Source organism: Sphaerodactylus townsendi, linkage group LG01 (genome assembly GCF_021028975.2).
Source record: "Sphaerodactylus townsendi isolate TG3544 linkage group LG01, MPM_Stown_v2.3, whole genome shotgun sequence".
NCBI classification, from domain to species: Eukaryota; Metazoa; Chordata; class Lepidosauria; order Squamata; family Sphaerodactylidae; genus Sphaerodactylus; species Sphaerodactylus townsendi.
The window spans coordinates 12,769,573-12,824,115 of NC_059425.1; the positions used below are offsets into that span (position 1 = coordinate 12,769,573).

A 54,543-nucleotide genomic window follows, 5' to 3' on the forward strand; every position below is an offset into this window, starting at 1 on the left:
CCTCCAGATGTTCATGGACTACAATTCCCATCAGCCCCTGCCAGCATGGCTAAGTGGCAGGGCTGATGGGAATTGTAGTTCATGAACCTCTGGAGGGCCATAGTTTGAAGACCCCTGGTGTAGAGGTTAAGAGCAGATTGATTCTAATCTGGAGAACCAGGTTTGATTCCCCACTCCTCCACCTGAGTGGCAGAGGCTTATCTGGTGAACCGGATGTGTTTCTGCACTCCTACATTCCTGCTGGGTGACCTTGGGCTAGTCACAGTTCTCTCAGCCCCTCCTACCTCACAAGGTGTCTGTTGTGGGGAGAGGAAGGGAAAGGAGCTTGTAAGCCCCCTTGAGTCTCTTTACAGGAGAGAAAGGTGGGGTATAAATCCAAACTCTCCTTCTTCTTCCTCGCTTAGATCCTGGTGAACTGTGATTTTCTGGTGAGGAATGGCAAAGGTTGCCCCACAAAAAGAAGCCATAATACGGTCAATGAACGCTGGAAGACATAAGGTCTCCCCTGGTGACTTTCCTTAGTTCTAAGACAGAAAATGGTCTCCATGGAATATTACAGACAAGTATGAAGTGGACCCCAAATGGAGAATGCCTTTGGTCAACCAACGAGGGTTGCCACATTTCCCGTGCCTCTGGCAGGGGATGGAGGTAGGGTTGCCAAATCCAGGTTGAGAAGCTCTTGGCGATTTGGAGCATGGGAAGGTCAGGGACCTCAGTGAGGTAATACTGCCATAGTGTCTAAAGAGTGAAGAGAGTTTTGGATTTATATCCCCCCTTTCTCTCCTGCAGGAGACTCAAAGGGGCTGACAATCTCCTTGCCCTTCCCCCCTCACAACAAACACCCTATGAGGTAGGTGGGGCTGAGAGAGCTTCTAAAAGCTGTGACTAGCCCAAGGTCACCCAGCTGGCGTGTGTTGGGAGTACACAGGCTAATCTGAATTCCCCAGATAAGCTTCCACAGCTCAAGTGGCAGAGCGGGGAATCAAACCCGGTTCCTCCAGATTAGATACACGAGCTCTTAACCTCCTACGCCACTGCTGCTCCTACGCCACTGCTGTCTACCCCCAAAGGATCTGTTTTCTCTGGGGATCTCTGTAACCTGAAGACGAGTTGTAATTCTGGGGGATCCCTAGGTTCCACCTGGAGGCTGGCAACTCTAAAACATCCTGTTGTTCTCTAAGAAACTGTGTGTGTAAAGTAGTAGTGGTAGAAGAAAAGTTTGGGTTTATACCCTGCTTTTCTCCATCATAAGGTGTCATAAGCGGCTTAAAAATTCCTTCCCTTCCTCTCCCTATAGTAGGCTGACCAGCCGTCCCGCTTTTGGCGGAACAGTCCCGCCTTTGCACAATTTGTCCCGCGTCCCGCAGGTTCTTTCCATTTTCCCGATTTTTGGGAGGCTGCCGCACTGCCTTCTGGGGCGCAAGGCAGTGCGGCAGCCTCCTGTGCGTGCGGCCGCAGGAGAACAGCCTTCTGGGGCGCTGCCGTTTCCCACCCTGTCACAGGGCGGGAAACAGCAGCGCCCCAGAAGGCAGTGCACTCCTGCGGCTGCACGCGCCTACCCCCATCCTGGGTTCACAAGGTGACCATCTGGTCACCTTACCCTATAGGCACACATACAGAAAATATATTTTTCCTTTTTCCCTTTTCCAAGCCAGGGCCTGGATTTCAGCAGCCATAATCTACTAAGTGAGAGGCCACGTAGGCTCTCTGACCTGGTCTATTAGCATTCGGCCTAATGGCATTCATAGTGTCATCAAAAGACCCCTCTTGCTCTAAATCATGCCCCGGAATTTAGGCATCTCAGTGATAAAAAGGAAACTCCTGTCTTCTGCCTAGAGACAAACCCTCCCTGGTACCAAGATTCTGAAATACTCCAGAGAAGTGCCAATAGTTAGCTCCTTTTGTTTAGTTTAAGCCAGGGCCATCAAAGGCACATTTAGATAAGAGAATAGAAACATCCGAAGAACAGGATGTCAATGGTGTGAAATATGCTAAATCAGGTCAAACAACAAGATCTAAGTCTCTGCATGTTTTGGGAACATTAAGAACATCTCCCGGCATATTGGCATATTGATGACTTAATTGCGACAGTATTGCTGTAATTCTATCTGAACCAATTGGTCTTTTTCTTTTTCAGAGGGAGCAGCAGTGGCGTAGGAGGTTAAGAGCTCATGTATCTAATCTGGAGGAACCGGGTTTGATTCCCAGCTCTGCCGGCTGAGCTGTGGAGGCTTATCTGGGGAATTCAGATGAGCCTGTACACTCCCACACATGCCAGCTGGGTGACCTTGGGCTAGTCACAGCTTCTCGGAGCTCTCTCAGCCCCACCTACCTCACAGGGTGTTTGTTGTGAGGGGGGAAGGGCAAGGAGATTGTAAGCCCCTTTGAGTCTCCTGCAGGAGAGAAAGGGGGGATATAAATCCAAACTCTTCTTCACCTTCACCTTCACCTTCACCTTCACCTTCACCTTCACCTTCACCTTCACCTTCACCTTCTTCTTCTTCTTCTTCTTCTTCTCTTCTTCTTCTTCTTCTTCTTCTTCTTCTTCTTCTTCTTCTTCTTCTTCTTCTTCTTCTTCTTCTTCTTCTTCTTCTTCTTCTTCTTCTTCTTCTTCTTCTTCTTCTTCCTTTTGATGTACTCTGGCTTGTACCCTTTATAAACCCCTGGTTTTGCTCAGTTGAGCACGGCTCTCCTGATACTAGCGGAAGCCCTTGTTGGTCTGAATAAAATTATTTCTTTAATTTTGTTCCTTTGTCGGTTTGGATCATTTGCCTCTGGGTCTGTACCCCAAGCCTGTAGTGACATCCCCACAACAGACCCCTTGTGAGGAAGGTGGGGCTGAGGGAGTTCTGAACAAACTGTGATTGGCCCAAGGTCACCTAGCAGGCCTCAGATGTTGAAGTGGAGAAACAAATCCAGTTCGCTAGATAAGAGTCTGCTGCTCATGTGGAAGAATGGGGGATCAAACCCGGTTCCCCAGATCGGAGCCCACCGCTTTTAACCACTCCACCACGCCGGCTGCAGGTGCTGTCAAAGTCACCGCTGACTTGTGGTTACCCCCGTATGGTTTTCAAGGCAAGTGAATGAAGCAGACTGTTCTTGACGGCGGCCATGTTAGTACCGGTATGTAGTAAAACAGTTTGATTTGTGTCCAGTAGTGCCTTTGAAAACAGCAAGGCTTTAGGCAGAGGTTAAAAGTGGTGGATCGGAAAGCTGACTTAGGCCGATTCCCCACTTACCATCTGCTGCGCGCTACTCTCGCCAAGTAACGTGGGGTCCCGCGGCAATCCCCCTACAGGGGCGGCGACAATGCAGCCGCCCCGATGCTGCTGCTCTCGCGCCCCCTCAGCGCGCATCATTCCTGGCGCTCCTCAAAACAGCACCTTTTGATGACCCCACGCAGAGTGCGGGGTCGTGGGGAAGCCCAGGAGCGCACCAGAAATGACGCGCGCTGAGAGTAGCGCGCAGCAAGGGTGGTCGGTGGTAAGTGGGGAAACGACCTTTGATTCCTCATCCCTCCACATAGAGTCCTCAAGTAGAGCACTCTAATCTGGAGAGCCAGGTTTCATTCCCCACTCCTCCCCATGAGCAGCAGACTCTTCTTCTGGTGAGCTGGACTCGTTTCCCCCTCCCTTCCACATGAAGCCGGCTGGGTGACCTTGGACCACTCTGAGTTCTCTCAGAACTCTCTCAGCCCCACCTGCCTCACAAGGTGTCTGTCATGGGGAGAGGAAGGGAAAGGAGTTTGCAAACTGCCTCGAGTCTCCTTACTTTTCTTCTTCTCCTTCTTCTGCAAGCTTTGTCAGCATTTTAACCTTGATTCTTAAAAGAGTACACCCCAAAAATCTTGTTGTTTATAAGGAGTTATTGGACTTAAATCTAGCTGATTGCAGAGGGAGTTTGCCATCACCTTCCTCATTTCAGTCTTCCTTGGTTGTCTCCCATCCAATAACAGACCCTGCTTAGCTACTAAGTTCTGCAGGGATCTGGCTATTTTATTTTATTTTTTAAATTTATTTTTGAGTTTTTTATACCGCCCTACCCCCAAAGGGCTCTGGGCAGTGAACAACATAATTATACAACATACAATTAAAACCCATTTAAATAAACACAGCGCTCAGCATATAAAAACAGTACCATTTCCACTTTACCTCTAAGGTACTAACTGTACCTCGCTATAGTTTCCCTAACCAAAACGGAGGCTCATTTGCTGGTCCTTGTTAGACCTCTAGACTAAAAGATTGGCACCTTTCTTTCGCTGACCTAAACTGGTGGAAACTACATGGCAACTACAGCTTTTGGCAGGGAAGGTTGGCCAGGTTTCTGACCCCAAATTTCACCGATGTGTTCCTGGCAAGTAGCCGAAGTGCCAGGAATCCTGGCAGCGTGGCGCTTCTTCATAAACCAGCAGAGAAGACTCAGCATTTTGACGCCAGGATACTTTGATGTTTGTCTTGAACCCCAGGCAGGTAGTGAATTAAATGTCTTCTTGGCTTGACTATCGCCCTTGAGATGACTATTATCTCCTTGAGGCAAGAAGATAGAAAGTTCCCAGAGGAGCTGGTGCCAGATAAAAGGTTTTCCAGTACCTGCTCCAGAACAGCTACATTGTGGGATTGAGGGCACTTTCTAGCACAGGGGACCCTGACATGGGGCCCGTACGTGCAGTGGTGGGATCCAAAAATTTTAGTAACAGGTTCCCATGGTGGTGGGATTCAAACTGTGGCATAGCGCCAATGGGGCTGGGCGGGGCACGACGGGGGCGTGGCCGGGCATTCCGGGGGCGGGGCATTCCTGGGTGGGGCTGTGGCAAGGACGCAGCCGCTGCACCGGTCCTTGGGCGGGAAACAAAGGCACGCAGGCGCAGGCTGCCACGCACGCCAGTGCACCTCCTGCTAGACTGCTTCAAGTTCTGCGCGCTACCTGCTGAGAGGAGGGGCGTAACTAAGGCGAAAATCACGTGGCAAAATCACCACTTAGTAACCCCCTCTCGGCACACACAAATAATTAGTAACCTACTCTTGGGAACCTGTGAGAACCTGCTGGATCCCACCTCTGCGTACGTGCCCAAAAGGGATTTTTTGCTTTGGAGGGAAGAGTCAAAAGGACTTACCTCTCATGGCATCCAGAGGCGTTGCATACCCGGGCCCATGCCCGCACCCACAGTCACCTGTGCCATCTAAAGGAGAGAAAAGGAGAGAGAGTCATTTTATTTCCAAGAGCGTAAGAACTGCCATGCTGAGTCAGACTATCCAATATTACTGTCGGTCTCTGAATGGGGTGCAAAAGAATCACAGAATCATGAAATCATAGAATCATAGGGTAGGAACTGTGCAGTGGTGGGATCCAAAAATTTTAGTAACAGGTTCCCATGATGGTGGGATTCAAACAGTGGCATAGCGCCAATGGGGCTGAACGAGGCATGACGGGGGCGTGGCCGGGCATTCCGGGAGGCGGGGCATTAATAATTTCTCTGTTACTGTAAAAAACTCTTACTGTAAAAAAAAAGTTCATAATTTCCAGCTGGTATCTTTCTGTCCATAATTTAAACTCATTATAGCAAGTCCTATCGTTTACTGCCAACAGAAACCACTACTTCTCCTCTAATTGACTGCCTGTCAAATAATACTTTCAAATATTTAATTTTGTTTCTAGAAATCTAAAGAAGGATACTTTCCTTAAACAAGGAACTTTACCATATTTCTAAAACATGTTTTTAAAACAGCCCAACAGGGAGAATTATCCCGTTTTCTACCTTCACTAATCAGCCACATAGGAAACAACAGGACTTTATGATTTTTGGACCTAATGGAATTTCTAACGGAAAAGCAGACCCAATTAGTAACCCCCTCTCGGCACACACAAATAATTAGTAACCCACTCTTGGGAACTGGTGAGAACCTGCTGGATCCCACCTCTGGAACTGTGGCGAAAAGTCACACCCACCTTCCGGCAACCCCTTACATGGTTTTCAAGTCAAGAGGTGTCGGAGGTGGTTTGCCATTGCCTACCTCTGGAGACTTCCTTGGTGGGGGCCCCTGAACTTCCTTGGTGGGGGCCGTAGAACTAAGACTAACCATGCTTAACTTCTGAGATCTGACAAGATCAAGTTATCGTGGGCTATCCAGGTCAAGACAAGAGACAAACAGAGGTGATACGTCACTTCCGGCTTCTGTGTAGCAACCCTGATCTTCCTTGGTGGTCTCATCCAAACAGTGGCCTTGCTTATCTTCTGAGATCCGACAAGATGCGGCCAATCTGGGTCATCCAGGTCCATCTGCTGATTGCCCATTAATTAATTCCCTACAAAGTAGATGCCAGAAGGGAACACCCATCTCTGCTCGCCTATATGACACACTCACAGCCACTATTTATTTTTATTTATCTATCTGTATTTGTTATCTGAGCGCCATCAGTGCAAAGGAAGACCTCGGTGCAACCCGGTGGCCTCTGGTCTAACCTAACCTTTTCCTAATCCGAGAACAGGAAAAACCATTATCCCATTAGCATTTTGAGAGATAAACGTGTTGCTGCCTTCCTTTTATCAGCCTGGCATTTCCTCCGCAGATCATCGGTGGGAACCGGTTCGACCGGGTCCTTCAGCCTCTTCCAGATCACCTGGCAACAGGTGTTGAAAGATGCGGAAGGTTCGATATTGGGAGAAAATGAACCCGTGAGCAAACTTCCGAAAGGAGGCGTCTTTAAGCTATTGATTGCCGGAAATGGGGAGTGCCCCACCGGTCCAAGTGGGACATCCCATAATTAAGGACACCACCTTCCAATACTGAGAGAGGCTATTTCGGCAGATAAGGTATGGGTCTGACCTAATACCAGGCACAGGTGTGTTTTTAACAGTCCTTATGGGAATGCCAAGCTAGAATAGGATGTTTATGTAGGAGGAAAAGATGGTGACGTTTACGCTCAGGCCAAGTAAGGTGACCTCCTTTCCTTCCTTTTTTTTTTTTGATGAGAATTTTTATTTATTTTACACATCTAAATAACACATACATAAAAGGATAAAGAAAAAAATCCCAATCTAGTCCTCCCTCCCCTCTATAATAATAATACTAAATGTAAAGGAAAAAAACCACATACACAAACACCTATACCATGGGGGTCAAACTCACAGCCTCCAGATGTTATGGGCACCTTCCGCACACGCAAAATAATGCGTTTTCAAACCACTTTCACAACTGTTTGCAAGTGGATTTTGCTATTCCGCACAGCTTCAAAGAGCACTGAAAGCAGTTTGAAAGTGCATTATTCTGCACGTGCGGAATGAGCCATGGACTCCAGATGTTATGGACCTGTACCAGTGGTGGCGAACCTATGGCACGGGTACCAGAGGTGGCACTTGGAGCCCTCTCTGTGGGCACAGCAAACAGATTATTTTGGGCTCGATTATTAGCATTAAACCTAAGACTGAGTTTTGGGGAAGCAGTGTAGGTAACCCTGTTAAGCGCTGTTAAACCCCACTGTTTTTCATGCAAAGAACTAAAGTCTGATCCTTTACCTGGGAGTAAGCTCGGTTGCTGGTAATGAGGCTTGCTTCTGAGTAAACCCTCCTAGGTTTGTGATTCACCCGTTGGAAGAGTTGCACGGTTGCTCCAAAGCAAAGCCACCGACCGACCAAAGCCACCAAGATTACTCCCAAGTAACGCACGCCTCAGAGCCAGCCATTTTTTCTAACTAAAACCTCAGTATTCATGTTAAATTGCCGTGTTGGCACTTTGCGATAAATAAGTGGGTTTTGGGTTGCAATTTGGGCACTCGGTCTCGAAAAGGTTCGCCATCACTGACCTATACATATATATGGTGACTTATATATGGTGGCTACCTTGCTAAGGATCCAAACATTAATCGAACTCCATGTTTATACATAATATCTACATTTTTTTCACTTTTAGTCCTTCTTATGAGGTTATCTTAATCCAATACGCTGTTTTCATTTCAGTCTCGAATCCTGCCGTTGTTTCCCTGTTTGTATATGTTTTCAATCGGTAGTGCGGAAAGGATTTCCAGTTTTTCAGAAAATCTCCCGTATTCTTGTCTCTTATAACCGCTGTCATTTCCTTCCTGAGCATCTCTACAACACTTCTTCTTTTCAGAGGAGTCTTGCACGTAAGGGTAGCAAACTCCAGGTCGAAATGTTCCCGGAGATTTGAGGGCAGTGCCTGGGGAGACGCTGTCACCTCTTAGCCCAGTGGTTCTCAACCTGGGGGTTGGGACCCCTTTCACAGGGGTCGCCTAAGACTTTCTCCTTCTGTAAAATGGGTAAATGTTAGGCTTGGGGGTCACCACAACATGAGGAACTGTATCATTAGCAGCATTAGGAAGGTTGAGAACCACTGTCTTTAGCATTAGGAAGGTTGAGAACCACTGTCTTAGCCTGTTCTGCTTGGCACGCAGAAGGCCTTAGGTTCAATCCCTGGCATCTCCAGTTAAAAAGGACCAGGCAGTTGGTGATGTGAAAGACCTCCGCCTGAGAACCTGGAGAGCGGCTGCCAGCCTGAGTGGACAATACCGATTTTGATGGACCAAACATCTGATTCAGCATAGGGACAAGACGGTTGGATTCTTTTAAGTCGCCATCTATTTTTTTTATCAACTGTTTATTAACCTACTGTTTTAGAATGTTGTAGGTGTTTTATAGTTTTAATGTTTAATGTTGTATTTAAATGTTTTATTGTGTATTTAACTGTGGTAACCCACCTTGAGCCCTTTGGGATAGGGCAGGATAAAAATATGATTAAATGGATGGATGGATGGATGGATGGATGGATGGATGGATGGATGGATGGATGGATGGATGGATGGATGGATGGATGGATGAATGGATGGATAGATGGATGGATGGATGGATGGGTGGGTGGGTGGAGGGATGGGTGGGTGGATGGATGGATGGATGGATGGATGGATGGATGGATGGATGGATAGATAGATAGATAGATAGATAGATAGATAGATAGATAGATAGATAGATAGATAGATAGATAGATAGATAGATAGATAGATAGATAGATAGATAGATAGATAGATAGATAAATAGATAAATAGATAAATAGATAAATAGATAAATAGATAAATAGAAGGCAGCTTCCTCAATTTATCCACAAACAACCCCCCTACTAGTGATACGTTTGGATTTGTACTCCACTTTTCTCGAGTACAAGGAGACTCAAATGGGCTGACAAGCTCCTTTCCCTTCCTCTCCCCACAGCAGACACCTTGTGAGGCAGGTAGGGCTGAGAGAGTTCTGAGAGAACCATGACTGGCCCAAGATCACCCAGCAGGCTTCATGTGGAGGAGCAGGGAATTGAACCCAGTTCTCCAGATTAGAGTCCACCCCTCCTGACCACAACACCACGCTGGCTCGCAATGACAAATATTTCTCTTTTATGTTGATGTTCTGCTGTCTTGAGTTCAAAACAACCTGCGTGTTCTTTCAACTTTAAAACAAGGAGGCCTTTAAAGCAAGAAGAAACTGCCAAACGGTGTGAGGGCCCTGCAGGAGTTGTGGCAATTCCCCCAGGCTTTTCCATTTGACCAGCTGGTTTGAGTTTTATAGATCATCTCTTTCAGCCTTCGGGGCAGGGAGGGGGGAGATGGAAAAGTATATTGATTGCCATCTGTTTTAATCTATTAGCCTGGGCACTTAATATTATATTTAAATTCTTTTACATTTTTTTTAATAGTGATGCATTTTTAAAGTTAATCAATTGTAAAGTTTTTTTATGTTGTGGCCTGCCCTGAGCCCTGTGGGGAAAGGGCGAAATACAAATCCAATGAATAAAATAAATATAAAATAAAGTATCGCTTTATAATAGAATAGAACCCTTAAAGTGAGGGGGAAATCTCCAAGGGCCTGCAAATACCTGGCTGAGAGCTGCCCTTGGCCTGCAGTCCTGATGCTCCCGACAGCCCTGGAGAGGCTGTTTGGAATATGCTGCCACAGGAGGTGGTTATGGCCACTAACCTGGATAGCTTTAAAAGGGGCTTGGACAGATTTCTGGAGGAGAAGTCAATCTATGGCTGCCAATCTTGATCCTCCTTGATCTGAGACTGCAAATGCCTTAGCAGACCAGGTGCTCAGGAGCAGCAGCAGCAGAAGGCCATTGCTTTCACCTCCTGCACGTGAGCTCCCAAAGGCACCTGGTGGGCCACTGCGAGCAGCAGAGAGCTGGACTAGATGGACTCTGGTCTGATCCAGCTGGCTTGTTCTTATGTTCTTATGTTCTTAACCCTGGCGGAGTTCTTCAAACATCTGTATCGTTCCTCTTGGAGCAAACATGCACTTTCAGGCTCCGGGTGATTCAGCGTAACGTGAAACACACACATGTCATTTGTTCAGTGACCGTTTTACCAGCTCGTTCTTTACTGGAATTTCGCTCAGGGCAATGAATACACCCCGAATACAACTTGTGTCAGGATTTCCCTGAACACCGTTTGAGCCCTAGCGAGCAGGAGAAAGCATATTGCTGCTGCCTTCTAATTCAGCAATTAGCTGATGCCACAATTTGCCACAATAAATCTGTCAGTCTCTGTGGTGTCATAAAACACCTCTTTGTTTACGAGATAAGAGAATAACTGTAAAGCCGGTTCAAAAAACATGAATCCTTTGCAAAGAACAGCAAGGAAGAGAAAATCCGGTTTTCAGAGACTGTGGGTTATTTCCCAAAGAACCCGAGTTGTGCTATTCAGGACACAGAAGCGTGCTTTTATTTGTTTGTTTGTTTGTTTGTTTGTTTGGCTTCGTTTCTATCTCGTCTTTCTCCTCAATGGGGACCCAAAGTGGTTTACACCTGCCTTCTCTCCTTTGGTTCATCTTCACAACAAGGTAGGTTATGAAGAAAGCATGGGACTCACCCAGGGTCCCAGCAAATATCAAACGGCAGAGTGGAGTTTCGAACCTAGGTCTCCCAGGTTCTAGTTCAAGACCCTAACCACTAAACCACACTAGCTCTCAAACACTGTGTGTGCGAGAGAGAGAAAACTGTACTTTTTTTTGGGGGGGGGGATGATAAAATCTATCAAGGGTGTTTTGATTTTTGTGTGTTCCACCATGGCAGGGGTTGGACTGGATGACCCTGGTGGGCTCTTCCAATGCTATGATTCGATGGCCCCTTCCGCACACGCAGAATAATGCGTTTTCAAACCACTTTCACAACTGTTTGCAAGTGGATTTTGCCATTCTGCACAGCTTCAAAGAGCATTGAAAGCAGTTTGAAAGTGCATTATTCTGCATGTGCGGAATGAGCCTATGAGTCTACCACTCATGTGGAGGAGTAGGGAATCATACCCGGTTCACCAGATTAGTCTGCCACTCCCATGGAGAAGCAGAGGAATCAAACCCAGGGCAGTGTTGTTTATTCAGACTGGCAGCTGCTCTCCGATGTCTTGGACAGAGATCTTTCACATCACCTGCTATTTGTATCTGCACAGGCTGGGAATTGAACTTGGGGCCTCTTGCATGCAAGCAGGTGCTCCATAACCCCTCACCAAAACAAGAAGAAGAAGAAGAAGAAGAAGAAGAAGAAGAAGAAGAAGAAGAAGAAGAAGAAGAAGAAGAAGAAGAAGAAGAAGAAGAAGAAGAAGAAGAAGAAGAAGAAGAAGAAGCAGAAGCAGAAGCAGAAGCAGAAGCAGAAGCAGAAGCAGAGGAGGAGAAGGAGGAGGAGGAGGAGGAGGAGTTTGGATTTATATCCCCCCTTTCTCTCCTGTAAGGAGACTCAAGGTGGCTTACAAGCTCCTTTCCCTTTCTCTCCCCACAACAGACACCCTGTGAGGCAAGTGGGTGTGAGAGAGTTCACAAAGAACTGTGATTAGCTCAAGGTCCCCAAGCAGGAATGTAGGAATGTGGAAACACATCTGGTTCATCAGATAAGCCTCTACCACTCAGGTGGAGGAGGGGGGAATCAAACCCGATTCTCCAGATTAGAATCCACCTGCTCTTAACCAATACACCACGCTGGCCATATACCAAATCAGACCCTTGGTCCATCCAGGGCTCCTTCCGCACATGTAGAATAATGCACTTTCAAACTGCTTTCAATGCTCTTTGAAGCTGTGCAGAATAGCAAAATCTACTTGCAACCAGTTGTGAAAATGGTTTGAAAACGCATTATTCTGCGTGTGCGGAAGGGGCCAAAGTCAGTCTTGTCAACCTTCAGGTTGGGCCTGAAGCTCTGTTGGAATTACACCCAATCTCCCAAAGTCAGTTTCCCTGGAGAAAACGTTGGCTTCGGAGGGTGGACTCTGGGATACCACGGAGTTTAGGAGAAACGGAAGTGTCTCCACAGGCACTGTTCTTGATATGGACATATCGTTTATGATGTTTTAAGCCATTGTATTTAATATTTCGTTCAGACAGGATTGCAGAATTATCAGGGAAGAAAAAAGGAGGAGGATTATGTATATACATCAACAAAAGCTGGTGTCAAGACATAACAATAATTCAAAAATTCTGTGATGAAAATTTGGAGTCCTTACTTATTAATTGCAAACCCTTTTATTCCCCTCGAGAGATAAATTCAGTTCTGTTTTTTTTGGTTTATATTCATCCACAAGCATCTGTAAAAAAGGCATTAAGAACTCTAACCGATCAGATTATGGAGGCTGAAGCCAAATACCCTGATTCACTGGTTATTATTTTGGGAGATTTAAACAAAGCAAACTTAAGGGAAGACCTACCAAAATACTTTCAGCATGTCAACTGTCCCACCAGAGGCAAGAATATCTTAGACCACTGCTATACAACACTGAAAGATGCTTATCGGTCTTTACCACGTGCAGCTGTAGGCCATTCTGATCATTGCATGATTCACCTTGTACCTGCTTACAAACAAAGATTTAAAGCCACAAAACCAATAACTAAATCAGTGAGAACTTGGACTGAAGAGGCAAAGTTAAAGCTGCAGGCTTGCCTTGACTGTACAGACTGGAATATTTTTAAAGACACCTCTGCAGATTTGGATGAACTCACAGATACTGTAACATCATATGTCAGCTTCTGTGAAGATCTTTGTATACCAACCAGGAACTTGCGTATATATAGTAACAACAAACCTTGGTTCACAGCTAAACTTAAGCAGTTACGTCGTTCCAAAGAAGAGGCCTACAGAAAGGGTGATAGAATGCTGTACAATCAGGCCAGAAATGTATTAACAAAGGAGATCAGAGCAGCAAAAAGAAACTACTCTGAAAAGCTAAAAAATCAGTTTTCACCAAACGGAACAGCAAACATGTGGAAAACTCTCAAAAATATCACTGGTTACAGTAAACCACCTTCCCAAGCTGAAGGAAATCAGCAATTGGCAGACGACCTGAACGTGTTCTACTGTAGGTTTGAAAACAATCTACAGTCACCTTTCTCCACAACCTCTATCTCAGATGCACCAACAATAGCCAAACTTCCTATAACTGAACCCATTTCATTGGGTTTACAACCCCTGGTGATCTCAGAAAAGGAAGTGCAAGATCTATTTCACAGACAGAAGCCTGGAAAAGCACCAGGCCCAGACAAGATAACACCTTCTTGCCTAAAAGTCTGTGCTGTCCAATTGGCCCCCATCTTCACCCAAATCTTTAACAAATCACTAGAGATGTGCTATGTTCCTTCCTGCTTCAAACGCTCCACTATCGTCCCAGTGCCGAAGAAGCCTTCCATCAAGGAACTTAACGACTACAGACCAGTTGCTCTAACATCTGTAGTTATGAAAACTTTTGAAAGGCTAGTGATGTACCATTTGAAAACCATCACGGATCCACTGTTGGACCCCTTGCAATTTGCATACCGAGCAAATAGATCGACAGATGATGCTGTTAATATGGCTTTGCACTATATCCTACAGCATCTTGAATCGCCAAAGACCTATGCAAGGGTCCTCTTTGTTGACTTTAGTTCAGCATTCAATACTATCAGACCGGACATTCTTCTAACCAAACTAAATCAGCTAGCAGTACCTGAGCATATTTGTAAGTGGATCACAAGCTTCCTAACAGATAGGAAACAGCAGGTGAAGCTAGGAAAAATTACATCAGACACCTGTAAAATGAGCACAGGGGCCCCCCAAGGCTGTGTACTTTCACCACTTCTCTTCTCTCTGTATACCAATGACTGCATCTCAAATGATCCATCTGTTAAAATACTGAAATTTGCAGATGATACAACAGTGATTGGTCTCATTCGAGACAACGATGAAACCGCATACAGACGGGAGGTTGAACAACTAGCCTCGTGGTGCCACTGGAACAATCTAGAACTGAACACACTTAAAACCGTAGAAATGGTGGTAGATTTCAGGAGAAACCCTCCCATCCTACCTCCTCTCACAATACTAGACAACACAGTATCAACAGTAGAGACCTTTAAATTTCTAGGCTCCATCATATCTCATGACCTGAAATGGACACCTAATATCAAAAATGTCATTAAAAAAGCACAACAAAGAATGTTCTTTCTGCGCCAACTCAGGAAGCTTGGGGGGGGGGGGGGGTGGGGGGGGGGGGGGGTGGGGGGGGGGGGGGGTGGGGGGGGGGGGGGGTGGGGGGGGGGGGGGGTGGGGGGGGGGGGGGGTGGGGGGGGGGGGGGGTGGGGGGGGGGGGGGGTGGGGGGGGGGGGGGGTGGGGGGGGGGGGGGGTGGGGGGGGGGGGGGGTGGGGGGGGGGGGGGGTGGGGGGGGGGGGGGGTGGGGGGGGGGGGGGGTGGGGGGGGGGGGGGGTGGGGGGGGGGGGGGGTGGGGGGGGGGGGGGGTGGGGGGGGGGGGGGGTGGGGGGGGGGGGGGGTGGGGGGGGGGGGGGGTGGGGGGGGGGGGGGGTGGGGGGGGGGGGGGGTGGGGGGGGGGGGGGGTGGGGGGGGGGGGGGGTGGGGGGGGGGGGGGGTGGGGGGGGGGGGGGGTGGGGGGGGGGGGGGGTGGGGGGGGGGGGGGGTGGGGGGGGGGGGGGGTGGGGGGGGGGGGGGGTGGGGGGGGGGGGGGGTGGGGGGGGGGGGGGGTGGGGGGGGGGGGGGGTGGGGGGGGGGGGGGGTGGGGGGGGGGGGGGGTGGGGGGGGGGGGGGGTGGGGGGGGGGGGGGGTGGGGGGGGGGGGGGGTGGGGGGGGGGGGGGGTGGGGGGGGGGGGGGGTGGGGGGGGGGGGGGGTGGGGGGGGGGGGGGGTGGGGGGGGGGGGGGGTGGGGGGGGGGGGGGGTGGGGGGGGGGGGGGGTGGGGGGGGGGGGGGGTGGGGGGGGGGGGGGGTGGGGGGGGGGGGGGGTGGGGGGGGGGGGGGGTGGGGGGGGGGGGGGGTGGGGGGGGGGGGGGGTGGGGGGGGGGGGGGGTGGGGGGGGGGGGGGGTGGGGGGGGGGGGGGGTGGGGGGGGGGGGGGGTGGGGGGGGGGGGGGGTGGGGGGGGGGGGGGGTGGGGGGGGGGGGGGGTGGGGGGGGGGGGGGGTGGGGGGGGGGGGGGGTGGGGGGGGGGGGGGGTGGGGGGGGGGGGGGGTGGGGGGGGGGGGGGGTGGGGGGGGGGGGGGGTGGGGGGGGGGGGGGGTGGGGGGGGGGGGGGGTGGGGGGGGGGGGGGGTGGGGGGGGGGGGGGGTGGGGGGGGGGGGGGGTGGGGGGGGGGGGGGGTGGGGGGGGGGGGGGGTGGGGGGGGGGGGGGGTGGGGGGGGGGGGGGGTGGGGGGGGGGGGGGGTGGGGGGGGGGGGGGGTGGGGGGGGGGGGGGGTGGGGGGGGGGGGGGGTGGGGGGGGGGGGGGGTGGGGGGGGGGGGGGGTGGGGGGGGGGGGGGGTGGGGGGGGGGGGGGGTGGGGGGGGGGGGGGGTGGGGGGGGGGGGGGGTGGGGGGGGGGGGGGGTGGGGGGGGGGGGGGGTGGGGGGGGGGGGGGGTGGGGGGGGGGGGGGGTGGGGGGGGGGGGGGGTGGGGGGGGGGGGGGGTGGGGGGGGGGGGGGGTGGGGGGGGGGGGGGGTGGGGGGGGGGGGGGGTGGGGGGGGGGGGGGGTGGGGGGGGGGGGGGGTGGGGGGGGGGGGGGGTGGGGGGGGGGGGGGGTGGGGGGGGGGGGGGGTGGGGGGGGGGGGGGGTGGGGGGGGGGGGGGGTGGGGGGGGGGGGGGGTGGGGGGGGGGGGGGGTGGGGGGGGGGGGGGGTGGGGGGGGGGGGGGGTGGGGGGGGGGGGGGGTGGGGGGGGGGGGGGGTGGGGGGGGGGGGGGGTGGGGGGGGGGGGGGGTGGGGGGGGGGGGGGGTGGGGGGGGGGGGGGGTGGGGGGGGGGGGGGGTGGGGGGGGGGGGGGGTGGGGGGGGGGGGGGGTGGGGGGGGGGGGGGGTGGGGGGGGGGGGGGGTGGGGGGGGGGGGGGGTGGGGGGGGGGGGGGGTGGGGGGGGGGGGGGGTGGGGGGGGGGGGGGGTGGGGGGGGGGGGGGGTGGGGGGGGGGGGGGGTGGGGGGGGGGGGGGGTGGGGGGGGGGGGGGGTGGGGGGGGGGGGGGGTGGGGGGGGGGGGGGGTGGGGGGGGGGGGGGGTGGGGGGGGGGGGGGGTGGGGGGGGGGGGGGGTGGGGGGGGGGGGGGGTGGGGGGGGGGGGGGGTGGGGGGGGGGGGGGGTGGGGGGGGGGGGGGGTGGGGGGGGGGGGGGGTGGGGGGGGGGGGGGGTGGGGGGGGGGGGGGGTGGGGGGGGGGGGGGGTGGGGGGGGGGGGGGGTGGGGGGGGGGGGGGGTGGGGGGGGGGGGGGGTGGGGGGGGGGGGGGGTGGGGGGGGGGGGGGGTGGGGGGGGGGGGGGGTGGGGGGGGGGGGGGGTGGGGGGGGGGGGGGGTGGGGGGGGGGGGGGGTGGGGGGGGGGGGGGGTGGGGGGGGGGGGGGGTGGGGGGGGGGGGGGGTGGGGGGGGGGGGGGGTGGGGGGGGGGGGGGGTGGGGGGGGGGGGGGGTGGGGGGGGGGGGGGGTGGGGGGGGGGGGGGGTGGGGGGGGGGGGGGGTGGGGGGGGGGGGGGGTGGGGGGGGGGGGGGGTGGGGGGGGGGGGGGGTGGGGGGGGGGGGGGGTGGGGGGGGGGGGGGGTGGGGGGGGGGGGGGGTGGGGGGGGGGGGGGGTGGGGGGGGGGGGGGGTGGGGGGGGGGGGGGGTGGGGGGGGGGGGGGGTGGGGGGGGGGGGGGGTGGGGGGGGGGGGGGGTGGGGGGGGGGGGGGGTGGGGGGGGGGGGGGGTGGGGGGGGGGGGGGGTGGGGGGGGGGGGGGGTGGGGGGGGGGGGGGGTGGGGGGGGGGGGGGGTGGGGGGGGGGGGGGGTGGGGGGGGGGGGGGGTGGGGGGGGGGGGGGGTGGGGGGGGGGGGGGGTGGGGGGGGGGGGGGGTGGGGGGGGGGGGGGGTGGGGGGGGGGGGGGGTGGGGGGGGGGGGGGGTGGGGGGGGGGGGGGGTGGGGGGGGGGGGGGGTGGGGGGGGGGGGGGGTGGGGGGGGGGGGGGGTGGGGGGGGGGGGGGGTGGGGGGGGGGGGGGGTGGGGGGGGGGGGGGGTGGGGGGGGGGGGGGGTGGGGGGGGGGGGGGGTGGGGGGGGGGGGGGGTGGGGGGGGGGGGGGGTGGGGGGGGGGGGGGGTGGGGGGGGGGGGGGGTGGGGGGGGGGGGGGGTGGGGGGGGGGGGGGGTGGGGGGGGGGGGGGGTGGGGGGGGGGGGGGGTGGGGGGGGGGGGGGGTGGGGGGGGGGGGGGGTGGGGGGGGGGGGGGGTGGGGGGGGGGGGGGGTGGGGGGGGGGGGGGGTGGGGGGGGGGGGGGGTGGGGGGGGGGGGGGGTGGGGGGGGGGGGGGGTGGGGGGGGGGGGGGGTGGGGGGGGGGGGGGGTGGGGGGGGGGGGGGGTGGGGGGGGGGGGGGGTGGGGGGGGGGGGGGGTGGGGGGGGGGGGGGGTGGGGGGGGGGGGGGGTGGGGGGGGGGGGGGGTGGGGGGGGGGGGGGGTGGGGGGGGGGGGGGGTGGGGGGGGGGGGGGGTGGGGGGGGGGGGGGGTGGGGGGGGGGGGGGGTGGGGGGGGGGGGGGGTGGGGGGGGGGGGGGGTGGGGGGGGGGGGGGGTGGGGGGGGGGGGGGGTGGGGGGGGGGGGGGGTGGGGGGGGGGGGGGGTGGGGGGGGGGGGGGGTGGGGGGGGGGGGGGGTGGGGGGGGGGGGGGGTGGGGGGGGGGGGGGGTGGGGGGGGGGGGGGGTGGGGGGGGGGGGGGGTGGGGGGGGGGGGGGGTGGGGGGGGGGGGGGGTGGGGGGGGGGGGGGGTGGGGGGGGGGGGGGGTGGGGGGGGGGGGGGGTGGGGGGGGGGGGGGGTGGGGGGGGGGGGGGGTGGGGGGGGGGGGGGGTGGGGGGGGGGGGGGGTGGGGGGGGGGGGGGGTGGGGGGGGGGGGGGGTGGGGGGGGGGGGGGGTGGGGGGGGGGGGGGGTGGGGGGGGGGGGGGGTGGGGGGGGGGGGGGGTGGGGGGGGGGGGGGGTGGGGGGGGGGGGGGGTGGGGGGGGGGGGGGGTGGGGGGGGGGGGGGGTGGGGGGGGGGGGGGGTGGGGGGGGGGGGGGGTGGGGGGGGGGGGGGGTGGGGGGGGGGGGGGGTGGGGGGGGGGGGGGGTGGGGGGGGGGGGGGGTGGGGGGGGGGGGGGGTGGGGGGGGGGGGGGGTGGGGGGGGGGGGGGGTGGGGGGGGGGGGGGGTGGGGGGGGGGGGGGGTGGGGGGGGGGGGGGGTGGGGGGGGGGGGGGGTGGGGGGGGGGGGGGGTGGGGGGGGGGGGGGGTGGGGGGGGGGGGGGGTGGGGGGGGGGGGGGGTGGGGGGGGGGGGGGGTGGGGGGGGGGGGGGGTGGGGGGGGGGGGGGGTGGGGGGGGGGGGGGGTGGGGGGGGGGGGGGGTGGGGGGGGGGGGGGGTGGGGGGGGGGGGGGGTGGGGGGGGGGGGGGGTGGGGGGGGGGGGGGGTGGGGGGGGGGGGGGGTGGGGGGGGGGGGGGGTGGGGGGGGGGGGGGGTGGGGGGGGGGGGGGGTGGGGGGGGGGGGGGGTGGGGGGGGGGGGGGGTGGGGGGGGGGGGGGGTGGGGGGGGGGGGGGGTGGGGGGGGGGGGGGGTGGGGGGGGGGGGGGGTGGGGGGGGGGGGGGGTGGGGGGGGGGGGGGGTGGGGGGGGGGGGGGGTGGGGGGGGGGGGGGGTGGGGGGGGGGGGGGGTGGGGGGGGGGGGGGGTGGGGGGGGGGGGGGGTGGGGGGGGGGGGGGGTGGGGGGGGGGGGGGGTGGGGGGGGGGGGGGGTGGGGGGGGGGGGGGGTGGGGGGGGGGGGGGGTGGGGGGGGGGGGGGGTGGGGGGGGGGGGGGGTGGGGGGGGGGGGGGGTGGGGGGGGGGGGGGGTGGGGGGGGGGGGGGGTGGGGGGGGGGGGGGGTGGGGGGGGGGGGGGGTGGGGGGGGGGGGGGGTGGGGGGGGGGGGGGGTGGGGGGGGGGGGGGGGGGGGGGGGGGGGGGGTGGGGGGGGGGGGGGGGGGGGGGGGGGGGGGGTGGGGGGGGGGGGGGGTGGGGGGGGGGGGGGGTGGGGGGGGGGGGGGGTGGGGGGGGGTGCGGAAGGGGCCTATGAGTGGTGCTAAGAGGCCTAAAAGGATGAGCTTCCCTCAATACTTAGGAATCCTCACCAGAAACCCTGAGATTGTGGAGGGACCAGAGATGACGTGCAAAGGGGCCTCCCCTCCCCTCCTCCCCCCGCGTGAGGTGGACAAAGCATATCCCCTCCCCACCCCACAAAATCACCGCACATTGTGCCATGGAGAGAAACGCATCTTACCACGACGTGCCTCTGAAGATGCCTACTGAAGATGTGGGTGAAACACAGGAGCAAAAACTACCAGACCTCAGCCACACAGCCCAGACAGCCGACCTCCTGCAGCCGCTCACTCTTTGCCCACCACCCTGGGCGCATGCCCCCCCTTGTCCCCCTGATCCAAGAAGCTGTAGTGTGTGCCCCATTCCCCGAATAAGGCTGCTGCTAGGAGGTGGGGGGAGGCAGAGGAAGACCCCAGGTCTCAGAGGGGAGTGGCAGCATTACTGTCTTTTCCAATGAGTCTTTTCCAGTGATTAAAGCACAGTAGCTTCAGTTTAGACAGCCAGTGTGGCGTAACGATTATGAGCGGTGGCCTCTAATCTGAAGAACCGAGTTTGATTTCCCACTCCTGCACATGAAGCCTGCTGGGTGATCTTGGGTAGGCTGACCAGCCATCCCGCTTTTGGCGGGACAGTCCCGCCTTCGCACAATTTGTCCCACGTCCCGCAGGTTCCTTCCATTGTCTCGATTTTTGGGAGGCTGCTGCACTGCCTTCTGGGGCGCAGCGAGTCAGAAGCGGCCAGCCTCCAGCGCGGCCTCGAATGGGCAGCTGCCGCTTCATGGAAGCTGCCGTTTCCTAAAGCGGCAGTGTTCTGGCTGAGAATGTCTAATGACTCTTGGCGTCTTGTCTGCTTCACCTACCCCGATCCCGGGTTCACAAGGTGACTTCATCTTGGGTCACCTTTAATCTTCAGGCCGATCAAAAAAATTCTCTCCGAACTCTCTCAGCCACACCTCCTCACAAGGTGTCTGCTACGGGGAAAGAGTTTGTGAGCCACTTCGAGACGCCTTACGGTTGAGAAAAGCGGGGTATAATCCCAAACTCCTCTTCTTCTAGTCATTTTCAGTTCTGACTGCACAATTACCAGATAAAGCTTTTCTTGGGCTGTACTTTATCAGGCTGCGATAGAACGTGAGGGGCATTTGGTGTTTCCCATGTCAAAATTACATGTGCTGCATTTTTTAAAATATCCAACAAAAGCCTAGGCTGAAACTCTTTCTCCTTGGGTTGGGTTTTTACGCATGTAAAGGGGTTGAGGGAATAGGCAAGCATTATCGATAGGTAAAATAATGTAAAAGTTCAGTTATTCATCAACAGTTCACAAAGGTCAACATAATCTCATTCCGTACGTGCAGAATAACGCACTTTCAAACTGCTTTCAGTGCTCTTTGAAGCTGTGCGGAATAGCAAAATCCACTTGCAAACAGTTGTGAAAGTGGTTTGAAAACGCACTATTTTGCATGTGCGGAAGGGGCCATAATTTATGCTATCGTGTAAGAGTGGTCAATTATATACCAATATAAAAAGAGAAAATGTGTCTATAATATATGGGGGGGGGTATCATTTTGTACTTTGGCCCCCCTTCCAAAAAGAATTCAGATCCAAAACGGCTGACTTTTCCCAAAGTGCCCTTCCGGAACAGGCTAGACAAGAGATCGAGACAAGGGCCTCATGTGACAACCTGGCAGACAGCATCTTGTCTAGTCAAGTTTTACGCCCCAGGAGTGGGGAGTGGTTGGTGTGAAAAGACAACAAAATGTAACGGATGCCATAAAAGGCAAGGAGTCTTTCTTGGAAAGCAAAAAGCTCGTGGGCTGTTGTGGGTTTTCCAGGCTGTGCGTCCGTGGTCTGGTAGTTTTTGCTTCCTAACACTTCACAGATTCTACAGCTGGCATCTGTAGATGCAGGAGAAACGTTAGGAGCAAAAACTACCAGACCACGGACGCACAGCCTGGAAAACCCACAACAGCCGGTTGATTCTGGCCAAGAAAACCTTCACAATACACAAAAACCTACTTCAGGGCCGATTACCACTGCCAGTTATTCTCTACCCTTTCCCTGGCAGGAAACGTCGTGCTAGAAGTGCCCTTTCTTTCCCTGAGAGAAGGAAACATGGTGGCATTGAGAGCCAGCGTGGTGTAGTGGTTAAGAGCAGGTGCACTCTAATCTGGAGAACCGGGTTTGATTCCCCGCTCTGCCACTTGAGCTATGGAGGCTTACCTGGAGACGCAGATTAGCTTGTGCACTCCAACACATGCCAGCTGGGTGACCTTGGGCTAGTCACAGTTCTTCTGTGCTCTTTCAGCCCCACCCACCTCACAGGGTGTCTGTTGTGGGGGGGGGAAGGGAAAGGAGATTGTAAGCCCCTTTGAGTCTCCTTACAGGAGAGGAAGAGGGGATATAAATCCAAACTCCTCCCCCTCCTCCCCCTCCTCCCCCTCCTCCCCTCCTCCTCCTCCTCCTCCTTCTTCTTCTTCTTCTTCTTCTTCTTCTTCTTCTTCTTCTTCTTCTTCTTCTTCTTCTTCTTCTTCTTCTTCTTCTTAAATGCACCGTGCATTAGCCGTAGGTAAAATTAGAGTAGAGTAAATGCCGCCGCCGTCGTCGTTGCCGTCGTCATTAAATTAAATTAGGTAAATTAGTGGAATTAAATTAAAATTAGATGGAATTCGTGCATCTGTCGTCGTCGTCGTCTTCTTCTTCTTCTTCTTCTTCTTCTTCTTCTTCTTCTTCTTCTTCTTCTTCTTCTTCTTCTTCTTCTTCTTCTTCTTCTTCTTCTTCTTCTTCTTCTTCTTCTTCTTCTTCATGGTATAGCCCAATCTTGGCAGATCTCGGAAGCTAAAAGATAACTGGAGCAGGGTCTCATAAGTCCGTTGAAACTAGATGGCACCAAAAAAAAAAATTCTGAAATTTCAGAACTATCTTCAAGGGCAGCCCCACACAAGGGGGAGTTGTAGTAATCTATTCTACATGTTACAGAGACTGGTATGAGTGCCACTGGGTTAGTGGAAAAAGTAAATGAAAAAAGTCACAATTCCAGGCTGATTTCCACTCTCTAGAGCCCACGAACAACATGCGGGAGATGAAAAGTCACTTCTAAGAATGAAAAAAACCCATCTCCATCCCCCAAGCCACCTCTTGGGAAGTGGGATCAACTAATTAAATTAAGAAAATTGTCCAACAGGGCTGTTTTTGCATGCTTATGACATTCCAGCGCCAACTTTCATGTTGACTCTGTGAAGTGCTTAGTAAGATTTTGGGCAGCGGCCCTTAAAAAAAATAGAGGAGCCCCCTAAAGGTACAGAACGACATTAGGGCACTAGGCCGAAACCCAAACCATCAACAGCCAAATAGTAAGAAGAGTTATTGCCACCCTACAGCAAAGGCAAGGGAAATCAGGGAAAGGGGAGTGGGTAATTGATCTCATGACACCCCGGGGAAAAAGCTTTGGGGCATAATTCCGCACAATCGCAGGGAGTCGTTTGGTGTGCCTTCCTGACGCTGCAGTCTGAGAAGCGTGACCTACCCAGAAACAATCCCAAACTTGCCAAGTATCACCCAAACTCGCCACACCAGTTTTGAGTGTTTTGATAGCTGCTGTATCAGTGGATTAGATCAAGAAAAAAAAGAAAATTCACAGGATTCTGCCCAGTATGGGTAGTCCACACCTATCCTTGTTTGTAGCCCGTTGTCTGAGGGACTTGCTGCTATGCGGAAGTGGTGTGAAACATGCATTGTGTGCGGAAGTTCCCTGATTCCACGTGCTGTGAGGGAGGCACGGATACAAAATGGCTGCTGCAAAATGGTTGCCATACTTACCTTCAGTCACACTATTATTTTGAAAACCAATTAAATCTCCAGGGCCCAATCAGGAACCTGGCAGGGCAAAATCTCTACTTCACCTCAGTGTAAGGTGACCAGATGGTCACCTTTGTGAACCGGGGCAGGTGGGTAGGTGGTGACTGCTTGTAAGCGCTGCAGATAGCGCAGCATAAGGCGTTATTCGCTGCCTTCTGGGGACGGCTCCCGTTTCGCAGCCCTGTGACAGGGCCGAGGAAAGCGGCAGCGCCCCAGAAGGCCACGCTCTTTCCGACATGGGTGGCCGCGTATGGAGGCTGCCGCACTGTCTTGCGCCTCAGAAGGCAGTGCGGCAGCCTTCCAAAAAGCGGGACAATTGAAATGACCCGTGGGACGCGGGACAAATTGTTTGAAGGCGGGACTGTCCCGCCAAAAGCGGGACATCTGGTCAGCCTACCTCAGTGGCTCCTTCCGCACAAGCAGAATAATGCACTTTCAATCCACTTTTGCAATTGTTTGAAAGTGGATTTTGCTATTCCACATAGTAAAATCCAGCTGCAAAGTAAGTGCACTGAAAGTGCATTGTTCTGCATGTGTGGAAGTGGATAGTAGTGCCACCCACTTTCTTAAAAAGTTTGGTGGGCCCCAAGAAGGGTTGGCAGATATCACAGCGCCCACGGGCAACACGTTGGAGACCATGGATTGGAAACTAGCAACAACTTCCCTTCCTCCACAGGTGATCCACCGTCTGCCCATGCCGTACATCAACGACGAACTCCACCACACCGGGTGGAACGCCTGCAGCAGCTGTTTCGGGGATACCACCAAGAAGAGGAACAGACTTGTATTGCCTTGTCTTGGCTCCTCTCGCATTTATGTGGTGGACACCGGGACTGACCTGAGGGCTCCCAGGTTGTTCAAGGTGCGTCTTTATTGGAGAAATGCAAGCTAGCCCTGGGATCAGGAGGAACTGAAATTTTGCACGGGACAGACATGGGGTTTGGGGGCGGGTTACAAGAGTCTGTGGATAGTTCTGTACTGGGCTGTCAGAAACAGTAACGGACAGCACCTTGAGACCGTGCAATGTAGTGGTTCAAGCACTAGGCTAGGGTCTTCGAGACCCAGGTTCAAATCCAGATTCTGCCATGGAAGTTCACTTGGTGGCGTACCTGTAACCTCAGCTGGTGGGTTCTGTGGGGCAGAACTTGGAATGAGTTTGCAACAACAAATTTTAAAAACAAAATGGTTTACTTTCTTAATATATAACATATAACATCAACATTTAACATCACACTTCAAGGTCCTGTTCAGGTTGCATTTTCAAGTCCTTATATTTACAGTCTACTGATACTGCCAAGTCCAATTCTTCTTTGCAAGTGGGTTGGCTCCTGAAGACTCCAAGGGCTTGGTGAACAGGATTCAACATGAGGAAGGTCTCCAGGAGAACTCTCACCCATTACAACCACAAAAAGAAACCCTGAAACAATAAACTCGCAACATTTACAACATAGCAAAAATAAACTACCACCTTCCCAGTAGTTCCCAACAACATTGCAGTTACCTTAACAAGGTGTTAAGGCCTTATAGAAACCAAGGTCCGAGTCTGGTAGCCTTGTCTCCTCCAATCTACATGAGCTCTGCAGCCTTCTGCTGCTTTGAGTCTCCACCCCTTACTGGGTCAACCCATTCTGAGCATGGGGTTTACATACCCTCTTACCAGTTGGGAGGAAAAAATAAGGCACCTCCTGAGCTCTGCATTTTGCAGGTGGGTAAAGGGGAAAAGGTGCAATTTGAAACGCCCTCAAAACAGGATGGCTTGAGAAGAAATAAGATGTTCTGAGGATGTCATGGGGGGAAAAGCTGTGTGCAGTGCCTCCCCGATACACTTTTTTTTTTTTGCATCCTCAAGATATCTTATTTGTGCTGTGCAGAATGGACGATAGCTGATCTTTGGACCACGGAGAACAGCCCCAGTTGCAGAAAACGGCAGCTTTGGGGTATCAGCTATATGGGGGTGGTTCCCAACATGTGAGTCAGGATTCAAAAATGGGTCATGAAACCTCTGAAAGTGGGTTGCAGGCCAATTCTCTAGAATTGTTGTGCCTGCCCCTTTCAATGCTCTATACCAGGTGTAGGGAACCTGCGCCTTGAGAGCCACATGCGGCTCTTCTGCCCTTGCACTGTGGCTCCATGAACCGAGCTGCCGGCCCCATCCTTGCCTGCCCTGCAGGCAGCAGGGCGGGCTCACCAACTGCCCATGGTTGGCTGGGCCATGCCATGGGCTTCCCCTCTCGCCCACCCCGTTGGAAGCGGGCGAGCGCTCTTCCAGCCGGCAATGGTGAGGTCGAGCACATGGCCTTCATCGCTTACCATACCTGCGAGTGTAGCAGGGCGGGAGCATCCATGCGCTTCTCAGAATGAGTAAAAGGTAAAAGTACCCCTATATATATATAGTGTTATCTTTATTTTAAATGTCAAAAATTATTTGCGGCTCCAAGTGTTTTCTTATCCCATGGAAAACGGGTCCAAATGGCTCTTTGATTGTTAAAGGTTCCCTACCCTTGCTCTATACATATACAAAGTAACACTTATACATTCACAGTTCATTGTTTTGTTACAATTTGGTTACCATAACAAGTATCATTCACAATATTACACATTTTGTGAGAGGCTTTTTATATAGCTTTGGTTAACAGAACACTTAACAACATCTTTCCTCAGCAGTCAGAGAGCTAACTATTTCCAATTGTCACTTTTAGAACATTCGTTGAGATCTCCCAGAATGCCATGCTGTTGCTGCATGCAAGGCTGTAAAATCCAACAGCATTAACCCCAGAAGGAATTACTGCATTGCAAACTCTCTTTCCCTTGCCTCCACAGGTGATTGAGCCAAGGGAGGTATTCCAGAAATGCGACCTGGCTTTACTGCACACCCCTCACTGCCTGGGCAGCGGGGAAGTCATGATCAGCTCCATCGGGGACCCTCGAGGCAATGGAAAAGGTATTTCACAGAACCGATCCCCGCGTAGAATCCATTCTAGGCAAACAGCAAATTGCTTGGCCAAAAGTGGTCCAGTAGATCTGTTGCTCGGGTCAAGAAACCCCAGTTGATTAGATTATTATTTTTTGCTGAGTTGGTTTTAGAGGGGAAATATAAAAAAAACACACAACGCACACTGCTTACACAGTTTCCAGTACACAAATGGAGAACCAGGTTTCACTCACCTCATGACATGATGGACAGCCGCCATCATTCCATAGATTTCTCAGCTCTAATATCGGCTTGAACTGTAATGGTAAATTGTATTTTCAGTTGGCATTTCAGACGGGAGAATTCTCCCTGTTCTCATCGCCCTATCATTAATATGGGAAACCAGGGAGGACTTCTGAGAAAAGTCACCTGTTGGCCTTGAAAGCTGATAAATGGCATGAGTTTCATTAGATGACTTAGTCAATTAAATCTGCATCGGTTTGAGTGGGGAAAGTAAGAAGCAATCAATGGGTCAGATTCTCCCAACCTGCCCAGCTAAGTGCAAAGCCTTTCTCTGGTGCAAAGAATTCTCTTCACATAGAAGCTGAAGGTGCCTTGAGCGGCAGCGTGGCTACTGGGGGAGGGGTGGGGACCGGCGCACTGGGCAGAGCCATTGGGGCCACATTTCCACCCCCACACCCCTCCTCCTTCCCCCTTCGCCCCCCAGGGCTGGTGGACGCTGCTGCATGCACCCCTGCCCAGCCCCACTGCCAGCTAAGGTAAGGGCTGTGCAAGGGAGTGTGGGGGGGTCAGCGGGGGGGGGGAGGGCCCATGGGGGAGACTCCCAGGAAACTCGGAGTCTGCCCTGGGCTCCATTTTCCCTGGCTAAGCCTCTGACCTTGAGCTAGATAAAAGAACTACAAATAATTGAACGGTGTAGCCTACAGGAGCCCAACGTGGTGCCCATGAGCAATAAATGTCATTTTCTCTTTGTAACGTTCCCTGCTTTTTCCCACCAGGTGTTTTTAGAAAGTGGGCGGGGACAGGTGGGGCTTTCATCCAGCAAGCCTTCTGATTTGTCTGTGGAGATTTTTGGTTGGCTCAGGGTTGCAACCAGTGGGGGGTAGCGGAGACTTTCTAGGACCAAAGAGAGACCCAGTCTGATGGTGACAGCAAAGTGCTGACATCACTTCAGGTGTGCACTGGAAATAACAACGTCATATTGCCAGTGATGAGGAGATGCTCTGGTATTTGGGCAGAAACTCTATGGGTGAAGTCATTTTTACCATGGAGTTTTTGCCCATGTGCCAGAGTGTTCCTACAGTTGCTGGTGATGCAGTTCTGGGTCTTCCCTTGCTGCCATTAAGCCCCCAGTTGGGGCCTGACAAACCTAAATTGACTGTGCAGATTTTTAAAAATGTTCCTTAGGCCATGCCGGCCACCACAAGGACCTTTGCTGCGTGACTGAAGGGAAACAGCTGCAACAGTTATGTGACCAGCTCCACTTCCTGTGGCGGCCATTTTGTGGCTGCGTGCACAATGCTGCGTCAGGATTCCAAAATGCAGTGACGTCAGTTCCGACGCTCACCGGAAGTGATGTCGTCACATCACTGATGACCACAGGGACACTCTAGCACTTGGGCAAAACGCTGTTTTAAAAATAGCTTCTAACACAGAGTTTTGCTCTAATACTGGACATTCCCATGGTCCTCGCTGAGGCATTTTGGACACCAGCAGTCTGGTCCAATCTTTTGTTTTAAAGCACTGAATACCAGTGTGAAGAAACAAAGGCGAGCTTTCATCTAGAAATCTGCTTAATTTGCTTGCTGCTTAATTCAGGCTTGCTACTAACTATTTTAATTGGGATGTTCTTTGGGGGCACTTTTAAAAACCAGCATGGTGTAGTGGTTAAAACTGGTGAACTCTAATCAGGAGAAACGGATTTGATTCCTCACTCCTCCACATGAGTGGTGGACTCTTATCTGGTGAATTGGATTTGTTTCTCTGCTCCTCTATATGAACCCTGCTGGGCAGTGGTGGGATCCAAAATTTTTAGTAACAGGTTCCCATGGTGGTGGGATTCAAACTGTAGCGTAGCGCCAATGGGGCTGGGCAGGGCACAACAGGGGCGTGGCCGGGCATTCCGGGGGCGGGGCATTCCTGGGCTGTGGCAAGGGGCTGTGGCAAGGACGCAGCCGCTGCGCCAGTCCTTGTGCGGGAAACGAATGCACGCAGGCGCAGGCTGCCACGCACGCCGGGGCACCTCCTGCTAGACTGCTTCAAGTTCTGCGCGCTACTGCTAAGAGGAGGGGCGTAACTAAGGCAAAAATCACGTGGCAAAATCACCAATTAGCAACCCCCTCTCGGCACACACAAATAATGAGTAACCTACTCTCAGGAACCTGCTGGATCCCACCTCTGCTGCTGGGTGACCTTGGACCAGTCACAGTTCTCTCCGAACTCTCTCAGCCCCACCTACCTCACAAGGGGTCTGTTGTGGGAAGTGGAAGGGAAGGTGATTGTAAGCCACTTTGAGACTCCTTGCGGTTGAGAAAAACAGGGTATAAATCTTCGGTCGATTCCCCACTGACAATTAAACACGTGCTACTCACGGCGAAAACCACGGTTTTAGGCAGAACTCCCCACTGCCTGATCGACAAACCCGCTTTCATCCCGGTTCTGGCGCTCCCCGCCCCCCTTCAGCACGTGTTATTTTAGAACCTGGAAGAAAGTAGACCTTTTGAAAAACACCGTGATGAATCCAGATCAGAGGGGAGCAGTGGAAAGTATCGGGTGTTTGAATCTCCCGCCCTTGTGAGTGACATGGAGCCTCCCACCCAATCAGGATGCAGTGGGCTGTGCGTGATGCGTGCGCAGCCCTTTTAAAAATTATTTCACGCACCTGAGATCCATGTGGATACACACAACGGAGGGACGGTTTTGGCTGTCAAAAACATATACGGCAATACAAAGCAGCACTACACATCGCATCCACGTGGATGCCATGGTTTGTTTTAATCAGCCGTTTCTTCGCCTCCTCGTTTCTTTATTGTGTCGGTCTGCACACGCTCGCACAGACGTGGATCCGACAGGAAATTTTTTAAAAAAATTCCCGCCCAGCAGCAGCAGCCAATCAGGATAGCTCGTGAGCGGAACGAGCGTTCGAGTGGGGAATCCTGCGTGGCTGCTGCCTGAGGATCATTTTGGGGGGCGCAACCTGCAGTGCGGAGCATGAAACCGGGATGAAACGGTGCCGGTTCTTTTCAAACCTGGTTCTATCTACATTCGCTTTCTCCGTGAGGAATCGCCCTGCTTCTCCTTCAAAATTGTTTTTAAATCACATCAATTAATATCCCTCGGGGATAGGGCGGTATAAAAATCTAATAAATGAATGAATGAATGAATGAATGAATGAATGAATGAATGAAAATAAAAATAAATTGCCTATAGTTTTAAGGTTTTGTATTTTTAACTGGGGTTATTCGATTTGTTTTATTATTTTGTTGTTGTTTTGTTGTTCACCGCCCTGAGCCCTTCGGGGGTAGGGTTCGGGGGTATCAAATCGAATAAATAATGATGATGATGATGATGATGATGATGATGATGATGATGATGATGATGATGATGATGATGATGATGATGATGATAAAAAATGTATCAGCTTTGATATCTACACCTTTGCCTGTGCACAAAAAACATATACTTTTTTGGGGGGGGATCCTTTGATTTCATTTTCACCCCTCCATTTGATGAGGAACTCAGGGTGAGGTACATGTTTTTGAGCACATATTCTTGATCTTCTGGCAGGTGGCTTTGCCCTTCTGGATGCAGAGACCTTTGAAGTGAAGGGGAACTGGGAGAGACCCAGCCAAGCAGCTCCCCAGGGGTATGATTTCTGGTACCAGCCCAGGCACAACGTCTTGCTGAGCACTGAATGGGGGGTGCCAAAGTTCCTTGTCAGTGGGTTCAACCCAGCAGACCTGGGAAAAGGTGAGGCCTCGCTGCATAGGGACACATTTATTTGTTTACGGTTACTTGCTTCATTTACATCTCGATTTGCTTCATTGCTTTATTTGTATCTCACTTTTTCAGCAAGGGCCTCTATAGCCCCTTCCAATTCTGTGGATCTTTAATATTAGGTAATCAAGTGCCTGTTCTCCAGGAATCTACCAAGTCCCCTTTTGAAAGGTTAAGGGATGACATAGAATCATAGGGCGATTCCGCACACGAGTAAAATAGGTTCGACCCAGTTCCCTGAGAAGGGTACTAACCTAGGTCGAAACCATTGTTGTTCCCCACTGCAACCAGCTTGATCCCAGCTCAAAGGGCGGAATCATCCTGGTTATATAACCGGCTCGTTCCGATTGGCATACTGTTCTAATGCGTGCATGTTCGTCTATCCTCCACACCGCGTTATTAAAAAAAAACTGCCACAGGAATGGAGAGGGCGAAGGTGGCGTCCACGATTAGCCAGCTTTCATACGGATGCCCAAAACACTCGGCTGTGATTGGCTGAATGGGGGACTCCTGGCACCAGGGATTCTGCACTTTACTGGAATCGAGCTGAGTTCGAGCGTGGTTCCCTGAAAAAGTAGTAGTTCCCAACTGGAGTCGGAAATTGGACCGTTACACGGGGTGAAGCTGGTACAAAACCACGTCGATCCCAGTGGTTGTGCGGAGCACTTAGGTCGAACGCAGCTCGAACTTAGGTCGATAACCCAAGTGCGGAATCAACCATGGAAGAGACCACAAGGGCCATCCAGTCCAACTCCCTGCCATGTAGGAATGCACAATCAAAACACTCCTGGCAGTTGGCCATCCAGCCTATGTTTTCAAACCTCCAAAGGAGATGCCATCACACTCCAAGGCAGCAGATTCCACTGTCAAACAGCCCTTACCATTAGGAAGTTATTCCTAACATTTAGGTGGAATCTCGTTTCCTGCACCTTGAATCCACTGCTCCTTGTAGCCACTCTCTGGAGCAGCAGATCACAAGCTTTCCCCATCTTCAACATGACATCCCTTTGAACATTTAAATATGGTCATCATGTCATCCCTTAACCTTCGCTTCTCCAGACTAAACATCCCCAGCTCCCTAAGCCTCTCCTTGTAGGGCATGGATTCCAGACCTTCGGACCGTTTCGGTCACCCTCCTCTGGACTTGTTCCAGCTTCTTAACATACTTCATAAGAACTAGCCTGCTGGATCAGACCAGAGTCCATCTAGTCCAGCACTCTGCTACTCGCAGTGGCCCACCAGGTGCCATTGGGAGCTCACGTGCAGGAGGTGAAAGCAATGGCCTTCTGCTGCTGCTGCTCCTGAGCACCTGGTCTACTAAGGCATTTGCAATCTGAGATCAAGGAGGATCAAGATTGGTAGCCATAGATCGACTTCTCCTCCATAAATCTGTCCAAGCCCCTTTTAAAGCTACCCAGGTTAGTGGCCATCGCCACCTCCTGTGGCAGCATATTCCAAACACCAATCACACATTGCGTGAAGAAGTGTTTCCTTTTATTAGTCCCAATTCTTCAGGGATGGAGGCAGATTTCAGGGATAAGTTGCATATTAAAGTTAGAACATCAGCAATTTCATGCTTGAGCTCTTTAAGAACTCTTGGATGAATGCAATCTGGGCCAGGGGATTGGGTAGCATTTAGTTTATCAATGGCTGCCAGAACTTTTTCCTGCCTACCACTTCCTTGTCTACCACTATCTTTGTGTCTTGAATTGTGGGATTGTAGTGGATTGAAACTATGAGGGAAGAGATTCCTAAACATTAGGAAGAACTTCCTGATGGTAAGGACTGTTCAACAGTGGGGGAACATGCTGCCTCAGAGGGTGGTTGAGTCTCCTGCTTTTAAGCAGAGGCTGGACGGCCATCAGTCACGGGTGGTTTGATTGTGTGTTTCTGCCCTGGCGGCCTCTCCCAACCCTCTAATTCTATTATTTCTTCTCTGCTTTCAGGGCGCTACGGCCGCCGTGTCAACGTCTGGGACTGGACCACCCATTGCCTTCTCCAGTCGATTGATTTAGGGGAGGATTCCATCCCCTTTGAAATCCGGTTCCTGCACAACCCCGATGCCGCGCATGCCATGGTGTGCTGCCCCCTCCCGGGCGCCGTTTTCCACATCTACAAGACACAGGTGAGTGTCGGTGGCTATTCCTAGGTTGTGATAAAAATGGCTGGCGGAGTTGTCTCACCTAAAGCGGGGAAGGTCGCGGACAGATGCAGTTGCCCAGGTCCACCACAGGATTTTGTGGCCGATCTGTGGCTGCTCTTTAGCCTGTGACAGGAGGCGGAGCTTTTGCCTAGGAAAACCTCTGATTGGCCATTAGCAATTTAGGGCGTTTCCTCACTCACCATGACCCCTGCTATGCCGCGTGCTGTTCTCAGCGTGCATCATTTCTGTCACGCGCCCAGGCGTCCCCACGACGTCAGGGAAGCAGGTCGAGCAGAAGGCGTCATCAAAAGGCGCCGTTTACAAGAACGCCAGGAGTGACGCGCACTGAGGGGGCGCGATAGCGGCAGCGTCGGGGTGGCTGCGTTTAGGAAGCAGGTCAAGCAGAAGGCGTCATCAAAAGGCGCCGTTTACAAGAGCGCCAGGAGTGACACGCACTGAAATTTGCTGCCGATAGCGACAAGCGTCAGGAGTGGCCTCGCGTTATCGCCGCCCTGTTGTGGGGAGACCGGGGGATAGCGCGCGACTTGAGGAAGAGTAGTGCATGGAGTTGGGTAAAGTGGGGAAAGGCCCTTAGTTGGCTGTGCAGGGTTTTTTTTTTTTTAAAAAGGTTGCTTTTTACAGCAAGTTCCGCCACATCAAATGCATCTTACAACTATGTGATTGAAATCATTCTCTGACGGGCTTTGCCTTTGGATTTGTGACCCACACTGCGATAAAGAGTTCCTATGGTGCGTGTCAGTTCAAAAAGGTTGCTGACCCCTGACAAAGAGGATAGAGCGTAGCCTTTTGGATGTAGCATGGCATGCATGTATGTATGTGTGCGCGCCATCAAGTCACAGTTGAATTATGGTGACCCCATAGGGTTTGCAAGGCAGGAGCAACATCAACTCTGCAGCTAGGAGCAGCAGTGGCGTAGGAGGTTGAGAGCTCGTGTTTCTAATCTGGAGGATCCGGGTTTGATTCCCAGCTCTGCTGCCTGAGCTGTGGAGGCTTATCTGGGGAATTCAGATTAGCCTGTGCACTCCCACACACGCCAGCTGGGTGACCTTGGGCTAGTCACAGCTTCTCCGAGCTCTCTCAGCCCCACCTACCTTAAAGGGGGGAAGGGCAAGGAGATTGTAAGCCCCTTTGAGTCTCCTGCAGGAGAGAAAGGGGGGGATATAAATCCAAACTCCTCCTTCTCCTCCTCCTTCTCCTCCTCCTCCTCCTCCTCCTCCTCCTTCTTCTTCTATGGCCTACACCATAGGTGTCAAACATAGGTTTGACATAGGTGTCAAAATTATGCTGGCAGGGGATGATGGGAACTGTAGTCCATAACATCTGGAGGGGCGTGAGTTTGACACCTATGGCCTACACAGTTCTGTTTCAAGGATAACGGAAGGTCTTTTGGCTTCACAGCAGGGTATGTTCAATCCCACATATTATCTTTCTCGGCATTCCAAGGGCTGGAAGACAGGGATAGATCCCAGAACGCTGCTGCCAGTCTAGGTGAGATGGGGCAAGTGAACTGCCTCTGTATCAGTCAGCACATCAAATTATATATATATATATATATTTCCTCCACAGGATGGGTGTTGGACAGCAAATAAAGTGATCCAGGTTCCAAACAAGAAAGTGTCGGGATGGTTATTACCTGACATGCCAGGTCAGTAAAAGGACAAGAGTCGAGGACGCTCGATATTCACATCCCTTCCTGTTGCATCCTGCAATTGGTTTGAGCAAATTCTTTTGTTGGTTTAAGTCAGGGATCTCCAATATGGTGCCGCTGCGCCTGCTAATACTTTTTCTGGTGCCAGCCAAGAATTTTTAGGAAGCAGGCCAAGCAGATTTTTTGCCTGTTGGATTGGCTTTCAGATTTTTTTTGGGTAGCAGCTGCCAATGTAACCTCTACCTGTGGGTTCTGTGGGGCAGAACTTGGAATGAGTTTGCAACAACAAATTTTAAAAACAAAATGGTTTACTTAACATATAACATATAACATCAACATTTAACATCACACTTCAAGGTCCTGTTCAGGTTGCATTTTCAAGTCCTTATAGTTACAGTCTACTGATACTGCCAAGTCCAATTCTTCTTTGCAAGTGGGTTGGCTCCTGAAGACTCCAAGGGCTTGATGAACAGGATTCAACACGATGAAGGTTTCCAGGAGAACTCTCACCCATTACAACCACAAAAAGAAGCCCTGAAACAATAAACTCCAACATTTACAACATAGCAAAAATAAACAACTACCTTCCCAGTAGTCCCCAACAACATTGCAGTTACCTTAACAAGGTGTTAAGGGCTTATACAAATCAAGGTCCGAGTCTGGTAGCCTTGTCTCCTCCAAACTACACGAGCTCTGCAGCCTCTTGCTGCTTTCAGTCTCCACCCCTTTCTGGGTCAACCCATTCTGAGCATGGGGGCTACACCAACACAACACAAGGATCTACACTTTGTTACTGAAACAAAGGTGTGGCAACTGCTCTGTGGCTGGTTCCACCTCCATTTTGTTGCTGTGCCCACCATGCTGTATCAGAATTCCAAATTTGCCAGCAGGCTCAACAAAGTTAGGGGACCCCAGGTTTAGGTGAAGAAGAACTGTACCATAGAATCATAGAGCTGGAAGAAACCCCAAGGGTCATCAAGTCCAACCCCCTGCCATGCAGGAACACACAATCTAAGCACTCCTGACAAGTGGCCACCCAGCCTCTCTTTAAAAACCTCCAAAGAAGGACACTCTACCACACTCCGAGGTAGTGCATTCCACTGTCAAACAGCCCTTACTGTCAGGAAGTTTTCCCTGATGTTTAGGTGGAATCTCTTTTCCTTCACCTTGAACCCATTACTCCTGGTCCTAGTCTCCGGAGCAGCAGCAAACAAGTTTGCTCCCTCACCAACATGGCGTCCCTTCAAATGTTTAAATATGGCTATCATGTCACCTCTTAACCTTCTCTTCTCCAAACTAAACACCCCCAGCTCCCTAAGTCTCTCCTTGTAGGGCATACCGCCCACAGGGACATGTAGTGTCACATGTCCTCGGGCGCACACCATCTAGTCATGTGGGAGGGGGCTGTTGGGCACTGGCCGGGTCCCTGTGGCCAGCCTCTCCTGTGGTGCGGTGCCCAGCAGCTCCCTCTGTGCCAGGGTGTGCCCGGGTTCTTGCCCCGGGCGACATTTTGTTTAGGTGCGCCACGGATAATTGTGATACTGCTATCCTAAGACATAATTAGCGGAGGATGGAACCGGTGGCGATGACTCACTTCCCACCAATCGCCACGCATTCCATCCTGGTGCTCCATTCTCCGCCCTGCCCCCCCCCCTCCCAATAACAAGCAGGGCCCAGCAGGACAGCACCTCACTTCATCCAACCTCTTCCCTCCCAGTGGTCCCCCACCCACCCCTCCAAAAAACCAAGCCTGGCCTGGCTCCTTCTATCTCTGTTGCTGGCTCGCCCACATGCCCAGTGCCCGAGACCCACCTGGCAAGGACAAGAAGCGGCCGGAGCGGGCAGGCCAAGGAGCAGTGGGAGCGTGGGTAAATGTGGGCCTCAGGCCTCACTGTACACTGTTGTAGTAGGTAGAGAGGCCAGATCTCCCCATAATTGCCCCTCAATGGGAGGTAGACCTGCCCTCTGGAGGGCTATCCAGGCACAATTGAAAGTCATGGGTATCCATGGCCCCTGCAGAGGCCAGGTCTCCCCACTGTTTCCTAGTGGGAGGTTGACCAGTTCTCCAGAGGGCTGATACCCACAATTGAAAGTAATGGGTAGATCTGACCTCAACAAGCCATTGCTTCTGAATGGGATGGTGCCATTAGAATTTAGATTAAAACTGCTGGGATAGTGTCAGCAGTTACTGGCTTTGGCGTTTTGGTAACAGAGGGAGGGGCCAGAGAGGGAGGGGCCAGAAGACACAGAGGGAGGGGCCAGAAGACACAGAGGGAGGGGCCAGAAGTCACAGAGGGGCTGGGACTAGGATAGAACAGGCAGTGGATGGAGCCCACCCAGTCCCCTGCTGGGTGACCTTGGGCCAGTCACAGTTCTCTCAGGACTCTCTCAAGCCCTCCTACCTCCCAAGTTGTGATGAGAGGAAGGGAAAGGAGGTTGTAAGCCGCTTTGGGACACCTCACGGTTGAGAAAAATCCAAACTGTTCTTCTACTTCCCACTGATTCACTACAAAACCCAGCATGCACTGGGGCTTCCATCCCAGCTCTTGAAACACTGCCAGCAATTAGAACAAAGGGATAGAAGTCAACATTCTTTCTTTCTTTTCCTGCAGCCTTGAGCACCTACATACTCATCTCATTGGACGACCGGTTCCTGTACTTGAGCAACTTCATACACGGGGACGTCCGTCAGTATGACATCACTGACCCTTTCCATCCCAAGCTGGTTGGCCAGGTAAGCTCCTTCTTTCTCTCTCTGGTGGGAGAGGCAGCCAGGTGGTGCCTCACAACAACAATCCGTTGGGATCCCACGACAACGCTGAGGGAAGTCCCATGGCTCAGCAGTAGCGTACCTGTTTGGCGTGCAGAAGTTCCCAGGTTCAGTCCCTTGCATCTCCAATTAAAACAACCAGGCGGTAAAGAATGTGAACAACCTCCCCCAAGACCTCAGTAAGCTGCTTCCTATCTGGCTAATGTGGAAAAGATCTTAGGCTGATTGTGCACAAGGTATCTGCTGTGCTGCAAGGAGAAATGTCTGTCGGGGCAAGATTTCTTGTACGGATTTATTTCTCTGAGCCCCACTTTCAGTTTCCATTCTCCCCGCGGCAGGCGACACCACCTGAAGTGTGACTTTCATTTTCTTCGCCACAGAGCTGGCGAGATTGGCCAGCAGGCATAGCTTTGCCCCGACATCTTCTCTCCACCCACTACCAACCTCCCTAGCCTTGTCCCTCCCACTCCCTTCTGCCAGAGAATGGAAACAGTGTGCAGGCGGCAGGCGGCAAATCAAAATGGTGAAACACGCTTTATAAGATATTTGAATGTTTATAGCTGTTCAGCTAGTAAGATGATAGATGAGGGGGTTGGTCTGGAGAAGGAGGGAGGGGATGTCAAATTGCATCCAGTGGGAACACACATGCGGCTGGGCTGGGCTGGGCTAAACAGGGCAGAGCTGCCAATCCAATGAATATGATGCTGCTTGGCCCCGTAACAAGAAACGCTGACCCGCAGGGTAATGTCTGCCCTGCTGCAGACAGGATGAGAGGGGTGGGGAATCAGAGCAATGGGTAACAACAGCAAATGAGCCACCAAACAAAGGCTGAATGGTGAATGCTATTTCTGATCGTGGTAAGCTCCCTGGGGATCATGGCCCATAGAATCATAGAGTTGGAAGGGGCCATACAGGCCATCTAGTCCAATCCCCTTGTTCAATGCAGGATCAGCCTAGACAGCATCCCTGGCAAGTGTCTGTCCAGCCGCTGCTTGAAGACTGGCAAGAGGGGGAGCTGACTCCACAGCTGAACTGCTCTTACTGTAAAACAAAAAGAAATCTTCCTAATATCCAGTTGACACATTTCTGTCCACAATTTATACCCATTATTGCAAGTATTTCCAGCTCAAGCGGTGTCTAGCAAAAGCATTCCATTCTTGCATCTGGCAGCTCAGCAGTGGCATAGCACCAACGGAGCAGGGGGGCGCACACCTGTGCGGGGGCATTCCGGGGCATGGCGCTTGCGTGCCCCGGGTGCAGTTTCCCCTTGCTCCACCCCTGCAGCTCAGGGTTAGCAAAATCCACACATCTTGAGCTAGAGAAGTGGCATCTGAATCATTGAATTGAAAGGGGCTGTACAGACTATCTAGTCCAGTGATGGCGAACCTTTTCGGGACCGAGTGCCCAAATTGCAACCCAAAACCCACTTATTTATCACAAAGTGCCAATACGCCAATTTAACCTGAATACTGAGGTTTTGGTTTAGAACAGGGGTAGGGAACCTGCGGCTCTCCAGATGTTCAGGAACTACAATTCCCATCAGCCCCAATCAGCATGGCCAATTGGCCATGCTGGCAGGGGCTGATGGGAATTGTAGTTCCTGAACATCTGGAGAACCGCAGGTTCCCTACCCCTGGTTTAGAAAAAACGGTTGGCTCCAAGGTGCATGTTACCTAGGGAGTATTAAATTTAGGGTGAAGCTAACTCGTGCAACTTTTCCAATGGGTGAATCACGACCCTAGGAGGGTTTACTCAGAAGCAAGCCCCATTGTCAGCAACCGAGCTTACTCCCAGGTAAAGGATCGTGCCCAGGCTAGCCTAGATGTGTGTGTGTGTGTGGGGGGGGTGATTTTCCATCCCACCTTCACATGATGAACTCTGTGCACATGTGCCCACAGAAAGGGCTCTGAGTGCCACCTCTGGCACCCGTGCCATAGGTTCGCCATCACTGATCTAGTCCAACCCCCTGCTCAATCCAGGATCAGCCTGGAGCAGGGGTGGCCAACTTATGGCGCTCCAGATGTTCATGGAGTACAATTCCTATCAGCCTGCGCAAGTGACTGATGGGAGATCTGAAGATCCATGAACATCCTGGAAGCACTCCATCGGTTGGCCACCGCTAACACCTCAAACATCCCCTAGATAAGGAGGTGTTCGTCCAGCCACTGCCTGAAGACAGCCAGTGAGGGGAAGCTCACCACCTGTCGTCCTAGGCAGCCAATTCCACCGCTGAACATCCCTTGCTGTATTTCCCCCCCCCCCCGAATATCCAGTCAGAACTTTCCTGCTCGTAATTTAAGCCCATTCTTGCGAGTCCTCTCCTCTGCTGGCAACAGGAACAGTTCCCTGCACTCCTCTAAGTGGTAGCCCTTCAAACACTTCAAGAGAGCAACCATGTCCCCCCACCCCACCTCTTCTTCTCCAGGCTGAACATTCCCAAGTCCCTCAGCATTTCCTTGTAGGGTCTCCATGTCTGATTTAATATAAGGCAGCTTCATGTGTTCATGCATGCCTTGACACCATGAATCAGACCCTCGATCCGTCAATCATTGTCTATGTTCAGTATTGTCTACTCAGGCTGGCAGCCACTCTCCAGGTTCCCAAGTAGAGGTTTTTCAGACCACCTGGCGAGATTTTTTAATATGCTTTTCTGCCTCCAATTATTGTGATGTTTTACGGATGTTGTGATGTTTTACAGCTCCTCTGACCCACCAGCTCTGGTATCTGACTGATCATGTTTCTTGGGGGGCTTTGTATGCTCACAGGTGTTTCTGGGAGGCAGCATCCAAAAAAGCAGTGGGGTCACCGTTCTTGAAGATAAGGAGCTGAATGGACAACCTGATCCATTCATGATCCAGGTGAGTAAATCACAAATGGAGGGAAAGAGTCCAGGGGTGCATGGTAAAGTTTGCCAATTCTAGCTTGAGATGTTCCTGGAGATTAAGGGGCGTTTGGAGGAGGGAGAAACTTCAGTACCGTATAATGTCAGAGAGTCCACTCTCCAAAGCAGCCATTTACTCTAGAGGAACAGATTTCTGCCATCTGGAGATAAGTTATCTTCTGGGAGGATTCCGGAATTCCTGAAGGGTGATAACCCCAGGGGCGTATCTAGGATGGGGAAAGGCAGGGCATGTGCCCCGGGTGCCGCTCCTCAAGGGGCTCCAACCTGGCCCTACGGTCTCTAGGAGCGACTGTGGCCGGCTGTTCAATGTTGGCTCAGCTTGGCCGGGTCAAGCTTTAAACATTGACCCAGCTTGACCCAGCCAGGCTGAGCCCAGCATCAAACTGAGCGCTGGGTCTAACCCAGGGGTCTGCAACCTGCGGCTCTCCAGATGTTCATGGACTACAATTCCCATCAGCCCTGCCACTTGGCCGTGCCAGGCCATGAACATCTGGAGAGCCACAGGTTGCAGACCCCTGGGTTAGACCCAGCGCTCAGTTTAAGAACATAAGAACATAAAGACAAGCCAGCTGGATCAGACCAGAGTCCATCTAGTCCAGCACTCTGCTACTCGCAGAGCCCACCAGGTGCCTTTGGGAGCCCACTTGCAGGATGTGAAAGCATTCTGCACCGTCTTTCTAGTTCTTCCCCTCCTAAACCTGCCTCCCATTTCCTCTGTCTTTCAGGGAAGGAAAGTCTGGGGAGGACCCCAAATGCTTCAGCTCAGCTTGGACGGCAAGAGACTTTACGTCACCAATAGCCTGTACACTCCTTGGGACAAGCAGTTTTACCCCGAACTGGTCAGGTGAGAAACTTTCCCCGTCTCCTTTCCTGTTCCGGCCTCCGTCCCTCCTCCGCCTTCTCGTTCACGGCTTGTTTCCTTCCACCTTTAGGGAAGGCTCCGTCATGCTGCAGGTTGACGTGGACACGGAACACGGCGGTTTGTGCGTGAACGAGGATTTCCTGGTGGATTTTGGGAATGAACCGTGGGGCCCAGCCCGGGCTCACGAGATGCGCTACCCTGGGGGAGACTGCACCTCGGATATCTGGGTGTAGCCGGGATGCTCCTACACCAGCTTTCGATGAGGGTTGTAAAGAAGGCCCATACGCCCAGCAGCTTGGGGGGGTCTTCTCTGCTCAGCAGATTTTTTAAGAAATGTATGTTTGTGCTGATTCGTGGTGTGGAAGTTTTCTCCTCCAGGGCAGGGTTTCTCAGTGGAGACAGCTGACTCCGTTCCAGTCGATCTCCAGGCAAACAAGATCAGTTACTCTGGAGAAAATGGCTACTTCGGAGGGTGGACTCTTCTCCCTAAACCCTCCCCTCCCCATTCATCCTCAAATCTCCAGGTCTTGCCTGATACAGAGCAAAATTTTGTGAAGGTTTGGGTGCACCTTCCCTCCTTTGAGCATACAGGCATAGAGCTGGAAGGAACCACAAGGGTCATCTAGTCCACCCCCAACCCCCCTAAACAATGCATGAAATTCATAACTGCTTCCCCCACTCCCTCAGTGACCCCTGCTTAAAAGAAGAAGAAGAGGAGAAGGAGTTTGGATTTATATCCCCCCTTTCTCTCCTGCAGGAGACTCAAAGGGGCTTACAATCTCCTTGCCCTTCCCCCCTCACAACAAACACCCTGTGAGGTAGGTGGGGCTGAGAGAGCTCCGAGAAGCTGTGACTAGCCCAAGGTCACCCAGCTGGCATGTGTGGGAGTGCACAGGCTGATCCGAATTCCCCAGATAAGCCTCCACAGCTCAGGCGGCAGAGCTGGGAATCAAACCCGCTTCCTCCAGATTAGATACACGAGCTCTTAACCTCCTACGCCACTGCTGCTCCTTCAAAGAAGTTGAGCCCACCACTTCCTGAGGAAGCCTACTCCACCGAGAAACCCCTCCAGCTGTCAGGGTATTAGCTGCCAGGTACTCAAAAAGTGATCCCTTTCGCCCTTTTGCTGCTGCAGAAATCTTAGGAAGGGGACTAGCTGGGTTTATGACCCTGGCATGGGATTGCCTGGGGCTTAATCTGAACTGAACTTGTCTGGAGGTAGCTGAAAGAGAGAGAGAAACCTCTCCTGCCCCCATTTTCACCTCTCGCTGTCCAAGGCTCTGGGTCTGCACGCTGGGCTTCATGCAATTCAGACGCGGCTTCCTTGCAACCGGGGGAAAAACCGGGCTCGAGTCGCAAGCGAAAACCAGGGCAATAAAACGTGTTCTTCGTATTGGCTGGATCTCTGCGTCTTTCTCAATTTCCAAAGCAATTCAACGGACTCTCTCTCTTATGGCCGTATCCACCTGTAACGGGGCAATATAATCATGATCGCCCTCTGCTGGCGAGTCCCTGCTTAGCAGACAGCCTTGGCCCATTCTGCTTACTCTGATAATTGATACCTGCAAAGAATGTTACCTTGTAATCTCCACCCAAGAAGATTCAGTCTCAGTAGAGCAGTGGTTCTCAACCTGGGGATCAGGACCCCCCTTGGGGAGTCGAATGACCCTTTTACAGGGGTCGCCTAAGACCTTCGGAAAACGGTATTTTTATATTTTATATATACCAATTTTATGGTTGGGGGTCACCACAACATGAGGAACTGTATTAAAGGGTCGCGGCATTAGGAAGGTTGAGAACCACTGCCGTAGAAGAACATATGCCCATTAGGATCAGACCAGGAAGCAATCCAGTCAACATCCCATCTCACAATGAGGCCAGCCAGTTCCTCTAGAGCAGTGATGGCAAACTTTTTGGAGACCGAGTGCCCAAATTGCAACCCAAAACCCACTTATTTATCACAAAGCGCCAACACGACAATTTAACCTGAATACGGAGGTTTTAGTTTAGAAAAAGTGGTTGGCTCCGAGGTGTGTAAACTTAGTGGTCGTCGGTGGCTTTGCTTTGAAGCAACCATGCAACTCTTCCAATGGGTGAATCATGACCCTAGGAGGGTTTACTCAGAAGCAAGCCCCATTGCCAGCAACCGAGCGTACTCCCAGGTAAAGGATCGCGCTTTAGTTCAGCGCATGAAAATCAGTGGGGTTAATAGTGCTTAACAGGGTTACTGCTTCCCCAAAACTAGGGCTCATTCCGCACATGCAGAATAATGCACTTTCAAACTGCTTTCAGTGCTCTTTGAAGCTGTGCAGAATAGCAAAATCCACTTGCAAACAGTTGTGAAAGCAGTTTGAAAACGCATTATTTTGCATGTGCGGAAGAGGCCTAGGTCTTAGGTTTAATGCTAATAATTGAGCCCAGTGGCCCAGGCCAGCCTAGATTGGGGGGGGGGGGGGACTCTGTGCGTGCCCACAGAGAGGGCTCTGAGTGCCACCTCTGGCACCCGTGCCATAGGTTCACCACCACTGCTCTAGAGGGACAATAAACTGAACATAGGGACCGAGGCCTTCAAAAGTGACATCAGAAGAGCCCTGCTGGATCAGACCAGTGAAGGTTTATCTAGTCCAGTATCCCGTCTTACACAGTGGCCAGCCAGTTCCTCTGGAGAGACAACAAACCAGGCACAGAGGCTGAGGCCTTCCCCAACGTTCCCTCCTGGCACTAGGATTCATAAACTCTGCCTCTGGATATATGGGGTTCCCTTACTTACCACAGCTAGTAGCCAGCAATGGGCACTCTTCCTCCAATATTTGCTGAATGCATGGCCATTACTACATCCTCCAGCAATGAATTTTGCAGTTCAATGACACATTGAGTAAAGAAGTTTTCCTTTAAATACGAACAGTTATCTTGGTAAACACCAGCCTTTTTACCTCAGAAATCATAAACAAAAGAACCATACTTATATTGAGAGAGAAAAGACAACATATATAAACATAGTGACACTTATATGTCGATACATTTACAGTTCACCATTTTGGTTACAATTTGGTTACCAATAACAAGCACAATTGACAGTATTAAACTTTCAGTCAGAGGCTCTTACGTAGCTTGAGTTAACAGAACACTAAACAACATCTTTCCTCAGCAGAGTCAGAGAGCTACAGTCTCCAACTGTCACTTTCAGAATGTTTGCTGAGCTCTCCCAGAGTTCCGTGCCTGCTATCCAACACTAACTTCAACAGGTGCTGCCCCCTCGAGTTTTAGTACCATGTTTCCCCACAAATAAGACAGTGTCTTGTATTAATTTTTGCTCCCAAAGATGCACTATGTCTTATTTTCAGGGGATGTCTTATTTTTCTGTGTTCTGTTCATCAGACATGCTTCCAAACAAAAACTTTGCTACATCTTACTTTTGGGGGATGCCTTATATTTCACACTTTAGCAAAACCTCTACTACGTCTTATTTTCCGGGGATAAGAACATAAGAACATAAGAACTAGCCTGCTGGATCAGACCAGAGTCCATCGAGTCCAGCATTCTGCTACTCGCAGTGGCCCACCAGGTGCCTTTGGGAGCTCACATGCAGGATGTCTTATATTCGGGGAAACAGGGTATTACAAGAGGAGAGGCATCTCTTGAATCGTTTTAGATTTCCTCTTGGGAGAAAGATACCAGTCTTGTTATTGTGTGTTTGACAGCTAAGCGCTGTCAAATTGCTATTATGGCGACCCTACGAATTAATGACCTCCAAACCGTCCTATCTGTTTGCAGCCGGGCTCAATTCTTGCAAATGGAGGGCTGTGATTTCTGTAATGGAGTCCCAGGGAAGGCGAGGGGTATAAGTCTGAAATAAAGTGAAAAAGTCAAGAGTCGTGGCATAGAAAATATAGACACACAATGCTGGAGGGGACCTCCTCTAGTACAACCCACACGCAACACAGGAAATTCACATCTACCTGCCCTCTCGCCCTGCAAGCCCAGAGGAAAAACCTCTAGGATCCTTGTCCAATCTGGCTTGGAGGAAAATTCCTTCCTGACCCCTCAAGGGGCGATCGATTGGCATGCAAAAAAAATGACCAGGAGAGCCGAGTGCTGGCTCATCCCTTCCTCTCAGGATCTGCCGAAACTTGCAGAATCAGCCCTGCAGTCATCCACAATATCCACAGGTGTCAAACTCATGGCCCTCCAGATGTTATGGACTACTGTAGTCCATAACATCTGGAGGGCTGCGAATTTGACACCTGTGCTTTAAACCCTTCAGGGCAGGAGAGGCCACCAGCTCCCAAGGAAGTCCATTCCATGGAGGATCTTCTGTGCCTGTCAGAAGTTCTTCCGAATGTTTAGCCGGGAATCGTTTTGATTTCATTTCAACCCATCTGTTCCAGTCCAACCTTTTGGCACAATGGAAAACAGCTCCCCTCCATCCTCTTTGTCACAGCCAATCAAGTACCTGAAGACGGCTCTCATATCTCCTCTCTAGGCTACATAGAATCATAGAGTTGGAAGAGACCCCAAGGGCCACCAAGTCCAATGCAGGAACACACGATCAAAGCACTCCTGACAGATGGCCACCCAGCCTCTCTTTAAGAACCTCCAACAAAGGAGACCCCATCACACTCCGGGGTAGTGCATTCCACTGTCGAACGGCCCTTATTGTCAGGAGGTTTTTCCTGATGCTTAGGTGGAATCTCTTTCCCTTCACCTTGAACCCGTTACTCTTGGTCCCAGTCTCTAGCTTGCTCCCTCACCAACATGACATCCCTTCAAATATCTAAACATGGCTATCATGCCATCTCTTAACCTTCTCTTCACTAAACGAAACATCCACAACTCCCTAAGTCTCTCTTCGTAGGGCATAGATTCCAGACCTTTTACCATTTTGGTCACCCTCTGAACCCATTCCAGCTTGTCAATATCCTTCTTGAATTGCGGTGCCCAGGACTGTACACAATATTCCAAGTGGGGTCTAACCAATGCAGAATAGAGAGGTACCATTACATCCCTCGATCTAGACACTATACTCCTATTGATACAGCATTGGCTTTCTTAGCTGCCATATCACACTGCTGATTCAAATATTCTGAGCTCCTTTTCCCCATAGAACTTGGGTCTCCAGACCCATAACCATCTCATAAGAACATAAGAACATAAGAACAAGCCAGCTGGATCAGACCAGAGTCCATCTAGTCCAGCTCTCTGCTACTCGCAGTGGCCCACCAGGTGCCTTTGGGAGCTCACATGCAAGATGTGAAAGCAATGGCCTTCTGCGGCTGTTGCTCCCGAGCACCTGGACTGTTAAGGCATTTGCAATCTCAGATCAAAGAGGATCAAGATTGGTAGCCATAAATTGACTTCTCCTCCATAAATCTGTCCAAGCCCCTTTTAAAGCTATCCAGGTTAGTGGCCATCACCACCTCCTGTGGCAGCATATTCCAAACACCAATCACACGTTGCGTGGAAGAAGTGTTTTCCCTTTTATTAGTCCTAATTCTTCCCCAAGCATTTTCAATGAATGCCCCTGGTTCTAGTATTGTGAGAAAGAGAGAAAAATTTCTCTCTGTCAACATTTTCTACCCCATACGCATAATTTTAAAGACTTCAGTCATATCCCCCCTCAGGCGTCTCCTCTCCAAACTAAAGAGTCCCAAACGCTGCAGCCTTTCCTCATAAGGAAGGTGCTCCAGTCCCTCAATCATCCCTTCGCGTCTGCCTTTCTCTGCACCTTTTTTTCTATCTCTTCAATATCGCTTTTGCAGATGCTGGCGATCACCAGAACTGAACACAAAGTTCTCCAAGAATCGCGCGTCAGCATCTCACGCATTGCTTCTTTATATAAGGGCATGACAATCTTTGCAGTTTTATTATCAATTCCTTTCCTAATTATCCCCAGCATAGAGTTTGCCTTTTTCACAGCTGCCATGCATTGAGTTGACATTCCCATGGAACTATCAAGCTTCGTCCTGTAGTAGTGCACTGCCGACCCAGCAGTGCGTGGTAAAACGTTAAGGATAGCGGACTCCGCGCCTTGCCGGTCGCATCGCACCCCCACTCCTCATCCCCCCATGAGTCACGGGTCATGAACTGTCTGGCTCAATCACCGAGCGAGGGACAATGGTCTTGCCCCAGGTGAGGATTAGCAGGCTCAGGCAGCGTGCGCTCCTCTCATGCCGACGTAGCCAGATGAGATCATGCATCACATGATGATCTCCCGACCTCCACAGCTCTCCGGACTCCCCAGTCCTCCTCTACCGGCCCCAATAGAGTAACAATAAAGGTGCCAGGAACCCGGCAGGCGAAGGAACTTCGCTAGGAACACGGACCTCGGTCTCCAGCTGCTGGCGATCCTCACCAGATGTTATCTCGGCGTCTCGTCTCGTTCTTCGCTGACCGCGTGGGTGACTACAAGCTGGTGCGAAACCGGGAATCCTCGAACCTCCACCCTGCTCACCGTCGCCTGGGGAAGGGCGGCGATACGAGAGAATCGCTGGATCGGCATCCAGGGACCACGTTCCGGTATCGCGCATCCTCATCGGATAAAACAAAGGCTGCGCGTCTGGACACTCTCGTCGCCCGACGGAATTACGGTGAGTATGGGAGCTTGCAAAGCAGGGCTTATGACAAGCCGTTGGCCGAACTGAAAGCGTTAGCGAAAATGCGGCAGGGTCCCCGTGAAGAGAAGGGAGCTGCGCCAAATTGGTTGAGGAGATTGAGCTCAGTGTCCATGGTACCCAGAGGACGTTGAATCAAGGACTGGGAAAACATCGGGCGACTCTTACGCTGCAAGAGCCCACCAAAGCGGCGCCCGATAATAAGCTGCTACTGGCTGATGGGGGGCAATGTTTTGTCGCCATCAGCCTGCAGACCCTCTGACCCTTTGCTGTAGGCCGCCCTCCTTTCGATGCTGCGCTAATTTCAACCGGAATTTTCTCTATCACACACTAAATTGGGCCTGTCCTCCTTCTGCCCCTCGGCTCCTTCACCCATTTCAAACTCTCCAGCGGCTCAGCCGCCCCTCCCCCTCGCTCCCCCTTCCTTTTCCGACCCCACTGCACCTCCGTCCGCCCCATGTAATGGCGCGCGTTTCCAAACTCTCGCAGAACGTCTTAGCCACGATCTGCAGAAGAAACTTTCAATGAGCCGATGCCGATATTCTTGCATTGCCCCATCCACTTCACAGATACTGAGGAACGTTGGTTATTCGATGCACGCCCCTGAGCTATAATATCCTTACCGAGCTCCGCCAAGCAATGCGGGGCGTGGAGTCACTAGCTTCACGCGGAGAGGCATGCTGGAAATATCGCAAGGAACCACCTAATGGTTCCAGATGACTGGAAAACCACCTTTATGCTCTCCCTGGGCCCTGCGCCAATTTGTGGTCTGGGAAAGTGAGTTCCGCCAGCAATGCTTCAACAGAGCAGCCACCTCTGGCGGTATACACCCGCCCGCTCAGCTTTACCGGTTTGATGCTTTTGCGTCCCAACGATCAGATTGTCCTGCCTGAGGGCCACCGCTACGGTCACTTTCTGAGTGTATAAGGCATTTATCAAAGTCCCCAATGCCGCCAGCCAACCCAGAGTTTCTCCTCCATCGGCAAAACCCTAAGAGCCCTATGCGGATTTGTGAACAGGCTCCAGGAAGCCAAGAGGCAGGTAGATGGCGAGGAGGGGCCCAAAGCAGCGGAGCTCCTCATAAGCCTCGCCATAAAGGCAGCTTCCATGGAGTGCCGCGGGCAACGTCGCGAGACTGGAAGCCAAAATCCTGAACTGGCCGACATGCTTAAGGCTTGCCAGGACATTGGGTCCTCCGCCCACCAAGCTAGCCTCCTCGCCGCAGCACTCTCCACCGGGCGGGAGACAGTCTCAGGATGACTGCTTTAACTGCGGCAGACCGGGCACTTCGAGAGGAGTGTAGGCAGCCCGGTGGGGGGCCTACAACCCCGATGGAGGGAGGATACTCCCCAGGAGAAGGCCACCTAAAACCGGTGCCACACGTTGCCAGAAGGGCTTCCATTGGAGAAAGCGACTGCCGTGCCGGAAACTCCCGCCGAGGCGTCTCCCAGCGGGAGACCAAGGAGGAGAGTACTAGAGCAGACCCAAGCGCCCAGGCCCCTGCCAAAACCACCCCTCGTGGCATCTGAAATTGCACCAGCCCATCTCCTTTAAGTTCCCCACGAGGTTCTTGTCGCCCAACCCAGTATGGCAGGCCCATCCCTACCGGGACAATTGGGCTAGTGCTGCCAAGGCCTCTGCCGCTGAACAGGGACTGTTCATGCGTCAGTGATCGACTCCACGCGCAGGACCCATCCACCTTCAGGTCTGGACAAACATCCCACAGGAGCTGCCGCTGGGGCCAGCTGCGCTCAGCTGATTCTCTTGCCCCATCGCTGCCGCTGCCGACCCAATAAAGGCCTCCCCGAGCCCCAGCAGCCAACATAGGCATGGCCACACCACCGTCGCGAGCGGTGGAGACGCTTATCCGGGGAGCTTCCCGTCCATATCTGGAGCTTCGCCATAGAGAGGATGTAAGTTCAAAGGGGCCTGGTGGACGCTGGCTGATGTTACCGTCATCAGAGCAGCGAGTGGCCCGACCAGTGGCGACAGGAGGCCTGCCCGCACATCTGGGGTGGGGAGACAAACTGTGAGCCAGACATCCGCCGGCTCCGCGGTCAACAGCCCAGGACTTCGGCGGCTCACAGTCCGCCCATGGGTTCTGAACATCCATGTCAATCTCTGGGGAAGAGACCTCATGAGTCCAGGTTAAGCAAGCTCTAGTCTGGGATGGAAGTAAAGCGTCCGCGGATCATTGATTCCAATAGGTACCTTCGAAGTTGCCTCTTCAATTTCCACAGGAAATCTGTTTCCCTCTCCCTCCTTTTCCTTCTGTTTTTTTTCGACCAGTAAAGGGAGGGCCAATTAACTGACTGGCCCCTCCTGGATTAAAATCTGGGCCGTCCTGATACCGCCTGTCAGGACAGGCCCCAGTTTAGGAAGTGGTGGCGGCATTATAGCACTATCATCACTTCTAAGATGCTTGGCCGAGTGGTTTGTGGGCAGCATCTCCCAAAGATAATTCGATGTAAATTTAGCACCATCCAGCTTCCTGCATTAGCCACAAGGTCCGCGGTAAGTGCAACTCCCTTGCAAAGAACCCCCTTCCCTTTCTCTCCTTTGTGGTATGAGAATTTTGCCTCCCTGTCGCCTGATTGCTTCATTCCCCGGATGCACCCATCCCCAAAGGTGCTTCAAAGCCCCTTGTTGCTGATTAAGCATGTGCATACCTAATCCCCCAGGACTGCGCCTGCCACTCCCCTCGAGGGCTGGGACCCTGCCTTGGCAGCACCCTGATGGCGCTCTGAAGCCAATTCCCACCAGGGAATTGCGCCTGCCTCCTGCCCTCCCCTGTCAAACAACTAAAGAAAGAGGAGTGTAGAAGCATTTCCAGGAGGGTGCATTAAAAGCAACCTTCACAGGCTGCAAAACAAGCCTTCTTCCTTCCCCATATTAAATCCTAAACACTAACTTCCGATCCCAATCTCCCGCCATCCGGCTCTAGAACTGAGCCTGGGCGGGACCCGGCCGTAACCTGGGAAAGGGGTGTGTGTTTCAGTCCCTCTTCCTACAGGTTCCGTGGACTCCGATTCGCCATGACAGGCCAACCCATGGAATGGCCAGGAGGAAACCAACCCCACCCGGAGATGGAACGCATCTCTCTAGAGGATCCGCCCAGCGTCCCAGCAGGAACGCCCGTGTAGCGCCCAAAGGCCGAATGACCTGGGAGGCGTCAAAGGCGCGACCAGCCAGGCCCTAGCGCTGCTGCGCAGCAAGACCACCCGGGCGCCGAGAACCTCTGTGCGCTCTGCTGCGATCATCACCACCACCAACTCCAGCGACCACACCATCCCTTTGCCTGCTCTGCTGCCTCCTGCCGATGGCGATCGGCCCACCCTGACGTGAGGAAAGCCACCAGACCAACATCTGGGGGCAGTTTGCTGCCGCTGCCAGCGTCTCATCTTTCTGCCTGGGCCAGTACCCACAGGAGTGGGAGCCTGCTGAGCTCCTGCCTGCTCGCGATCTGCAAAGCACCGGAGACTTCCTAGCGGAGTCTGGGCTGAGCCCCTTCATGAATGCCTCATCCATCAGATACTCTATGGCCCGACTGGGGACTCCGTCGTCAACCCTCCCGACATTCTCCCTTGTCACCAAGACTGTCGCCCCAACCGCGAGTCTAACACCTGCGCCGCATCACCCGGCGCCCAGCCGAGCAGGAACCGACCGGGCCCGATTCGTCGGCTCGGCCAGTTGGAACTGCACACACATGGAGGACATTCCCCGTGTTGGAAACATCCTGCTCCCCAGGTGGCTGGTTCTGGACCTGCGCGGGGAGAGGGCCGTTTAACCACATCCCGCCCGACTCCCTGCGAGACTCTTTGCTGCCTCAGTCGCCTCACCATTGTCCTACCCCAGGCTCCACCGGGGAACCCCGGACGCCCGCCGCCGCCCGCTCGCGCCCTGCCTTTTCGACCCTCCTGTCGAGACGGCGGTCGCCTCTCTCAGCGGAGTTAGATCTCCTCGCAACTTCCCTGAAGGTAGGAGTCGGACTGCGCTTCCTACAATGCTAAGACTATTGGCCGGCTGGCCTGTGCTATCGCGAAGTCCATCAACTCTACCTCCACGCTCTGGATGCCTGGCCTCGAGCAGCAGGAACTTCAAAGCGACCCTGAACAATCGTGCAGCTATTGATTATTTGTTGTTGTTACATCACCAAGGTTGTGAGAATGTACATAATATGTGTTGTTTTAATCTTTCTGATAATTCCCAGTTGATCCACATGAAGTCTGCGTGAGCTGCAAGAAGTTGTATCTAATCTGAAGTATGATGTTTTGCCCCATTGGTGAGGTCAGCCCTCTGGAGCTGGCTGCGGAGGATGGTCAGAGTGCTATTGTACAGCTCTGCATTGGTTTGGTTGTGTGCCTCGTTATCGGATCTTGCTTCGTTCAATGGGTGTCTAATATTGCCTGTAACGTGTGTAAAGAAACCCCTCGCATTTCCTTACCCGCAACCAAGTTCTAATGTTGCACAAGCAGCGAGTCAACTTGACCAAGCGGCGGAGGAGATAGCGCCCTTTAAATGCGCCCTTAGGCGTTTCGGCCCCAGCTTTCTAAAATGTAAAAGGAGGAGAATGTAGTAGTGCACTGCGACCCAGCAGTGCCGTAGTAGAACGTTGGGGCCTTAACGGACCTGCGGCCTTGCGGTCGCATCGCACCCCCCTCCTCATCCCCATGATCCGCAGGTCATGAACTGTCTGGCTCAATCACCGAGGCGCGGGACAATGGTCTTGCCCCAGGTGAGGATTAGGCTCAGGCGATGCAGCTCCTCTCATGCGTAGCCAGATGAGATCATGCATCACATGATGATCTCCCGACCTCCCGCTCTCCCGGAACTCCCCCCAGTCCTCCCTCCTACACGCCCCCAATAGAGTAACAATAAAAGGTGCCAGGAACCGGCAGACGGGAGATTCGCTAGGAACACGGACCTCCGGTCTCCCGCTGCTGGCGATCTCCACCAGATGTTATCTCCGCGTCTCGTCTCGTTCTTACGCTGACCGCGTGGGTCGACTACACAAATCCCTTTCCTGGTCTGTGACTGATAGCACTGACCCCTGTAGCGTGTATGTGAAGTTTGGATTTTTTGCCCCTATGTGCATCACTTTGCATTTTGCTACATTGAACTGCATTTGCCATTTCTTAGCCCACTCACCTAATTTATCAAGGTCCGCTTGGAGCTCCTCGCAATCCTTTGTGGTTCTCACCACCCTACATAATTTGGTATCATCTGCAAACTTGGCCACCACGCTACCCACCCCTACTTCCAGGTCATTTATGAATAGGTTAAAGAGCACTGGTCCCAATACGGATCCTTGGGGGACACCACTCCCTACATCTCTCCATTGTGAGAATTTCCCATTTACCCCCACTCTTTGCTTCCTGTTTCTCAACCAGTTTTTAATCCATAGGAGGACTTCCCCTCTTATTCCTTCATTGCTGAGTTTTCTCAATAGTCTCTGGTGAGGAACTTTGTCAAAAGCCTTTTGGAAATCCAAGTAGACAATGTCCACTGGTTCCCCCTTATCCACATGCCTGTTTACATCCTCAAAGAACTCTAGTAAGTTTGTAAGACAGGATTTGCCTCTGCAAAAGCCATGCTGACTCTTTCTCAGCAGGTCTTGCTTTTGTACATGTTTTATAATTTTATCTTTAATGACAGATTCTACTAATTTACCAGAAACAGATGTCAAAACTGACTGGCCTGTAATTTCCCGGGTCCCCCCTAGTTCCTTTCTTAAAGATTGGTGTGACATTGGCCATCTTCCAGTCTTCAGGGATGGAGCCTGATTTCAAGGATAAGTTGCATATTAAAGTGAGAACATCAGCAATTTCATGCTTGAGCTCTTTAAGAACTCTTGGGTGAATGCAATCTGGGCCTGGGGATTTGGTAGCATTTAGTTTATCAATGGCTGCCAGAACTTCTTCCTTGTCTACCACTATCTTCGTTAGTTCCTCGGATTCGCCTCCTAAGAAGCTTGGTTCAGGTGCAGGAATTTTCCTCACCTCCTCTTGGGTGAAGACAGATGCAAAGAATTCATTCAGCTTTTCTGCAATCACCCTGTCATCTTTTAGCACACCCTTTGTTCCTTTGTCATCTAACGGGCCTACCGCTTCCCTTGCTGGCTTCCTGCTTTTGATGTACTTGAAGAACTGTTTGTTGCTGGTTTTGATGTTCTCATGTTGGGTCTTTGTCTTTTCCTGCCCCCTTTAACTTTTCCTAGCATTATTGTCTTTTCCAGTGACTCTGGTCTCTTCATAGGGCGATTCCACACATGAGTAAAATAGGTTTGACCCAGTTCCCTGAGAAGGGTACTGACTTAGGTTGAAGCCATTGTTGTTCCTCACTGCAACCAGCTTGATCCCAGCTCAGAGGGCGGAATCATCCTGTGCCTCTTCTCCGCTCCATTCCGATTGGCTACTGTTCTACGGCCATGTTCCATCTATCCCCACACACATCATAAAAAAAACTGCCACAGGAATGGAGGGACGAAGGTGGCGTTTTTTGATTGGCCAGCTGTACGCATGCCCGAAACACTCAGCTGTGATTGGCTGAATGGGGGACTCCTAGCACCAGAGATTCCGCACTTTACTGGAATCGAGCTGAGTTCGAGCGTGGTTCCCTGAAAAAGTAGTAGTTCCCAACTGGAGTCAGAAATTGGACCGTTACATGGGGCGAAGCTGGTACAAAACCACGTCGATCCCAGTGGTTGTGCGGAGCACTTAGGTAGAACGCAGCTCGAACTTAGGTCGATAACGCAAGTGCGGAATCGACCATAATATATACCAATGACTCTAGTCTTCTCATAAAGTTTGGCCATTTGAGTTTCTCCTGCAATGAAGACCTGCAAATCAATTAGTTCATTAAGCCAACAAAACCAGGGAAAAAAGATCCAGCCAGAATGAATATTATGCTTTTCATTTCCTTGCCTATGATAAACCCCTCTGGGGTTTACAAGGTTGTGGTGGCAGTTAGAGAAGCAGCCGGCCCTGCAGATTTGTGTCCGGCCTACGTGCAGGCCGGACCACCTTGATCTCACTACAGTCCCATGATTAGGGCTCCCTGAAGGGGGAGACACAAATAAAATAAGTCTGGGAATTTCCTTGGATCTGCCTTTCAGATATGGTCCCTTGCGACCAGGAATGTCAGAATTCCGCAAACCGCGTGTTCGTTGCAGAGTTTGGCCTGCAGTGGAAGCTTCACCTGATGGACTTCTGCCTGTCTTGGTTCTTAAAAGAACTCTAGTGCTGCTAGGACAAATGAGGTTTGTCTAGGTCAGATCTCAACAGGT

General features: G+C 53.2%; 1 protein-coding gene across 1 annotated transcript; it reads left to right on the forward strand.

The window, feature by feature from the left end:
* Window positions 1-24,052: 24,052 nt before the first annotated feature.
* On the forward strand, window positions 24,053-41,449 carry LOC125443781 (methanethiol oxidase-like). Its single transcript, XM_048516095.1, has 9 exons — window positions 24,053-24,235; window positions 26,194-26,314; window positions 30,092-30,274; window positions 32,248-32,426; window positions 34,032-34,110; window positions 36,726-36,847; window positions 39,649-39,741; window positions 40,511-40,629; window positions 40,718-41,449. The coding sequence occupies exons 1-9, from the start codon at window positions 24,068-24,070 to the stop codon at window positions 40,878-40,880; spliced, it is 1,227 nt and encodes a 408-aa protein (XP_048372052.1). The 5' UTR covers window positions 24,053-24,067; the 3' UTR covers window positions 40,881-41,449.
* The last annotated feature ends 13,094 nt before the right edge of the window (window positions 41,450-54,543 follow it).

What these genes read in the sequence shown, in the direction of transcription:
- LOC125443781 (XM_048516095.1), top strand. Translation starts at nt 24,068, where the DNA reads ATGCCGTACATCAACGACGAACTCCACCACACCGGGTGGAACGCCTGC. An exon ending in GTTATTACCTGACATGCCAG is followed by an intron (nt 34,111 to 36,725) that starts GTCAGTAAAAGG and finishes CTTTTCCTGCAG; the next exon opens with CCTTGAGCACCTACATACTC. An exon ending in TTTTACCCCGAACTGGTCAG is followed by an intron (nt 40,630 to 40,717) that starts GTGAGAAACTTT and finishes TTCCACCTTTAG; the next exon opens with GGAAGGCTCCGTCATGCTGC.